Here is a 67,885-nt window from a genome sequence, read left to right on the forward strand (position 1 = left end):
ATAAGGAGCTTTGGGACTGCTCTCACTCCACGGGAAGCAAAAGTTTAGCTGAACCGTTTCAAAAAGAGCTGAAAGTCTTGCTATGTGAGTCATTTGTTTGAACTTTGGCAGGCAGCTGCGATTTCTCTGCCAGGACTGATAAGAGCCGTGAATCCACTGGCTGAAGGCCAGCTCGTGGGTCTGAAGTGAGGAAGGAGACAGAACAGCCAGCATGTTAACCACTACACTAACCTGGTAGACCAAGTCATGAAATGTTGGGAGACTGAAGAACAGTAGCGTCCTGCTTGAGTAGCCAAAATGAACCCTAACGTGAGAAGGGAGAAAAAAACCTGTAAATTTTAAATGGCCCCTGAATATTTTTCTCCAACAACTACAGTCCTCTTCTTGCCCTCCTATTGGCACTGCTGAAAGAGGTCTCCCCAAGTCTTCCCTCCCACATCTGAGGAAGGAATGAAGGAACCTAGAACTAAGGAGAAATTTCCTAATACTGAGAACAATTAACCAGTGGAAGGCTTGCCTTCAGAAGTTGTGGGTGCTCCACCACTGGAGGCTTTTAGGAACAGACTGGACTGCCAATTGTCTGCAATAGTATAGGATCTCCTGCTTGTGTAAGGGGTTGGACTAGAAGACCTCCAAGGTCCCTTCCAACTCTATTGTTGGGTTGTGTTCTGTTCTGAATGCAATTTGTCAGTCTCTTCACCACCACCACTCCATCCCCATTTTCTAGCCAGATGGGATGGAGGACAGGAACGCGCAGCCGCCTAACTGGGTAGCGGCTTGACGTCGACCAAGCTCTTCCTCCGGGGGCTCGCACAGAGGATCAGCCCACCGCAGACCTCCGCAGCTCGGCTGCTTCATTAGCGCTGCGACCTCCTGGCACCGGCCGGGCGAAACCGAGCCGGGCGCTGCGAGAGTTTCCGCAAAGAAATGCTTTGCAGGCTGGCTTCGGGCCTTGTTCCAGACGCGCCTGATTGAACTCAAGGGGAGCGATTGCAGCGGCTTGCGGCTTCTGCCACCTGGTGCCCCTCCCGCCCCAAATCACCCCGATTTTGGAAATCGGGGTAAATAGACGGACTGATCAAGCCCCCTTCGGCGGCAGCACGGAGAAGGTGACGTTTCTCCAGCGGGCGGAGCGCGCAGATCACAGCCATAGCTCTGTTCATCCGCCGGCGCTACATCCGCGGTACAGTCGATCCGGCACTAGGAGAGAGGAGCTCTCGGTCACCATGGAGAACCCGGTGGAAAGCCTGCACAAGGAAGCCACTTGCTCCGTGTGCCTGGAGTATTTCCGAGATCCGGTTTCCATTGCTTGCGGCCACAGCTTTTGCCGCGCCTGCATCACCCAGTGCTGGAAGGACCAGAGCACCAATTTCTCCTGTCCGCAATGCCGGGAAATTGCCCTGCAGAGGAATTTCAGACCCAACCGGGAGCTGGGAAACGTGGTGGAAATCACCAGGCGGCTGAGCTTGCACGCCTTGCAAGGGGCCGCAGGGCAAGAAGAAGGAGAAGGGAGGCCGCTGTGCGAAAAGCATCAGGAGGCGTTGAAGCTCTTTTGCAGCGAAGAGGAAAGCCTCATTTGTTGTATCTGCAGAGAGGCGCGGGCTCACCGGAGCCACACGGTCTTCCCCATCGAAGAAGCCGCCCAGGATTATAAGGTATCGGGAGGCGCGCACGCCCTCTGCCCTGCACAGGTTTACGCGCACCTGCTCTCCTTCCGGGCAACTCCAAGTCAGGTTTAAAATCCCCGGACGAGGGTGGCAGGGAGGGCAAAATCTTCATCTGAAGGCTGCCCCGCTTTCTCCTGTCTGCATCTTGACTCAATCCGAAGCCTATGTAGAATATTAATATTACAAGATATTGCAATATTAATTGTAATTAATATTACTAAAATATTGCTCTTGTAATATTTTCTCTTCTCTTAAATATTACTCTTGTAATATTTTCACAGATAGGCTTACTGCTTCCAGTGAAAAATACTAATGCATTTGATAATTATAGGTAAGAAATTACAGGTAGACCTCGATTTATAACCATTTGTTTCCATCCATTAACAGGCTGGCATTTTAGATTTCCCATACAAAGAAAGATGCGTCTGTAACCCCAGTTGATTCAGTGCAATAGTCAGGTATTGTCCAATGTTGCTTTTTCAGATAGCCCCACCTTTTTGCCCTTGCCATTTCTTTCAAGCAGCCTCTCGAAGTTGTAAACATCTTTCCCGTGCTCTGTTACCTAATTCCTGATGAGATGCATGATCTCAATCCCATCGCTGGTGGACTCTGAGCCATCTATTAACTAAGTTGTGTCTTGCATAATAACATTTTCAACCAGGTACTGCTAGGTAGAAATCTATGGACGGACGGGGACAATTAATTATAACTAAATATTTCAAACTTAGATGCTCTTTCTTTAGAAAGAAATTGAATGCCGTCTGCAAAAACTGAAGGAAGAACTAGAGAAACTTCTACGACTAAAACTGGCTGGAGAGGTTAGACATCAGGAATCTCTGGTTAGTATAGACTTTGTTGTCAGATTTCAGTGGCTTCCTGGGTGCTTAAATTCTCCCATTCCCCCTCCCCAAATGCCTTGTCTCTATTCTGTTTCTTTCTTTCCCACACCAGAAGCTTGTTGTTCTGCTCTTGTAACATTACATTTCTTTTCCCTTGAATTCTTTATATTTTTAAAGAGTTTTGATACACTTGGCCAATAAAATTCTATTCTATTCTATTCTATTCTATTCTATTCTATTCTATTCTATTCTATTCTATTCTATTCTATTGATGGAAAGACAGTAATTCCCACAATGGAAGAGTGGATGCAGTTAGCAGAGATGGAGAACTTGACTGTTTTAGTTAAAGAAAACAATGTACCTAGTTTTGTTTCTATTTGGTAGCCACTTTTGGACTTTTTGCTTGAAACTGATTCTTGATGATCTTTTCTTTTATGTACACTGAGAGCATATGCACCAAGACAAATTCCTTGTGTGTCCAATCACATGTGGCCAATAAAAAAAATCTATTCTTTAAAAACATGAAAGTTTGATTTTAGATTTTGATGATTAGAATGATTTTGTAATTACAGAAATGGTTTGAAATGCTGTGAAATATAAAGCAAAAGTTGCTATTTTTGTAATTTCCTGCATCAAAGAAAATCGGAAGTCATTGTCTTTTGCTTCTCTTTTTGCACTTTTCTCTTTCTTTTTCTACCTTTTGTTTCTTCTATATTTTTTATGGGAGTTTTGGGCTGTCTTCCATCCTGACTGTGACCTGGCCTGACCATCTACTTTGCGTATCTTGGAAAGCTGGTTTTAAAATCCAGAAATTCAGATCCTTGACTCTTATTTTAGGAAATTGCATCCAGATATTCAGTGGCTGCTTATCTTCCAAAAGCCTTGCCCCGCCCTTTTTTTCAAGTTCATCTCCCTATTATATTACAGAATCAAACAGACACTGAAAGGCAAAAAGTGGTGATGGAATTTGAACAAATGCATCACTTTTTGGATGAACAGGAGAAGCTTCTGCTGGCTCAGCTGAAGGAGATGGAAAGGGAGATTGTCAAGCATCAGAAAATATATGACACGAAGGTTTCTGATGAAATTGTTGCTCTTACTATCCTGATTGATGAGATAGAAGAGAAGCTCGAGCAGCCAGACAGTGAATTCCTTCAGGTGAGAGGAGTGGCTGCAGAGGGAAACCTTGAAAAGAAGGTGTGCCAAATACATTGTGATGAAGCCTTATATAGCTGCCCTGGGTAATGGGGAGGACCCTCTTCACTGGAGGTATTTAAACAGGAAGGAAGGCTATCTGTCAGAGATGCTGTAATTGCAGATGCCTGCACTGGGATTGGGGTTTGACTAGATGATCTCAAGCTCCCTTTCAATCCATATATTCTATGATCCTATCATATAAAGAAGTAAATAAGAGAATTCCACTTGAAGGAATGGTGTTGATATAAGTTATGATTCTATTTGAAGAGTTATTTCTCAGTTCCTACAGAAAAATCCACAAAGAGAAATACTTTTGGTATTTTTTTAAAAAAATCTATATTCTAAAAACAGACAGAAATAGTCATTTGTATGACTATCCCATCTCCTACCTAACCCACCCAAATCTCTAAGCAACAGAAATCAAACCTCCTTCTGTCTTGATTGCCAATTGGTATGCAGTGGTTTTTTACCCCAAATCCTCATAAAGCAATTTTTATAAAAAAAAAATAGGCTAATTACTCAAAAGCAAAAGCTTGTAATTCTTTGTGGTTTTTTTTTATTAATATATCTATGTTCTTGGAGAGAATAAATTACAGAAACCCTGCTGTGTAGTTCATTGCTAGTATTACAGATCAGAAATGTAAGTGGGAATTGTTTTGATTTCAAAATTTCCCCCATTTCTATTGACAATCAATGTTAATCCATTGGAGATACTCTCTGGCGAAACCTGGCTAGTATGCATGCTGCTTGGACGTTTAAATGTGTAAAATCAATAATGTTGAATGAAAAAAGTTAGAACATGACTGTTGTGGAGACTAATTTTTGATATTTCACCTCATCCTTCCTTTCTGACCAGCAAAGCATTACAATATTTTGTACTGATGTGTTGTTGGGAGATCAAAATCGTATGCATTTAACATTTCATACCACCTGAGAACATACTATAGAAATAGTGAACAATATTGTTAGATATAGTTTTTGCTAAAATTTGTTCTGCAGGTCTCTTCATGATCACCAAGCTTAGATCTGTGTATTGTCATCTGCTTTCATTCTGATTCATTCATTTTTCCACGGGGGGGTGGGTGGGTTCCTTTTCCTTATAATGATTAGAGCAGTTGCACCAGTTTCTCAAATATACTTTCTCTGTTCTTCAGATTTAGTGGCTCTAATGAGAATCGAACTGTTATATTCATTGTCATGCAGAGTTCCTGTCTTTCTCTCCCCACCCACACTTCTCTTTCTCTAGGATATCAGAAGCACATTGTGCAGGTATGTGGCTCCACACTCGCAACTAGAGGCACATTTTCCTCAAAGGTGGCCTTGCTTATTTTGGGGCAGATAGTTTGCCTTTGAAAGCGTTTGGCTTCTGCATTAGACATTGACCTATGCAAGGACTTTTCTTTACAGGCATGGATATAGACATTCTTGTGGTCTTTGACCAGCAGAAATCTATCTTGACCCACCCACCCCAAAAAAATCCGTCTCAGTGATGTGGTTGGTGGCTGTTGCTGCCATTAAAGAGTTTTCATGTGGGACAATATAAGGGGAAGTGATTGGTGAATTATCCTGGTTTTATTTCCCCTCCCATGGAGTGTCCTTAGCCAGCAGGAAAATTAGCCACCACATCCTTAACATGTGATGAGTGGGCTTGGACAGATTCCTGGGATAGAAGATTTCGTGCAGGGGTGTCAAACTCAATTTCATTGAGGGCCGCATAAGGGTTGTGTTTGACCTCAAGGGGCCAGGGTGGGCGTGGCTAGCTCAACGTCACTCGTGTTGGGGGCGCCTGTGATAGCTCAAGTGCTCTGCCAGAGAAAACAGGCTCCCAAGTTCTGTTTTCGGCTGCGACAGCCTCCTGCAACCCTCTGCCACCGATCGTGTGTGGCCCTCCCGAGCTCCATTTTTGCTGGCAGAGGCACCACAGGTCAGTCCTTCACTCTTTCCAGGGTGGCCCCACGATCCGCCAGATCAAAGCACCCAGCAGGCCGAATCCGGCCCCCGGACTTTGAGTTTGACACTCCTGATTTAGCGGCTTTTCAAGCTTCCTGAGTAATAGGCCTTTGCAGTAGATTTTCTCTTATGTACGTATCCTATCATTTTCAGCTATTTCTGGTAGAGCACTAAACTGGTGTCCCAAAAATTGTGTGATAGGTTGCACATGCACTGCAGGGGAGTGAATTTCCATTTTGTCCCAAACCCTTTCCCTTTCTACATGACCTGGTACCCGGGCTGTTGCTTGGATAATGGCTTAGCTATCTTCCAGAACAGCACTAGCCCCATATTCAGAAGTAACCCACTAACAGGTCATGAGCCAAAAAGAGGGGAGCATCAAGAAAACCGACTTTTGCTTTGATCCATGCCATGTGCTGTGCATGCAGCCTGTCTGTCAGGTGAAGCAGGAGGATGCAGTCAGTAAGGAAAGGGAGGTTGGTACCTGTCTATGGCCAGCAGCGTCTGTGACCTGTCACTCAAGCTGAAGGCAGAAATCTTTGACAATTTCGCCTCCACTCCTACCAATGTCCCAAGTTAATAAGTGCCACAAGATAGTGTAGTATTGGCATCAAGAGACTGTGTACTGTCAGCCCTCTAGGCCATGGAGCTACCCGTGCCACACATACATTAAAATTATAAACATACGGCTGCATGCAGAGGTGAAATGCTCCCAGTTCGGACTGGATCGCCTGATCCAGTAGCAATCTTGGATGGTGGTTCGGAGAACCGGTAGCAATCGCGGTGCAAGGCTCCGCCCACCCGCCCGGCTCTTATTACTTCCTGGTTAAAACTGTGTTTTGTACCCTCTGCGCATGCGCAGAAAGGTTTTGTGCATGTGCAGAGGGTGTGCGCGCGCATGTGACACACATGGGGGGCGCGTGCACTTCCGAATCGGTAAGGAAGGTAGATTTCACCCCTGGCTGCAAGCAATCCCTTGTCAACAATAGTACCAGAAAACCTGTAACACATTCATTTGGGACAAAACCAGCATCAAACAGTTGGCAGAAACCAACTCTTTTCCTTTAAATTAACCAATAGGCTAGTCCATTTTTTAAACACAACTCTAGCATTCTTGCAAAATATCAATAGTCTTTAAAACAGGGTCTAGAACTGTTCCAGGAAAACACAGTATTATAATGTAAGAAGTTTCTGTTAAAGCCCAGTCAGGGAGTAAGAGAGCAGATGCCTCTGTGGCTCCTGCCCTCTTCCGCACTGTGGGCCAAATGTCTATGAAGTTCAGCGGCCAGAAGGTATGTCTGCAGCAACTTAGAAAGGCCAAGAGGAACTAGGCAGATCCCAGCTCATGAATCTACCATCGCCAACATAATTAGTGAAGGGTTGGAGACTGTGCTGACTAGGTGGCTCAGTGGCTAAGACACTGAGCTTGTCGATCAGAAAGGTCGGCAGTTCAGCAGTTCAGATCCCTAGTACAGGTCTCCTGTGTGAGCAGGGGGTTGGACTAGATGACCTCCAAGGTACCTTCCAACTCTGTTACTGTTACTTATATTGGAAAAAAGAAAACTAAAATGGGAACAGTTAAATAGGATATGAGCTGCCTTCATGGTGGACTGAGAGATGAAATGAAGGCAGCGATGAGGATATGTTCTGAAAAAAGGCTTAGCAAAGCAAGTTGATGCAGGGACTTAAAGATGATTCTTCCTTCTCAATTCTGACTACTATAACTAGCAGAGATTGTCTTGATCATCTACTAATGTTTTAAGAGTCCAAAATAACCTGGGGGGTTTGAGCTTTCAAAGCAAAAGTTCTGTGTCTCCACGCCCACCCACCCCACTTTTGAAGTTGGTACGGCTTTCCTATTTTGCTTTTTTTTTCTGTATGTAATTCACTCAGGTCTGCTAACTCCATTGAAGAACATCTCTAAGCTCCTCATGCTGCACAAGAGGAAGATTTTATTACAATAATATGGGGGGGGGGGAGATAATTAGATACTGAGAGCTAGATACCCATGACCTCTACAGGATGGCATTTCACAAAATTCTTGTCAGACATTTCTAGTTGCTATGCAGTACTCAGACACAAATGGGCAAACTTTGGAGAAAAGGAGGTTTTGTGGGTCATTTTGAGAGCATATTCACACAGTTCTAATCAATGTCTTAATAATTGTAATTAAGATAACAATTCTATTTCACAGCTAATAGCAGTGAGTATGCTGCCATTTGGACAGCTAGTAAAAGTGTGTGACCAGTCACTTTCCCAAAGCATTGCAGGATGCACAGGAAACCAGTGAGGATCACGTGTTGTCCACATATTCATTAATAAATTTTCTTGGTACAAAACCATGCACTGAGGCAGGAAGAAACAATACAATGCCACTTAGATGAAAGAGACATGAAAAATTGCATTTTATGCAGATTACCTGAGAAAAAAAAATTCTATCCACAACAACTATAAATGCCACTATGACAGATAATCACATAGAAGAGGCTCTATTGTTGGGAATAATTTTTTTTTGTGTAGCAATAGAGAGAAAGTCTGCCTCTTTCAAAATACAGTAGTGTCAGTTTCTACTTTGCACCAAAATATAGAGGAACAGTATAGCATGAGATTGGAAGTTACCAGTTGAAAGGCATAGACATTATTTACTGTTCCTTTTTTTTGGTGCAGTGGTTAAAATGTCAGTCTAGAAACCAGGAGACTAGGAGTTCTAGTCCCATTTTAGACATAAAAGTCAGCTGGGTGATTTTGGGCCAGTCTTTCTCAGCTCAACTTTCTTCACAGGGATTTTGTTGTGGGGAAAATAAGAGAAGGAAAAAGTATCATGTATGTTCACTACCTTCAGTTACTTATAAAGTAATAAAGATGGGATAAAAATCTAGTAAATAAATAAAGTAAATAAATAAATAAGCTATAGCCCACATTGGACAAGGACATGGCACTTTCTTAGGCCTTGGGTGGCAGCCCATACTTGCTTTACTACTCTGTCTGAATTCACAGGCAAATAGAAATAGCAAGAAAATGGCACTAACATGGGAACTAGACCCAAAAACTACTTTGCACCCATATTTATATCAACAGCAGCATCACAAGTCTCAAATAACTTGAAACACAGGATTAGGGTTACCGTCACATATTCTTTCAATTTGATAAGTATCATCTTCCAGCAATGTTTCTTTTTGATTCTATGTAGAATAAACAGTCTAGACTTGGTGCAGAAGAGTGAATAAAAAATGCATGTTTGACTCTGGTGTATAAACCAGTTCAAAATAGTAATAGTTCATTTTAACCTCCCAGGAACTGTTCTGAAACAAACTCCACCAGCATAATTGAGTAGGAGACTCTGGGTCACATATATCAAAAGCTTTTAAGATTTCAGAAGGTCTTAACATACACAATAAATGTTTAACCCTTTACAATAATCAATAAGGTACTTGTAACCTGCATCTGCATAGCAACACCGGCTTCTCTCTTCCCTCTTCTTAATTTAGTTTAGCATGTTTCTCAACCTGGGCAATTTTAAGATGTATGGACTGCAACTCCCAGAAATGTTCACACATCTTAAAGTTGCTAAGGTTTAGAAACACTGGTTTAGCCACTCCATGCAACTGATGAAGTGAATTTCGTTCATGAAAGCTTATGCCTTGTAATAAATAGTACTGGTCTGAAAAGTCACTGCCGGATTTCTGATTTTGGATTTTTTAAAAAAGTAATGGACATACTGGTAATTTGTCCTGGTGAATAAAGAAATGAGAAAAAAGAGCTTGGCTAATTGATAAAAACTATAAATAACAGCCGACTCCAATAAGGCATTGAATCTAGATTTACAGATAGTCCTCTATTTACAACCAGTTGCTTAACAACTGTAAAAAGGTAAGACGGACACCCCCCTCCCCCAAAGCTATTTATCACTCGACTTCGAAGTTAAAATGGCTGCATACCTGCAGTCATGTGATTGCATTGGGTGTTTGGCTACTGGCTCATCTTTATTGCTCTTTGTAGCGTTCTATAGTCATGTGACTGTGGTTTTTTACTTTTTTTGCCAGTTTCTGGTGTTTAATTCCAGTTTCTGGGAAATAATGCCCGTTGGGTAAAATAGATTCGCTTAATGGCCATAGTATTTGCTTAATGACACACAAAAACATCAGACCCAATCACATGATGCCTTAACTTACAACCGCAACAACCTATGACCACAATTTCAGGCTTAATTGTGGTTGTAAGTTGCGGACTACCTGTAGTAGTGCCTTAACAAATTCAATAAATAAATAAATGCACCGCCATTACTGGGATTCACATTAACCATGACTAACCCACCACACCAAATCAGTGTGTCAAAAATTTGGGGGAGGGAGAAAATTGCTTGAAAAGGTAGCATATAAATCTTTAAATACTCTGGATCCAAACCAGTGATAGGGCAGTAAAAAAAGACAACCAACAGTACATTGTTATAGGCATCAATTTAATTTACAGTCAATCCAGTTCCTTGGATATAGACTGCTGGTCATCGTAACAAAAGTATCAATTATGTTAAGTGATGGACAGCATCTGTTAATAAGGTGGGGCAGTTCATCTATTATCACTCGGTTCACAGGTTTGCAGATCCTGCAGGCTTGCCAAAGAAAAGAGCATACGGTAATTAGAGTATTGGACTATTAATACTGCTAGTAAAGTAGCTCGACTCCCTTCAGAAAAAGTTCTCTTTTTCTAAACAAGAGTCATGCAACCTTTACTGACAATATTAACCATAATCTCCTCAGACATCAGCACCATGAGGGGAAATTGATCTGATCCTTCTCTTTTCTAGGTTTGATAAGGAGCCCTTCCAAGTCCCTGAGGGGATGCCAATCAAGATGGAAAAGAGACTAGAAGAGTTCTCGGAGAAAAATACGGTGCTTGCAGAAATGCTGAAGAATCTCAAAGGTAGAAAAAAAATCTGCTATATGAATTACGATTATACTCAGAAACAAAACAATGTTACATATGTAGGATTCCCCCAACCAGCTAGCTATACTTTTTTTGTAGGATTCTGTATGAAGTTCCCTCCAGTTTTCCTGCCTTTTCCTTTGCTACTTTCAGGTAGATACAGGTAATGCTCGATTTATAACCAGCTGTTTAGTGACCATATGAAGTTACAACAGCACTGAAAAAAGTGACTTACAACCTTTTTCACACTTAATAACCATTGCATTATCCCCATGGTCACGTGAACAAAATTTGGATAGCAATAGCAATAGCAATAGCAATAGCAATAGCAATAGCAATAGCAATAGCAATAGCAATAGCACTTAGATTTATATACCATTTCACAGTGCTTTACAGCCTTCTCTAAGCAGTTGCTCCCAACAATCTGGGTCCTCATTTTACCAACCTCGGAAGGATGGAAGTCTGCATCAACCTTGAGCCTGTCAGGATCGAACTGCCGGCAGTGAGCAGAGTCAGCCAGCAATACTGCATTCTAACCATTGCGCTACTTGGCAACTGGTTCATATTTATGACAGTTGCAGTGTCATACGATCACCTTTCGCGACCTTCTGACAAGCAAAGTCAGTGGAGAAGCCAGATTCAATTAACAACCGTGTTACTAACTTAACAACTGTGACAAGAAAGGACATAACATGAGGCAAATCTCACTTAACTGTCTCCCTTAGCAACAGAAATTTTGGGCTCAAATGTGGTCATAGGTCAAGGACTACATGTAGTAGGCATTCTGGGTACTCTGGTCATGCTCTGACCTCACTGGGTTGTTCTAATAATAAATAAATAAATAAATAAATAAATAAATAAATAAATAAATTAATTAATAATAATAAATAAAAATAAATAAAAAATAAATAAATAAATAAATAAATAATAAAAAGTTTTTCCCCGAAGGCCATCACTCTGCTAAATAAATAAATAAATAAATAAATAAATAAATAAATAAATAAATAAATAAATAAATAAATAAATAATAAAAAGTTTTTTCCCGAAGGCCATCACTCTGCTAAACAAATAATTCCCTCAACACTGTCAGACTATTTACTGAATCTGCACTACTATTAATCGTTTCATAGTTCCCATCACCAATCCCTTTCCACTTATGACTGTATGACTATAACTTGTTGCTGGCAATCCTTATGATTTATATTGATATATTGATCATCAATTGTGTTGTAAATGTTGTACCTTGATGAACGTATCTTTTCTTTTATGTACACTGAGAGCATATGCACCAAGACAAATTCCTTGTGTGTCCAATCACACTTGGCCAATAAAATTCTATTCTATTCTATTCTATTCTAATACTGTACTATATTCCTTGAAACTTTGGAGGTTCCTTGAAGCAGCTGACACCTATTTTTCTGCGGTCATAACCTGGATACAACCTAGTTAATGCTCAATAGCTGCATTTTGTAGTTTCTATTGGACAGAACAACAGGGGGGGGGGAAATCTAGCTTAAAACTTTTTTTAAAAGTATTACAAAGCGCTCAAACACAGCAGTATGTTTATTTTTCTATAGAGCTTCCTGGTGAATGATAATATGAATCTATGACATGTTTGGATTTTATTCATTTCTTTCCATGCATTTTCCTGGTATTACTGACAATTTCTTCCTGGTTAGAAATCACCTTGTATGTGTAATTTCTATTTATTTTATTTATTTATTTATTTATTAATCATACTTATATACCGCACCATCTCCCGTAGGACTCAGGGCGGTTCACAGGCATATTAAAACAATATAATAAATAAGCATTAAAACCCAGTTAAGACTAAATATTATCATGGCCTGATCACTAAAACAGTAAAAACCAGTAAAAACCCCATTAAAATTTGCTAAAACATTTTATTCTTAGGCTAGTCCAGCGCGCTGAAATAATAGAGTCTTCAGTTCCCGTCTGAAGGTCCGGAGGTCGGGGAGTTGTCGTAATCCCGGAGGAAGCTCGTTCCACAGGGCTGGTGCCGCCACAGAGAAGGCCCTCCCCCTGGGGGTCGCCAACCTACATTGTTTGGTCGACGGCACCCTGAGGAGGCCTACTCTGTGGGAGCGCACAGGTCGTTGGGAGGCAATCGGCGGCAGAAGGCGGTCTCGAAGGTATCCCGGTCCTAAGCCATGGAGCGCTTTAAAGGTGGTAACCAAGACCTTGAATTGCACCCGGAAGACTACCGGTAGCCAGTGTAGGCCGCGCAGGATGGGTGTTATATGGGAGCAACGCGGTGCTCCCTCTATCACCCGCGTGGCCGCATTCTGGACTAACTGGAGCCTCCGGGTGCTCTTCAAGGGGAGCCCCATGTAGAGAGCATTGCAATAGTCCAGGCGGGAAGTGACGAGGGCGTGAGTGACCGTGCGTAAGGTGTCCCGGTCAAGGAAGGGGCGCAACTGGCGAATCAGGTGGACCTGATAAAATGCTCCCCTGGCGACGGCTGTCAAATGATCCTCTAAGGACAGCCGATCGTCCAGGAGGACGCCTAAGTTGCGCACTCCCTCCCTGGGGGTCAGTAACCTTTTAGGTTTCTACAGTGATTTACATTTTTTTCTTTTGACTTATCATCTTGGAAATTAGTCCTCTAGAAGCACTTTAAATCTGTGATTTTAATTTCAATAAATAATATAAATATGTTTAATGTTAAATCAATATTGCCACTTGAAAAATAGATATAACAGTTGAATCAACGGAAAAAATAATATTATTTTTAAAAAATAAATACTACAATTATCACAAAGTATCCAAATCTCTGAACGGTATTCTTTTGAATACATATAGTCTCTCTGAAATCAAGCTCACCTCAGAATGATGTATTCGCATTGTTTTCTTGGCAGAAATATGGAACTGGTTTAGCACTGCCTTTTTCTAGGATATTTTATTCAATTTCCTGGCATAGTCCATAACAGTGATGGCTAACCTTTTCCGGACCTAGCGGCCAAAGCATGCATGCCCAAACCCCCAAATGCAATGCTAGTGCCCCCCCGCACACGTGCCTGCCCCCATGCGCATGCATGCGTGGCCCCCGCACACGCCCTGCCCCCGCGTATGTGTGGTAGAGACCCGAAGACCAGCTGGCTGGTGGGAGGCGCACACGCATGCGCAGCAGAACTGAACTGGGGCAATGCCTTGTGTGCCACGTGTGCCATAGGTTAGCCATTACAGTCTATAACCTGGGATTTCTGTAGTTTTCTGATGACATACTGCCCCTATTTAAAGATCAGCCAAAATCAACTAAGTTCTAATTCAATAAAACTGTATAAACAACAGGCTTTTTCCCTGCTCTTCAATACCACCAATGAAATACCTTCAGTCATTCATTGCAAGCATATGGGACTTAATGCTCAAATTCTAACATTTTAACGATTTTGAAAATTAACAGCTTCTTCAGACTGAAATGCCCTTTTTTATCTTTTCTTTAGACACTCTGCCCTCAGAACTAGGAACTGAATGGGGTAAGTATGTGACATTTGAAATGAAGTTTGTGCATGCTTCTTTGGCTCTGCAAGGAAATGATGTCTGTTGGTTACATGTGTTTAGCTGCTGTTATCTAACAGGATTATTTGCATTATTATTGTTTCGATAAAACAAAGTGCTTTCATTTCAATGGTCTCCTTCATCCTTTTCCCTCCTTCTCCCTGCAGTTAACATAACCCTTGACAAAGACACGGCAAACCCCCAAGTCATAATTTCTGAGGATCGAAAAAGTGCAAGATGGGACGTCACTCGGACTGATGTGCCACATAATCCTAAGCGATTCAAGTCCTCTTGCTGTGTGCTGGGTTGTGAAGGATTCACATCTGGGAGACACTATTGGGAAGTCAACGTGGAAGATGGAGGCATCTGGGCCATAGGAGTAGCCAGGGGCTCTGTGAGGAGGAAGATAGAACTTAAGCTCACGCCAGAGGAAGGGATTTGGGCCTTGCAAGGAGATTTTGGCCAATATCAGGCTCTCACCTCACCTGTAACTGCTCTGCCGCTCCTTTGTACTCCCAGGAGAATCAGAGTGTTTCTGGACTATGAAAGGGGACAAGTAGAATTCTTCAATGCCGACACAAAAGATTCCATCTTCCTTTTCCCCTCAGCATTGTTTGCTGGCGAGAGGATTTTCCCCTTTTTTAAGGTGTTGCTTGCTCAGCTGACGCTGGATGGCTGAAGAGCTCCCTTTGAGGGAGATGCATCCGCATTATATCAAGTCTGAATTCAAGAGGAGTTTAAAAGAAGAATTATGCATGTTGAATCGAGTTCTGGTCTGCATTAATAGCTGTAAGTGCTAAAGAGTGGAAGTGGTTCTCCATATGTAGTTAGTATAGAGCAGTGAGATGAGGTATTGTGTATGACACCGAATGTGGATGATGTCTGCATTGTAATCTAGGAAGTGGATTAGAATAATTATATGGTAGCCTGTAAAGTTGTGTAGTCTTGTCCCTTCATCAGTTCCTTATCTGTTGTAATAGGTCTTTATCATTTTGTCAAAGGAGATGGCATAAGCAGCATCTAATGCCTTTGGACCCTATGGACTGAAAAACAAGGTGAAAATAATAAAGGGAGTTAAATCAAGTGGAATAAGTGCTTTACATAAGGCTTCAACATACTTGACTTTGTCTGACTCTTAATGATAAAAACTCATATTGTTTATTCTGATTGATGACTCTTTTTATAACGGTTGCCTTTGCTAATTACTGATTTGATTTTATTAAGTTAGCATCAATATAAGATAATCTTTATATATGTTAGTACTAATCTAATTTGAAAATTCTTGTGCAGTTTCACACGGCTTGTAAATCTCTTTTTTATTTAATTTCTTTTCTTTTCTGATTGTCCTTTACGTATATGTTAAAATAAATATTAAAAAAGCAGGTGCTTCAATACTCGTACTCCTGTATTAGGAATAAACTACAAATGTCTTTTCTGTGGCAAAGCAAGACTTCCTTTGTGAATTTTTCACTGATCCTTGACTTTCACTACAAAATCATACACATCACTTGCATTTTCAACTACTAGAGTAGTGTCATTAGCAGAGAACATATTTACAAACATGCAAACACATGTGGCTACATAAATACCTGTATATACGCAATGAAAAAACCAAAACCTTTGTTTTAAAAGACTATTTGGAAAAGAAGGTTTTTACATAAAATGGCAGTTAACATGTATGGTGACCTATGTTATATTGTTTATGTGCCATCTGGCCATTTTCATATGCTAATGACCACACAGATTTCTCCATGAAAATATTTTCTATCTATGGTTTTCTTGGCAAAAATACAGGAATGGTTTACCCTGGCCATCTCTCTCACACTGCATGAATTGATGGCTTTGTCACTGTCACAGTGAGTGGTCACTATTAGAGCCACCTGCTTCCTCAGCTTGGTAGTTTGGATGAGCTTCACACCTTGAGTGACCCTACTGAGGATAAAGATTCTTAGCTACTCCTTAGTTCTTTACTCATCACTCCCAGGAACACATCCTACTCCAGCCACAATGAGGCAGCATATCATAACTTGTTTGTTTGGGGTGAGGGCACTGAGAGTCCCCATATACACATACACAGACCAATACCTGCTGCTTGTGTTCTGACCTAGGCTTCCTGAGTCAGTAAAACACACGAGTAGTCCCAAAAACCTCTTTTATTTCAACAGCTGTGAATTCTGTTCATTCACAGATGAGTCCCAAATAGTTGTAAAGAGTCCTTTAGGATAAGGCTGATAATCACCCACCTTTATCTCCCTTGACACGCTGCCAAAGACCTAATTGGCAAAGCCACATGGAGTCCAGAATCAAACAGAGCTTCAGACTTTAAACTGAATAGAATTAACAAAGTTGCTTCCTGCAAAGGCCCACATGCCTTTGCTCCTCTTTTAAGTCTTATGGGAGAGGCCAATCATCTCCGAGCCTTACTCCCGAGTTGTCCCTTTTGTTTTAATTGTTCTTGCCTTCTGGCAGCTCTGTGCATGCACGCACTGGGAACAGGCTCCCCTTGTTTCTCTGCCTCGCTGAGGTCCAACTCTGGAGGCTCCAGAGGTAGCACGTACCTCCCAGATGGCCCTTTCTCTGCCTCCAATGCAGAGCCCTCGTTCGAGCCTTCCCCAGATTCCAGGACTGGCCCATGTTCCTCCCCAACCTCCTCACTGTCCAACTCTGCTGCCTGCTCTGCAGGCCGGTGGTGAACCAACACCCACTTAAATACAAACTACAAGTCCTCAGGACATGACATTAATTACAGGGCAGAAACATCCCTGCTGCCAAGGATGCCCAAAAGAAAGAAAATAGGCACCTGAGGACAGCTCTTAAGGCCTGTGGGCATCCAAATTGGGCCTTTATTAAATCAGCATCTTCAGTGGAAGAATCTGGTCATTCCTTACATGGCTGGTAGCTAAAATGGATATTTGGAAAACACCATATACTGTATTCTTCAAACCCACCAACACACACTGAGACAGAGGCTTGTCCATCCTAAGATTAGACTCCAAAATTTAAGAAGCGTAATTTATTGTATCCAATCAGTGCAGTGGAGAGTGTTCAGAGCTCTAGAAAAGCAGCTTCTACACAAGAGGATGGCCCAACACAGAAGAAGCCAACATCATAGGACCAGAATCAACAGTATACCTTCATCAAAAAGAAAAAAGACAGTTTTGAGCACAATAATGTTGACATTTTAGACATAGAAGAAGAGAGAGGACTGAATTATGCCAAAGTGGAAAATGCTTTCCTCAGCAGAGGTATAAGACACATCCTGTCCCCCAAATTTTATTCTGCTCTTTCATTGGTCCCTAAAAAAATTAAAACCACTAGAGGTTCACTATGGAGGCATGTTTAATGACTCATCTAGGGTAAAGGATTTAGGAATATTTAAATCCCAATGACACTCTTGTCTACCCAGATTAGGTGAGGAATGAAACCTCACTGGATGACATATGGGATCCCCATAACCGATTTACTTAGATTGAAGAAGTTACTTGGATAAGCAGTGAAATATTTCGAATCAGCAAGGAAAGGTCCAGTTGTTATAACTCAACTTTCAAACAACTTTACCTGGATGACTGAGAATCTTCATCAACCTATTCAAGTAGCTCTTGCCTCAAGAATAATTTGATATGATTTTATGACTAGCTATGAGAAAGACATTGCAGTTTACATTTATTGACTAGAAGTGGACAAAATATAAGGTATAGTTTGCTGAATTAAGTTGCAGTTGTAACTTATCAAAGTTTACTTTATTGGCAAATACATGGGAATGACTTTTAATGAATACTTTTCGACTGATGGGTAAAATTATATTTGGCAGCATTGTAAATAATTTCTAGATTGCATTGGAGGTTTATCTGTGTCCTCGGGGTCGTCTGAGTAGTGCAAATGTTCCTGCAGTCTGCAATTTTTTCCCTCTGGAAATCCGTTCATGCTCCCATGCCATTCGAAGGGTGTTCACCCCAGAGTGCATGGCTAAAAGTATGAACGGATTTCCAGAGAAAAAAATTGCAGACTACAGGAACATTTGCACTAGTCAGACGACCCCGAGGACACAAATAAATCTCCAAGTGCCTCAACAACTCTCTAAAACAGGGGTCTCCAACCTTGGCAACTTTAAGACTTGTGGACTTCAATTCCCAGAATTGAAGTCCACAAAAGTCAGCTTTGCTTTGCTGGCTGAGGAATTCTGGGAGTTGAAGTCTAGAAGTCTTAAAGTTGTCAAGGTTGGAGACCCCCTGCTCTAACAGAATGCAAATAACCAGCTATCTGTGCAAGGAATATAAAAATCCTTCCATTTCCGCACCATCCAGTCCGAGCTGAAGAAGCTTCCTGGATGAGAAGCGAAACGTCTTCAAAGAAAAAACACAAGAAAGTCCAGTTGCCTCCGGAGGGGCGAGGAACACCTTCAGGATGACGTAGTTTGGATGACTGAGAACCTCCATGGAGAACAAAGAAGGGACTTCCTGTTCTGCTGGCCGTCCCTTCCGGCGCGCGCGAAGCGTTACCGCGCTAACGTCTCCCGTCGCCGCCTCACTACCCTCGACGTCGCCTCGGCCGCGCCCCTTCCGCGAGTCCGCTCGGCCAATCGGGGCTCCCGCCGGAAGGGCCTCGCGCCGTCTTGGCGAAAGAGAGCGGGCATCGTGCGCGGTCGGTGGGTCGGTCGGTCGGCCGGCAAGCAGGCAGCCACCATGAGCGCAGGCCTGGGCGGGATGACGGCGGAGCAGCTCTTACAGCAGAGGCTTCTCCGGAGCCGCCTGCGAGGCTCGCAGCACCCGGGCCTTGGCGTCGGAGGCCCCATCCCACCGTCGCTGCTGCAGCCCGGCCCGCCATGCCTGCTCTCTCCTCCTTCGCCGCCGGACTCCCCGCCTCCCGGCACGACGCCCGCCGAGATCCCCGCCGGCCCGCGTTACCCGAGCGAGACCTGGTGCTCCTTGTGCCGCGTCTACTGCCCGGATCCGGTGTGCCTTCCCTGCGGGCACAACTTCTGCACCGCCTGCATCGGGCAGCGCCTGGGGGAGCCCAAGATCAACATCTCCTGCCTGGAATGCGGCGCCAGCGCCCGCAAGAGGAACCTCCGACCCATCAAGCCGCCGCCGCTGCTGGCCAACCTGGTGGTGGAGAGGCCCAAGCGGCAGAGGCTCGATTCCTTCACCGGAGCGGCGGCGGCGGCGGCAGCAGCAGCGGCAGCGGCCACACTCGTCTCCCCGGCGAGCGCAGCGATAGCACCAGCAGCGCCACCGGCGATGGTGACCGCCCCGACAATCGTCCCTCCGGCGCCCGTCGTCTCAACGCCCGCCACCCCGCCGCCTCCGTCCCCAACGCCGCAGCCGGCCACCCCTCCGCTGCTCCCTCTCGCGCCGTCCCCGGCCGCCCCCTCCACGCCGCCCCCGGCCCCTCTGCCCGCCGCCTCCCCGACCGGGAGAAGGGCGCCCGTCGCCCTCGGAGGGGCTGGAGACGGGAGCGGAGGGCGGCTGTGCGAAATCCACCAGGACGTGCTGCAGTTCTTCTGCGAGGAGGACCAGACGCCCATCTGCGCCCACTGCGACCGGTCCCAGGAGCACCGCGCTCACACCATCTTCCACGTCCAGAGGGCAGCCCGGGATTACAGGGTAAGGAGGAGCCAGGGGGCCCTGCGTCTAAACGCTCCCCCCCCCACAACTCTTCCTTTTCTTTTCTTTTAAAAATAACTTGTTCTATTTTTGCTGAGGAAAAAATTAGGTATCGGGGATGCCAGACGGAAGTAGAGTCTTATTAAAATTCTGATTTCCAGTTTAGGAGATATCGTTTCCCTCAAACGATCATCATTTAATCGAGGGCCCCCGTTAGAGTGGACAAGGCTGCTTACAAACACATAAATGCTAAATTAAAGCAGTTAAAGGCAAAATGAAACAAGATAACCTGGACTAAAAAAGCAACTATGAAAATAACACACAGCCAGGTCCCGTCCCCCCCCATATATGTATATATCGACCCTAGGCCTAGGAACAAAACCAGATTTTAAGGGCTTTTTTTTTAGAGCACCAGGTTGTGCCATTTGTATCTTTGGCAATTGCTGTCTAAAATAGGTATGGGCCATGACAGAGAATGCATGCTTCCTAGGTGCCGTAATAGGACAACATTTAAAAGAAAGGTAATGCTCAGCCCAAAGGTCCTAGCCAAAAACAATTTAAGAAGAATGGTCCCTCAGGGAACCAGGTTCTTTGCCACAAAGGGTTTTAAAAGTAAGAACTTGTACCTTGAATTGTGTTCAAAAGCCAACTGGCAGGCAATGCAGCTCACTAACAGTACTGTTTTGTATAATTCAATTGCCTATCAAGCTACCAATGTTTCTTTAATGTTCCCTTTTTATAGCTCATATGCATAAGGCCCCATTACTGTTCACAGCACTGTGTTTTGAACCAGCTATAGTTTCTGGATGGTCTTCAAGGGCTTCCCCATGTAAAGCACATCACAGTAATCCAAATATGAAGCAACCAGAGTTTGAATGAATTGTAAATTGGTAATATGGTCATTTTAAGTGTTAATTCAACTGAGCTATCTGCTGTGTTGACAGCAGGGTTATGAATATAGGTATCTAGCAATGTCAGCAGTACTAAACATATGTTTGTGCAGTGATCTGGAAGGCAAGACACTTAAGTAGTCCTCCATTTATTGAGCCCAAAGTTTCTGTTGCTAAGAGTGGTTAAGTGAGTTTTGTCCCATTTTTTTTTAACCTTTCTTGGCACAGTTGTTAAGTGAATGTTAAATTAGTATGGTTGTTAAATAAATCTGGTTTCCCCTTTGACTTTGCTTGCAAAAAGTGATCATGTGACTCTGGGACACTGCAACCATCCTAAACATGAGCCAGTTGCCAAGCAGCCGAATATTGATTACATGACCATGAGGGGTGCTGCAACAGTAAGTCTGAAAAATGGTCCTGAGTCAATTTTTCAGTGCCACTGTTACCTTGAACAGTCACTAAATGAATATTTGTAAGTTGAAAACTACTTCTGTTGTTATTTATCTTTTTTTGACTTGCTAGTTTATGTTCATCAAAGCATCTACCTTTTGGGCCAAGTAAAGTAGCAGCAATTGCCCATCAAGCTACCAATGTTTCTTTAGTGTTCCCTTTTTATAGCACCTAAAGCTAAAATATATATAGCACATATACATAACAGTTAGTTTACTATATGGAACACACAACTTCTTAAATGATCACATTTCTGTTTGTAGCCAAATCTCACACATTTATTGATAGAGCTTAACATTTACTATATTTTCCTGTTTCTTTGACAAGACCCGGTTCAGAAGAGAAATTCTTGATTGATTGATTGATTGATTGATTGATTGATTTGTTTATTTATGCTTGCTACACTATGTTCTTACGAGTTAGCAGCATCTGATTGACTATCTGGTCAGGCTAAGTAGCATTAGAGCCTAGTACTTAGTTGAAAGTATTTAGTTGAAAGACTGTCAGAGGATCCCAGAACTCGGGGTTTAAAACTACTTTTGCTTCACAATTCAACGCAAGCATTTGAAAACTCAACTGTCACCAACCTTAGGCTCTAGAAGAACATAGGCACAAGGGCCTTCTCTATTTTTAGCTCTAATGAAATAAAATCTGCAGCCGAATGGAGCATTGTGATCCCTGGTGTCCAATATCAAGGTTTTGTGTATTGTATTACTTTGGTGATCTATGGTACTATAGGATTGGGTACAGATAGAATCAGTGCCCAAGTCTCTTGAATTTTGTTTTAAGAAGCAAGAGTTAGCTTTATGGCTGTCATCAGTTATGAAGCCTAAAAAAACAAAGAACATTCAAACTAGTGGGAATGAGAAGACGTCAGTATTCTGCTTTGTATATCGATCTCTTTTGGATAAGCATTATGGCAATGTAGTGGATCAGAAATATTGGCCCAACAACATTCTAACCTATATTGCAATTATCGTCTATAGTATTTCTCAATCTTTTTGTTCTGAAGGACACTTGAAATAATGTTTAGGTCTCAGGGTTTCCCTGTGTACAAATCATTATATGCCACCCAGAGTCACTCTGGGAGGAAGATGGCAGTTTCTAAATTTGACATATAAATAAAATAAATATCTACAGCTAGCATTGTGTGGCATGCAAAGTCAATCACAACCTCTTGCTTGAACCCATAGCAACTTCTCAGGGACCCCAGCTGAGAAAAGCTAATCTAGTTTGTATGCAGTCCCATCCAGTTTGGTTTATTTATGGGTTTTTTATTTATTTTATTTATTTATTTATTTGATTTTTATACCGCCCTTCTCCCGAAGGACTCAGGGCGGTGTACAGGCAAAATAAAACAAGCAATACAAAATATAATTAAAATGCAATTTAAAAAACTTATTAAATTAGCCTGAGAATTAAAAAAATTACCTTACACTAAAAACCCCATTTAAAATTAATAAAAATTTACCATTTAAAATTCAATTCAAGCCAGCCCCGCGCGAATAAAAAGGTGTGTCTTCAGTTCGCGGCGGAAAGTCCGAAGGTCAGGTATTTGGCATAAGCCTGGGGGAAGCTCGTTCCAGAGTGTGGGAGCCCCCACAGAGAAGGCCCTTCCCCTGGGGGCCGCCAGCCGACATTGTTTGGCGGACAGCACCCTGAGAAGTCCCTCTCTGTGAGAGCGTACGGGTCGGTGGGAGGCATGTGGTAACAGAAGGCGGTACCCGGGCCCTAAGCCAAGGGTTAGTATATTGTGTGAACTAATTGAGCCAATTGAGGTAAAGTAGTTAACAAAGATTAGCATATTATCTGAACACAGGCTGCCTGTGCTGTAATTTCCAAGATCTTACTGCCTCTAATCTTCTCCCCCCTATCTCAAGCCATTTTTATTTATTCAGGAGCGAGTTAAGGCACAATTAGAAACTCTGAAGCAGGAAAAGAATGATCTGTGGAGTCAGAAGCTGACAGGCGAGAAGAAAATCCAAGAATACACGGTAGGTACCATTACATACCTTGAGCAGAGAAGTAAGGCTTGAATTTCTGAATTCCTCCCCACCCCTTCTCAAAAATTCTCCTTGTTGTGTTTTGATTCTCCCTTTCTTCAAAGTGTTCTATGGCCATTTCTTCTGTGCCTGCACTGTCTCTTATGCAACATCTACAAGAAGTCCTCAATTGGGACCAGAATTTCCTTGCTAAGCAAGCAGTTGTTAAGTGAGTTGTGCCTGATTTTATGTCCTAGTTTGCCACAGTTGTTGAGCGAATCACCACAGTTGTTAAGTGAAACACATGATCATTAAGTGAATCCCTCTTTCCCTATTAACCTTGCTTGTTGGAAGGCTGGCTAGGAAAGTTGCAAATGATGATCCCATGACTCCAGGATGCTGTATAACACAATCAGTTTTGCATTGTGTGTCCTTCAACTCCGTAATGATCCTCTGGTTATACTCCTCATGGGGGATGATTCACTCCTTTCTCATCCCACCTCTGGTCCTTGCAGGAAAAGATTCAGACTGAAAGGAAGGACATCGTCACTGAATTTGAACAGCTACATCAGTTCCTGAAAGAACAGGAGGAATGCCTGCTGACCCAGCTGGAAGAGCTAGATAAAGACCTAGAGAAGCAGAAAGACGACATGATGACCAAAATCTCAGAAGAACTTTCCCGTCTTGGTGATGTCATCACTGAGATGGAGATGAAGTGCAAGCAACCGGCAAGTGAATTTTTGCAGGTGAGACTTGGCGATCACAAAGGTCTCTCTTTCTGGCTTGGAGGTGACCTTGCCAATGAGTCAGAGGCCCTGGCATTGGGCTCCCAAGGTTTTGGATGTCAGGTTGGTGAATTCCTGGCCCTTAGATACAGTTGGTTAAACATGAACTTGGATGTGATCCCTGGTGGAACCCACAACAAGGATTCAACTATTTATTCTTATGGGGGAAAAATATATCTGCATATTGGCGTCAGTGGGGTACAGGCCATAGACGGGTAACGGGGGCTTCTCTGCAAAGTGTTCCCCCTTCCCTTTCTACTCTGCACAGGTACTGGCATTGGCCTTTCTGGTTGATGTGGCTGTTTGTGATGAAGCCAGATTAATTCAATGCTGTGGGTGGGAGTATTTTCCATCCTTGCAGAGTGTTGGCCTTTCATGGGAAGATGAAGGGGGACCTTACTAGTTTGGTCTGTGCTCTCGTGGAACGGTGCCCTTGAACTTCTGCAAGGGAGAGCTGGAGCTCTGGAGCTCCTCCCATTGCAGAATGCTGTGACATCATAGCATTCTGCTGTTGGCAGATGTACTTCCAGGTCCCTCAGCCTGACCTGAAGGCTGTTGAGAAGCTGGCCTGGATGACCCCATTCCTTCAGGTTCATGTCGGGACCCATCGGGTATGGCTGCCATGCAGACCTCTAGTACGTACTGTCCTGTTAATATGGGTTCTGTCAAGGGTGATTGGGTTCTCGGGCTGCAGCCGCTGCAGTGACGGGATGGGAATCCGTTGTTGTTCCTAACATTTGGTCCATGGATGAGTTGCATGCCTCCAAAGACACACGGGTGGAGGGGGAGGGGGGGAAGTAACTTGGGCACATAGTGAGCAAGCGGGGTTTCTTTTGTGGAGAAGAAGAAGAGGGTGTTGTGCCGTATGTGTGCCTGCAAAAAAGCCTGCATTTTCTGGGATCTCCTTAGGGTCTTCCTGTGGTCCACTCCGTGGCGAACATCATATGTAGCTATTCCAAGGATGTGAGGCTGGTTTATTTTAAAAATCGAGCAGCACCTCCTGCGCACTTGATCTCTTGGCACAGAATCCTTTTTTTTTTGTTTTAATTATTTTGCAACCAGCTTTCTGATCACAAGCAACAAGGACAAGATTTTTAGGTAACCTGTGACGTGCAGAGAATCTCTCTGAGGCACAACGGGTGATGGTGAAGAGGCACCGTGATCCTGGGATGGGGCATTGCTGGGGGGAGGCCTTTGGGGTCCTTCCTTCTGGGCCTGGGCTTGTCAAAGCACAAGGCACAGTTGCCTTGGTTGGGCTGAAATAAGTCATGCCCTCCTCTTCATTAGGTGTGCCTACCAGACAGCCCACGTAGAGATCATGTGGGTGGTGAAGCAAGGTGTAGCTGGTGGGCAGGCCTTGGAGGGGGCGCAAAGCCAGCCTGCTCACTGGCAGAAAGGGTGGGCGGACAGTTCGGGGAGGAGAAGGCTGCTGAAAGAATTAGGGCAGCCCTTCTCCTCAGAGAACCAGTTACAGCACCAGGGAGAGCAACGTGGCCTGAAGGCTCCCGTGTGTAACCGGAGCATCCCCCACCTCTTGTCTTGAAGCAAACATCCGATGTTCCACCTCAGGGATCCCAGGTAAGAGCCTGAGGGTGACTGGGGGGGCAGGCTACTTCCCCCTGCCTTGTAAGCACCAGAGGCTAGAACAAAGCTCCCACCCGTCATGCCTTGGACAGAGCTCACAGAGTCCTCCTCCGCAGCCCGAGACAAGGGTGCTGAGGCATGCTCCCCATTAGCCAGCGATAGACTGCAGGGGTAGAGCATTGTGAGGCTCAATGCCCTTTTTTTCTTCTTTTTTCCTTCTTCTCTTCTAGGACATTAAAAAAAACATGGACAGGTATGTATGATTCTCCTCCTTCCCCTTCTCCTTCTCCTCAGGGTCTTCCATTCTAAAGCACCATCCCTGGGTTTGTAGGCAAAGGAAGGTCGTGCTCGATGCTTTTATACGCTCTCTGATAAAATCAGGGCAATCACGGTGCTTTCGGAGGGAGGTCACATCAGTGGGACTAGCTCTAATCTTACAGGAAAATGGGTACAAGCGCTTTAGCTGCCATAAAAAGAGAAAAATGCCAACTGTGGTGAAGCAAGATGAATTATTTTTAGAATAGTGGAGCTGCCACACTATATGCTGAGGAACAGAGAGCATAATGTATTATTAATTCTCCAGGGTACATATTGTCAAAATAGATGTTGGGAGTTTTGCATTAAAAAAAAAAAGTCCAGTAGTTTCTATTACTGGTGTCATTTGCCAGCACTCAGAAATCTGTCATCTGAAGCAATTACATCCCCTTGCATGCTTGAAGTAGGAGTTAGCATTTCTGGAGCAAGAAAGGCAAATATATAAAAAGTGAGATGCTGGAATTTGGTATGCATTCGTGCTTCATTCCTTGGATTAGGATGCTAGGCTAATATGTTCTTCTCAGTGTAGTCCTTAAGAAATACATAAGAAAAATGCAGAATATGACAAAAATTTTCATAAGTGGTGTAAATGGGCTCTTTAAAAATTCAGATGCACCGTAGAACAGTTCCCGTCAGCTGAGGAAGCAACATCCAAGCTGGGAGAACGACTGGAGTTGTTGTCACGGAAAGGGGTGGCTCTGAAGGAAACTATGAATAGATTTCAAGGTACGTGAAAGTGATTAATTAATCAGTAATTTCCAATCGCTCACCTAGGATACTGCGGGCCTTTTTAAAGACCGTACTCCTCCTAAGACATTTTGTAGGCTATTTATTTATTGATAGGCTAGTCTTTAAATCTTGACATAATGCGTTAAGTGCCAGCTTAGATAGGAGGAGCTGTTTTACTTCTGAAAATCTGATGAGCAGTGAGGGCAACGGAAGGTAGGATATACACAGGCACACAATATATTTCAATGACATGGCCAATGGAAGCGTTGAATTGAAAAGTCAGAATATGAGCCAGGCAGAAGCTGCTGTAGGAAAAGAATAACATCAAAATGGCTCCCTACGTGGAATGTGCTGAGAAAATATGGAGGGAAAATAGAATTCAGCTATTAGAAGTGGACAGCTAGAGTGAGGGAATCAAGTTATCAGACCTACTCTGCTAAAAGCAAGTTGTGTCAAGTATACTTTCTTTGGAAGATAAAATAATCCCTTACTAACAGATTGACCATACATTGATGCGGGTCAAACAATTATTATTTATTTAGCGTATGGCCTACAGCGTCAGGGGAATCTACACATGCTAGGTACACAATACAGTCTTGACAGCCTAGATTTCTAGTTCATTCTGTTCAGCACTTGCACATCTATTTTTGGTGCATTATTTGGGTGGGGGGACACTAGCTTTATGCTAAATTAACTAGCAGTACTCAGGTTGCTGGCTCTTATGGGCTCCACCAGGAAGTGAGGTCTAGATCTGCCATCACACCACAATCGCTTTGATGGCATCCTGCCATAAAAAGGAGGGAGGGGGATTGGGGGAATATAGGGAGGGGAGATGACAGGAACCAGAAGTGCCAGACAGAGACAACAGGTGAAAGAGCCAAGGACTCAGGCATGAGAACTGAATGCAAATGCCCACCAAAAAGGAACCAAACTTTAGAACTGTTAACAAAACACCTACTGTATTTTTCAATGTATAAGACGCACTCCCCCTGCCAAAAAAAAAAAAAAATATGGGTGGAAATGCCTGTGAGTCTTATACAGTGAATATTGCCAAAGTCCTGCCCACCCGCCGGCCCCCAGCCACCGGCCTCTGCCTCCCAGCAACTTGCCGCCTTGCAGCAAACAGCCTGGTCAGTTTCAGCTCAGCCTGATTTAGCACGAGCAGCTGATTGGTGGTCGGAGCTGCCTCCCGGAATACCACCTATCAGGTGTTCCAGGTTACGGGGATCGCCACAGCCCATCGCCGCTCATCACTGCCACTGCCTCTGCGTGCCCCATTTTCGACCCGTTCGCGGTGGCGGGGATAGGCGGTGGCGTTAAAGGGCAGTGGTGATCCCTGCAGCCTGGAACAGCTGATAAGGCTGTATTCTGGGAGGCAGATCCAACCGCCAATCAGCTGCTCGTGTTAAATCAGGCTGTGCTGGAGCTGACCAGGCTGTTTGAAGTGTAAGCCTTTCAACTATCTGGCTGAAACAGGATTAATGTTCTCTAAAAGGTCTACCATTCCTGTTACATTTGTTCCTTTGTATAAGGCGGGGAAAAGGAACCAGCTGCAGGCATTTGATGCTTTTCCATGAGAGTCAGACATTTTACTAAATCAAGTGATAAATCAATTGAAATTAAATCTTGACTTTCCAATTCGATTCAGATTTTGTCACTTTTGAATCTCCATGGTATGTCCTTAATTCAGTCAGCTCCTCATGCTAAATCAGGCTGTGCTGAAGCTGACCAGGCTGTTGGCTGTTTGCTGCAAGGAGGCAAATTGCTGGGGGGCAGAGGCAGATTTTTTTGTCTTGTTTTCCTCTCCAAAAGCTAGGTGTGTCTTATAGTCTGAAAAATATGGTAGTTTGAATATCATTGCCCATCAACAAGGTGACCACGGGAGCCTGGGAGAAGGAAAAATCACTGGATTTACAGAGGAATATTCAGATCTGGCTTTGCTGACGCTGTACCCACTTGGCTTTAGTAAAAGTATACCTTTCACTATGAATGGAGTTGAGGGTCTTTCCTAAATGCCCAAGCTGGGACAAGGCTGACAACCAGCTTCCTCTCTCAGCCTACACAAACCTAGCTAGGTTTTTCCCAGTGAGGTGGCTAAGGTTTTTTTCCCCATTTAAGTTCTATTTAGTCACAATATTGCATGCTTTCAAACTGCTGGGTAGGCAGGAGCTAGGATCGAGTGAGGGGAGCTCACTTCATCTCATGGAGTCGGGCTTGAACCGCCAGAGTGCAGACCATTTCTGCCTGGCAGTTCTAGCATCATTAAGCCACTGCACCACCACTGGTTTCCCTCTGGTTTCACTGGTTAGTCAGTAAACGTAATTTTCTCTAAATTGGAGGAGCTAAATTTTGACAAATACCTGCTTTTTCTAGATAATGTGACATATGCCATCGAAAGAACAGACACTTTGAAACCACTGAATGATAAAGGTGAGTTTTGTTGAATTTGTAATTGTTTCTGTGTTTTTATTTTGTTTCCAATGAAAGCTACTTCAGCTACTGAGGATATATTGCTAATGCAGAGTGAGAACATGGCTTGCTTTTATTCCAGTACTGTGTATAATCTAATGCAAATTCTTACCAAGTTATTCATTTCGTATTCACCATTATTTTGTAGAGTATTTTGCTAAAGGGATAAATGATTGCAAGTTTATTAAAGAAAATCAAAACTAAAGCCAAGGATTAGAAAGAGCCCGAAGCTGGAGATGATAAAAACTCTGATTTTTTAAAAAAGTATTGTGTGGAACTTCCTTTTATTTTTTAGTCATCCGCAGATTGGCACGTTGATTTCCATACTCCCTTTCTTTTAATTGTGTAAATGAGACAATAATAAAAAAAACCTGTGCAACTCTGCATATCTGAGATATATGGCAGGTACGTGAATGAAAAGTACTCTCTGGAGTGTGAGGTTTTATTTCCCTAATCTGTGAGGCAGCCGTTCTTTAATTTTAATACTCGGAGTCTCGATTGTATGGCTCTTGGGTGTAACAAGTTCTTTGAATTGGACTTGGAGGTCCTTGTCCTTTGCTTTGATCTAATTCCATCTGATGGCTCTCTTTAAGATCTTAGCAGAGCGCTCTCACAGCCCTGAAACCACCTTAACTGGGGTTGCAAGGATTATAGGGCTCAATAGATAATAGTTTTATTTGTTTTTCACTTTTTTTTTTTGAACCAGCCCGAGGGATTTATGCAGGTGCCTGCTGATTCTGTGATGTTGTGGTTTCTGGGGATCCCAGTGTACCTGGGTAGAGTTGCAGGGTACCTGAATTTTGGGCAAGTTGCCAGGATGCAAAGAGATATAGTGACACTGAGCTGAGCAAAGAGAGCCAGAAGCAAGCAAGCAGCAGTGGAAGGGAAATCAAGGTGCTGACAAATGTTGCTTCTTTCTGCTCACAGGAATTCCAGCTCTTGATCTGGATTTCTCAAGTGCTCTTCTGCCCGTGGACCAAAGAAATGCAGGAGATGGAGAATCTCGGCACAGGCTGCCTGCCTTACATTATGTCCCTGACACTCCCCAAAGATTGGATTCCAGAGCTCTGGTTCTGGGCTGCGATGGGTTCACCTCTGGGAGATACTTTTGGGAATTGGAAGTGGGCGATGGGGAATTCTGGGCAGTGGGGGTCACCCGAGATCCTTCCAAGAAGAAGGGGATGATGGACTTCAGCCCAGAGGAGGGGATCTGGGCTGTGGGGCTGTGGAAGGGCCAACACTGGGCCCTCACTTCTCCTGTTACGGCCTTGTCCCTGAGCAAACACCCCAAAAGAATCCGAGTGTCCTTGGACTACGTAGGGGAATGTGTGACCTTTATTGATGCAGACACAGAGGACCCCATCTTCACGTTCCCACCAGCTTCTTTTAACGGGACACGTGCCCATCCTTTGCTGTGGGTAGTAGGTTTTCCAGCCCAGACTGTGTTTCTGAGGCGCATGGGTGTAAAATACCCAGTCGGGGTACATGAAATGGATATAATGAGTCCATAATTTTAACTAGCTACGTACCCAGAGGGGAAAAAAATTACAGATCTATAAACCTGCCAGATCAGAGCAGGGTGTTGAGCCATTTTGATTTAATGAAATTGGAAAGATTTGTTGTTTTATCTCCGCCTTGTATACTGTAGAATGTGACACGGAAGCAGAACGGCTCTCCTTGCACACCAAGGCCTTAAGACTGTTGCCCTGGGGAACAAAGGAAGAGTTATAAAGAGTAGGGAGACTGCCTTGGCCTTCCTGACATAATATCCCCTTTTAGGACATCCTCTTTTCACCAAGGGATCAAAATGACCCCTTTCTAGCGCTAGGCTCGACCTTTTTTTTCATTTTGAAAAAAAGAAAAGAGAGAAAATTAGCTATTAAATTTTGCATTTTTAGTTCCTCTTCAATCAGTTCATATTTTGCATTTTAATGATTTTACTTTTAAAAATGACTTGCATGTGTTTCGGCTGCAATACCTAGCAGCATGTTTTCCTTTGAAAGGAAAGGCTTCAACTCTGTCCTTTGTGCTGAAAAATGTTTTTGAGTACCATACGTAAATTTGGCCATCCCAGGGTCAGAGGTCCTAAAGTGAAGCACTGAGTCTTGGCATCTATGGCAGCTTTGACTGGACCGTCCTTCCTCTACACCTGTAGGTCCTTTTGCTGCCGTTCTCCGAAACTTGATTATAATCTTCCCTGTCTTCAGTCTGATCCTGGAGATGAAATGGACAGATGTTTGTGCCATAATAATAATCTGGATGCTCTGATTTAAAAGATGAAATGCAATGTTTGAAAGCTTTGTAAAAGGAACCCTGGGGTTATGGTTGATGCCTACAGGATATACAAATCATAATAAAGACTGTTAGTATGTTCTTTGGTATATTTCATATTCTGTTTGTGTAGCATCTCTTTTCTGTATGCGTATTTTTTTGTAAACTTTTGCCATGTCTGCTCGTTGAGCACCGCATGTTTCTGTAAGAAGGAGCAAGTACCCAAAATAAAGCTCTGGGTTTTTTTTTTAAATCATAATTTTGAGAAAAACTAAGGCCCGATTTTAATAACATTACCTTTTAATCACAGGCTTAGTTAGTTCTGCCCAACACCCGACAAGAGTATTATTCAATGATTTTGGTTGACTGCAGTGGCCTCTGCTTCAGTAAAATGGAACTTTAGAAGTTGAAAATACTCTGGTGTTTATCAAATTCTATTTCCCCATTTTGAGAGTGGATTTCAACTCCCAGCTGACCTAGTTGATCACAGAAAAAGCCAAGCATGATTTGAATGGAACATCACCAGGAAGTCCCTGGCTAAACTGTAAAGTGAAAAGAAAATTGAAATGGGCAATGGCAAACTATCTTGATATATTTGCAGAGGAAATTAGACTATATACTGTAGATAAAAAGCTGAGTTGAATTTGAGACAAGGGAGTCTCCCTTTTAATTGTGAAGAAAATAGGGGAATCTAAACAAGATATGAAACTTGGCTGTAGGTCAATTGAAGCAGCCTTCTCCAGCCTTGCACATCTGGATATGTTAGAATAGACTCCATCTTCCATGGGAGAGGGGGATGGGAATTGGAGTCCAGGTTACCTGTAAAGCATTAGTTGACAAACAATATTAAGCCATAGGCCTTTTGGCTGGCTTTTCTGACTTAAGGCATGCAAGTCATTTAAAAGTCTGTAGAGATTTTCAGTCATCCAGGTCATAGTTGTCCCAAAGATGCTCTAAAACAGGGGTGTCAAACTCATGTCACGGCAGCGTCATGTGAATTTTCGGGACTTTTCCCCCTTTCGCTAAATAATGTGGGTGTGGCCAGCGCGTGACGCATCTGGCCTATGGGCCTGGAGTTTGACAGCCCTGCTCTAAAAGGATGCAAATGACCAGCTGTCTGCAAGGAATATAAATCCTTCCATTCCCCACTATCCTGTCAGAGCTGAAGAAGCTTCTTGGATGAGAAGCGACATGTCTTCAAATAAAAAAAAAGCCCATTTGCCTTCTGAAAAAAGCACCTTTGGGATACGCAAGTCATTTGTTTTACTTCTTGCTCACGCAATCATGAAACTGAAATACGCTGATGTCATCTCATACATATGGGATGGACCAGGAGCCAGATTTTTGCTTGGGAGTGGAATTAAAATGACTTGCCTTCTGGTTGCTGAGCTCAGTCTGGCTAATGCTTTTTCTACCAGGGGAGCCAAAGTTAAAAACAATACTGATGACAATATTAATGGATTCCTGGTGGGGTTGTCTCAGAGATATTGCCATTTAACTGTGGTTATCATCAAGTCCCTTTCAACTCTGTTATGTCCCTTTCAACTCTATTATTCTGTTAGCTATATCAAAAGTTCCTCTGTTTTAGGAGATTCTAATAGTCTCAACATATTTCATTAGGGAGGGCGATAATAAACCAACACAAATCCACCCATGCTGAGGGTCATGAAAACATTTTGAATGTTTATGAGGTTAGAGACACGATTACTGGAATCTTTGAGTTTGTGATCTTAAAAATCTAATCAGTTTACTATCGGATGCACTGCTGAATTTCTCATTTCCACAAATAATTTTATCGGATTTATGCCATCAAATTGTTTTTGACTCCTAACTTAGACTTTCTCTGTGAATTTTAGTTAAAGAGACTTTTTCTCTCTCTCTCCAACTAAGATAGAAAGGTAGATAGATACCAGATGGAGAGGAGATAATTATTTTTTGTTGGCAGGATGAACACATACTGATCACCTATTAAACTCGCATACAATGTAGGACTGTAAATCCAAGATCCTGGAGTTCCAGTGCCCCCTGCTGGCTGTATTGGGAATATTATTGGCCTATAGATTCATAAAAAAAATAGATAAGTTAATTACTAAATGCACTCTGACTGCAAATAAAAAATAATTATCTTAAAGAAAAGGGAAATGTACATAACAAGATATAGAAACAAAATGTCAAAATAAAACTGAAAAAAATTAAATAAAAAAGATTGAGATAATAGTGTGCAGGGAAAAGCATCGAAGATGATTGGGGGATAAAGGCTAAAATATAAAGAGCAGTTGCGGGAACTGGGTATGTCTAGTTTAATGAAAAGAAGGACTAGGGGAGACATGATAGCCGTGTTCCAATATCTCAGAGGCTGCCACAAAGAGGAGGGGGTCAAGCTATTCTCCAAAGCACCTGAAGGCAGGACAAGAAGGAATGGATGGAAACTTATCAAGAAAAAATCCAACCTAGAACTTTGGAGAAATTTCCTGTCAGTGAGAACAGTGGAATTGCTTGCCTCCAGAAGTTGTGGGTGCTCCGACACTGGAGGTTTTCAAGAAGAGAATGGACAGCCATTTGTCTGAGATGGTATTATAGGGCTTCCTGCTTGAGCAGGGAGCTGGACTAGAAGAGCTCCAAGATTCCTTCCAACTCGGTTGTTCTGTATTCTAAACTATCAATAATGAACAGTAATATTTTGTGCTTTTGCGGCAGCCTTGGATCCTGGTGACAGCCTGAGTAAGTTTCTACAATTTTCTTGGCAAGATTTTAAAAGTGGTTTGCCCTTGCCTTCTTCCTATGGCTGAGGGAGGGTGACCGGCCCAAGACTATGCATCTGGCTGTGTGACTACATCTCTCAGTTTCTCCCTGGTGCCTTAACCACTACATTAAACTATTTCCTCTGTCGTTCCATGTAAATGGGGGGAAATGCCAGAAGGAAAAGGGCACCACTCAGCGAGAAAAGAAAGAAAATACTTGTAGGTTCAAAAGAAATGTTGTCCCAGGAGACAGTATTTTCATTTATGCCTGACATGTCAAACCAATCAAGCACATAAGATGGAAAATCTCTTTAATTGCTTTATTCAAAAATAAAGAACCAAGGGCACTTGGTTCTAAAGTTTCCACAGGAAGCACAGGGATTTGGTCACGGTGACTTTTGAATGTTTACAATCAGAAAAATGGTGACATCATTAGTGAACACAATTTCATTGGCAAACACAGTTAAAACATATGCAAAAGATGGATATGGATGTTGGGCACTGCTGTTACGAAGGAAATCTGAGCCAGTGCTAGCTGGGGAATTCTGGGAATTGAAATCCCCATATTTTAAAACGGCGGAGGTTGAGAAACACTGGTTTAAGCTGTCGAGTCAATGTGTCAGACTCTCTTTAATTATCTACTAATTGTCATACTTCCAGGTTACACAATTGTTAGACCCAGTTCTTGAATTTAAAGAATTAGAAACTGGTGCATCTGAGGATGTGCAGAATGTTTTTCAACCCTTTGGAATACTATCATAGCAATGCATCTGCGTTGCATTGGTGGTATTCAGCAGGTTCTGACCAGTTCTGGAGAACTGGTAGCGGAAATTTTGAGCAGTTCAGAGAACCAGTAAATACCACCTCTGACTGGCCCTGACGTCACCTATTCTCTGCCTCCTGAGTCCCAGCTGATCAGGAAGAAATGAGGATTTTGCAGTAACCTTCCCCTGGAGTGGGGTGGGAATGGAGATTTTACAGTATCCTTCCCTGCCACGGCCACCAACCCACGGCCACCAAGCCATGGCATGCCATGCCACACCCACCAAGCCACGCTCACAAAACCGGTAGTAAAAATTTTTGAATCCCACCACTGATCTGCCGCCGAGGATGCCATCAACCGGCGTGGCATCCTTGGTGGCTCGGGAGTTCATGGCTTCCATGACGGCCATGGACCTGATTCAATTAATTGATGGCCCTACCCACATCGGGGGAGGCACCCTAGACTTGATTTTTATCTCTGGCCAGTGGTTGAATGATCTGGTTTTAAATGATTTAGTTGTCGAACCTTTGTCATGGTCAGATCATTTTCTCCTTCGTCTAGACTTTCTGACCACTACCCACCACCGCAGGGAGACGGAACCAATGCATTGGTTCCGTCCCAGGCGCCTGATGGACCCAGAGAGGTTCCTGACGGAGCTTGGGCCGTTTCCCGAGAATCTGGCCCACGACACGACTGAAGAACTAGTCGCGGCCTGGGAACAGGCCGCGGCTGGAGCTTTGGACCGTGTTGTGCCTTTGCGGCCTCTGACCCGGCGTCGGTCTCAACCAGCTCCTTGGTTCTCCAAGGAGCTGAGGGAGATGAAACGCTGGAGAAGACGCCTAGAGAGTGTCTGGAGATCCAGCCGTTCTAAGGCTGACCGTACATTAGTTAGGTCCTATAGCAGGATCTACCTAGTGGCATTGAGGGATGCGAAACGTTCCTACGTTTCCTCCCTCATTGCGTCGGCAGATAACCGCCCGGCCGCCCTGTTTCGGGTGACCCGCTCTCTCCTCCAACAGGAGGGGCGGGAGGACCCCCTACAAGGGCGTGCCGAGGAGTTTAACGGTTATCTATACGATAAAATCGTTCAGCTTCGGGACCGATTGGATCAAAATTGGGTAGATCCAGGTGAGAGTTCCGAGACCAGTCTTGTTGAGGTGGTTTGGGATAATTTTGACCCTGTGACTCCCGAGGACATGGACAGGTTGCTGGGTAGGCTGAATGCCACCACATGTTTATTGGATCCGTGCCCCTCCTGGTTGGTCCTGGCCACACAGGAGGTGACACGAGGCTGGCTCCGGGGGATTACAAATGCTTCTTTGCGGGAGGGGGTCTTTCCCGCTGCCTTGAAAGAGGCGGTGGTGAGACCTCTCCTCAAGAAGCCTTCCCTGGCCCCAACTATTTTAGGGAATTATCGTCCAGTCTCCAATCTTCGCTTCACGGTGAAGGTTGTAGAGAGTGCGGTGGCATGTCAGCTACCCCAGTACCTGGATGAAGCTGTCTATCTAGACCCGTTCCAGTCCGGCTTTCGGCCCGGATACAGTACGGAGACAGCTTTGGTCGCGCTGGTGGATGATCTCTGGAGGGCCAGGGATAAGGGTTATTCCTCTGCCCTGGTCCTATTAGACCTCTCAGCGGCTTTTGATACCATCGACCATGGTATCTTGCTGCGCCGGTTGGAGGGGTTGGGAGTGGGAGGCACCATTTACCGGTGGTTCTCCTCCTACCTCTCTGACCGGACGCAGACGGTGTTGACAGGGGGGCAGAGATCAATTCCGAGGTGCCTCATGTGTGGGGTGCCGCAGGGATCGATTCTCTCACCCCTCCTGTTCAACATCTATATGAAGCCGCTGGGTGAGATCATCAGTGGTTTTGGGGTGAGATACCAGCTGTACGCTGATGACACTCAGCTGTACTTTTCCACCCCGGGCCACCCCAGCGAAGCTGTCGAAGTGCTGTCCCGGTGTTTGGAAGCCGTATGGGTCTGGATGGGGAGGAACAGGCTCAAACTTAATCCCTCCAAGACGGAGTGGCTGTGGATGCCAGCACCCCGGTACAGTCAGCTGCAGATGCGGCTGTCTGTCGGGGGTGAGTCGTTGGCCCCGATGGAGAGGGTACGCAACTTGGGCGTGCTCCTGGATGGGCAGTTGTCCTTTGAAGATCATTTGACGACCGTCTCCAGGAGAGCTTTTTATCAGGTTCGCCTGATCCGCCACTTGCGTCCCTTCCTGGACTGGGATGCCCTATGCACGGTCACTCATGCTCTCGTTACCTCTCGCCTGGACTACTGCAATGCTCTCTACATGGGGCTCCCCTTGAAGAGCACCCGGAGACTTCAGCGAGTCCAGAATGCGGCTGCGCGGGTTATTGAGGGGGTGGTTCGGAGCTCCCACATAACACCTATCCTGCGCAGACTGCACTGGCTACCTGTTGTTTTCCGGGTGCGCTTCAAGGTATTGGTTACCACCTTTAAAGCGCTCCCTGGCTTAGGACCGGGCTACTTACGGGACCGTCTACTGCCGGCTTCTATCTCCCAGCGTCCGGTGCGTTCCCACAGAGAGGGACTCCTCAGGGTGCCGTCAGCCAAACAGTGTTGACTGGCGGCCCCCAGGGGGAGGGCCTTCTCTGTGGGGGCTCCTACCCTGTGGAACGAGCTTCCCCTTGGGCTTCGACAACTATCTGACCTTAGGACCTTTCGCCGCGAACTTAAAACCTATTTATTTCGTATGGCTGGACTGGCCTGGTTTTAAAATTTAAATTTTAATTGAATTTTGATGGGTTTTAAATTTCTGTAATTTTATGGGGTATAATGTTATTTTAAATTTCCTGGATAATTGAATAAGTTTCTTAAGGGTTGTTTTAATATTGTGTATGTTTTTGTTTGTATTTTATTTGCCTGTTCACCGCCCTGAGTCCTTCGGGAGAAGGGCGGTATACAAATTAAAATATTATTATTATTATTATTGTTATTATTATTGTTATTATTATTATTATTATTATTATTATTATTATTCCCTATTAACAGGGGAAGGTGAACATTGTTGCATGAACGAGAACATCCGTCTTCAGAATTTTTCCTTCTGCTTTGCTCATGCTTGCATTGCAATTATCGTAAAATGTCATCTAAAAATCAGCGCAAAATCAGATTACGTTTGGTGGCTTTGGTGAATTTTCTAGATTTCCCTAATTGCTGGTTTTTTAAGACAACGTTTATTCAAGTGGGTTAGCAGGGTCAATTTCCAGACCAGAGGGATTGGCTTTGCTGGCGAGCTGAAACTTCTCAGCACTGTTAAAAATTAACCTCTGTTCTCATCCTAGAGAGAACTGAAAAACAATATGAGTCACGAGGAATCTGGAAACGTGCCTTCTGTCTCTCCAAACCGAACGAAACCTCCTGCTCTGGTTTTCCTTCTCTTCTAAACTCTGAAGATCCCGTAGCATATCCCAACTTGTCCAGGAGCTGACTCATTGCCAAGTAAGAAACCAGAAGCTTCAGATATGACCTTGCAACATCAGCTGGCTTCTGACACAGAAAACCCTGCCCTGGGTTTTGTGCCCAGCATTCGTGCTCTATATGCTGCAGCGAAAGCAGGAAGAGAAAAAGAAGAAGAAGAAGGTGGAGCCATGGCTGCCGTCCTCCTCCCAGGAAACCTTCAAGATGAAGCCACTTGCTCGGTTTGCTTGGAATATTTCAAAGACCCCGTGTCCATCCAGTGTGGGCACAATTTCTGCCGGGCTTGTATCAGCAAGAGCTGGAAGAGCCTGGAGGTGGACTTCCCTTGCCCTCAGTGCAGGGAAGTGTTCAAGGAGAAAAGCTTCAGGCCCAACCGACAGCTGGCCAACATGTCTGAGATCATCAGCCAGTTCATCCTGCATGGTGGGAGAGGCCTTGAGGACGACAGGATCTGTGAGAAGCACAAGGAGGCCCTGAAGCTTTACTGCAAAGACGACCAGAAGACCATTTGTGTGGTGTGTGACCGGTCTCGGGACCACCGACCTCATGCGGTGGTGCCTGTAGAAGAAGCAGCCCAGGAATACAAGGTAGGCACCTACCTGTCCATTGCACAAATATTCTTCTCAGGCTTACAAACATCTCAGGTCTCGAACGCCTTTCTACATCGTACCTGTTCTTTGCTAAAAATTATCAAGGGGCTAGAAATGAGCTTCCATTGAGAAAGTCCACATTCAGTTCCAGGGATCTCCAAGAAGGGCTTGGGGAAAGCCCATCTCTATAACCTTGAGGAGCTGTTGAATGTCTGAGTCAACAATAGTATGCTGAGAGCTGATTCAGCAGCTAGGTTCAGACTGCATGCTAAACCTCAAACTTGCTCTATTCCCAGTACATGCTCTGGTTTAATGGGGTGGATGGCCTGATTCATCCAACATGCAGCCAAACCAATGGCTAGTTTCTGACATCTGCTAAACCAGAAAGTCCTATTTTAGTCCATGCTGTGCAAATGTCACCTGTCTTTCTATGTTCCTTAACTTTTCCAGGAAAAAAAAATCCAGTAGAAGGGAAGCAATCTTGAGAAAAAAATAATGTATGCACAAAACATCCAATATATTCACCTATAAAAAAAAATTGCTAACCTTTCTGTATTTCCTTTTGATTTCTTCCATTAATATCCTGCCTTTCCTCTAAAAGCTGAAGGGAGGATATATGGGGGTTTCACCCAAAAGCAGAAACCTAGAATGATGGCCTGAAATTTGATAATGGCTGGAAAAATCGCTGTGGTTGCAGTTGGGATTTAGATCATTGTCTTGCTGGTTCCTTTCAAAAGTCCAACCACTGTACTCCTGTGATGGGAAAACTGAAGAAGATTTCAAATGAAGGGCAGGATCACTTGGATCCCATGTAAAAAGCTATATATGAGGCCTCTCTGGGTGGGTGGGTTTATACAATATGATTTCCACCTGGAATTAAATTCCATAGTTGCCCCCAGGTTTTGTTCCAAATTAAGCCAGACTCAATCATGTCTACTGAAAAATAATGAAATTGTTTTAGTCTTCAGCACTGGACAAAACGGTAGTCCCTGGACCATTCACTGCCAATGACTGAACCAGGTCAGTGGCTGGTTCCTACTCATATATTTCCCTTTATAGGGTTAAAGGTTGCAGGGGGATGGAGGGAAGAGGTCAGCAAAACCCACCAAAACCCCTGAGGCAGGGGTGAAATCCAGCAGGTTCTGACAGGTTCTGGAGAACCGGTAGTGGAAATTTTGAGTAGTTCGGAGAACTGGCAAATACCACCTCTGGCTGGCCCCAGAGTGGGGTGGGAATGGAGATTTTGCAATATCCTTCCCCCAGGAGTGGGGAGGGAATGGGGATTTTGCAGTATCCTTCCCCTGCCACGCCCACCAAGCCACAACACACCCACCAAGCCACGCCCACAGAACCGGTAGTTAAAAAAATTGGATTTCACCGCTGCCCTGAGGGAACAGAAGAGCTGAGCTGCTAGTCTGCCAGAAGTTCTGCAGGCAGGTGTGGACAGGGGCTCCTCATAGACACCATATCTTGAATTTTGTGAGTTGGGATTTTCAGGAGGAGGAGCAGATTTAGCTCCCTGGGTATCCCCATACCAAATGGGCAGGGCTTTTCCTCAATCCTTTTTAGGTACGGGAGAGAGGAGCTGATTGCATCTTTAAGCACAAAGGTTAGATAAGTGTCCATTCAAAATTAAGTTACGTCCCAAGACCAAACCCAGTTTTCCATTTCCTTTTTTTTGTCTTCTCCAATGGTAAACGAAACAATAATAATAATAAAATAACACTTTGTAAACATTTGCTCCCAGAGAGATAACTCTTTTATTCCCTTGCATTAAAACCAGGGTAAACTCTTGTACAGTCCTAAAATTTCACACATGCGTTATTCCACGTGGATTGTGGTCCATTAAATCTTGCATAGTAGTACATTTGTTTATCATGAAAATATCATGAAAATATCACACGGTTCCTCATTACAGTAGCAATGATTACTTTTTATAGTCTCCCATTCCTTACTCCATTTAGTAGGATTTCTCAATCATCTCAAAACACTCAGATTAGCTTGCAAGAGTTAAAGTCAGAAAAACACCTTGTTTTGATCCAATGGCTATAATCACAATTTAGCAGGAAGGCAGAAAGAAGGTGAAGATTTTTTGTCATCAGGATAAACAAAGCTGTGCCATGTTTCTGGCTCCCTCCTCCCCCGCAATTCTTTAATAATTATTGAAAGCAATACATTTTTACATAGTGTAGAGAAAGTAAGTTAGTAACAAAAGATGAAGCCTGCAATTTTAATATATAAACTTCTAACGCTGCCTACAGATGAATCCTAAAGTCCATTTGGAGTAAATAGAATAGAATAGAATCACAGAGTTGGAAGGGACCTTGGAGGTCTTCTAGTCCAACCCCCTGCTTAGGCAGGAAACCCTACAAAAGCCGCTCACACCAATGGCGGCACGAAATCAACTCCGGTCCACAACGAAGAAATCCAGACCGAATCAGGCGGCGAGGATGAGGAAGGAGTTTTCACACGGGAGACCGAGAAAGAAGACCGGGATGAATGCGGAAGTTGCGGAGGGCAACACCAGCGTCAACAATGCAAGTTCAAGGGCGCTACATGTCGGCGGTGCGAGAAGAGGGGGCACCTGGCTCAAGTCTGTCGAGCACCCCAATCTTCCCGCCGAAAATTCAAACCAACCAATCAGAGCGCGGGGTCGGCAAGGCGACCCGTGATTGGTCAAAACAAAAAGGGCGCGAAGTCAAACGAGCGACCGTAATAGTGGGCAGCGGCAACCCGCTAGAGAAGAAAATCTTCACAAAACCAAAAATTGAAGGAGTGCCGTGCCGACTGGAGGTGGACACAGGGTCAGCGATCACAATCATGTCCTGGGACACTTTTGCAGCTTTGCGAACATCATAGCGCAAACTGCAAACACAGCGGCTAAAGTTCAAGACTACCAAGGGAATCGCATCCCTGTTCGAGGGACAACATCCGTCCGCCGAGTACGGACCACACAAGAAAACCCTGCCCATCACGATAGTCGAAGGGACCCTGCCAAGCTTGTTGGGACTAGACTGGTTCGAGCATTGGGCATGGGAGTGACTGGCATCTACAGAAATGACTTTAACCTAAAGGACACACTCATGGAATTCGAAGATGTTTTCAAGGACTGCCTGGGCAAGTACAAGGGACCCCTATTTCTTTCAATTTAGACCCCAGGTAGCCCCATACGGTTAAAAGCAAGGAGGGTCCCTTTTGCCCTTAAACCCAAGATTGACAGGGAGATAGACAAACTAGTCAGTCAGGGGATACTAGTGCCAGTCGATCATGCAAAGTGGGAGACGCCAATCGTCACCCAGTGAAACCAGGTGGGTCAGTTAGAATCTGCGCTGACTACAAGGCAACTTTAAACAAAGCCTTGCAAAAAGCGCTTACCGGTCCCAGTGGTGCAACACTTGCTGCACTCGCTGGGGCAAGAACGCGTTTTGCCAAATTAGATTTGGCCCAACCCTACCAACAACTGCCCGTAGACGCCAACACAGCCGAAGCCCAGACAATTGTGACTCACAGAGGTGCTTTCAAGTGTACCCAGTTACAGTTTGGGGTGAGTGTGGCACCTGGTCTATTTCAAAATTTAATGGGCGACTTCTGCAAGGGCTCCGGGGTGGTCCCTATTTTGATGATGTATTGGTATCAGCGAAAATTTAGAAGAATTGGGGAGCGTTTGAGAAAAGTTTTGGGCATTTTCCGGTCAGCGGTATAAACTTCTAAGGCTGCCTACAGATGAATCCTAAAGTCCATTTGGAGTAAATAGAATAGAATAGAATCACAGAGTTGGAAGGGACCTTGGAGGTCTTCTAGTCCAACCCCCTGCTTAGGCAGGAAACCCTACACCACTTCAGACAAATGGTTATCTAATCTCTTCTTGAAAGCTTCCAGTGTTGGAGCATTTACAACTTCTGGAGGCAAGTTGTTCCACTGATTAATTGTTCTAACTGTCAGGAAATTTTTCCTAGTTCTAGGTTGCTTCTCTCCTTGATTAGTTTCCACCCATTGCTTCTTGTCCTGCCCTCAGGTGCTTTGGAGAATAGTTTACTCCCTCTTCTTTGTGGCAATCCCTGAGATATTAAAAGACTGCTATCATGTCTCCCCTAGTCCTTCTTTTTATTAAACTAGACATACCCAATTCCTGCAACCGTTCTTCATATGTTTTAGCCTCCAGTCCCCTAATCATCTTTGTTGTTCTTCTCTACTTTGGAATAACAAAATAGGGATTGCCGGGTTGCCAGATGGGTTGATTGCAAACCTGTAGTCATTGAGACAATCATTGCCAGGCAAGAAATGGTTAAGCCAAGAACAGAATTCCTGTTCTATTTCTGGAAGGAAACCTTCCCAAAGTGGGCACAAGATCTCAGACTGACACTGATTCCCTGGAGGGCAGGAGCCAAGCTTCTTCTTTGTGGCCCTAATGCAAATATCCAGATAAAAATAGAAACTGCAGTTGATGAGGTGACAAGAACAGATGAGCTGAGGCACTCTGGGAAGATTTGAGAAACTAATTTCCAATGTAAGTTTGAGGGCCTTCCTATTATCTTCTGCAATCTTTCTTTTTCTACAAATGAAGAAAAGTACAGATAGTCCTGGACTTGGGACCACAACTGAGCCCAAAATTTCTCTTGCTAAGTGAGACAGTAGTTAAGTGAATTTTGCTCCATTTTACGACCTTTCTTGCCACAGCTGTTAAGTGAATGACTGCAGTTAAGTTAGTAACACAGTTCTTAAATGAATCTGGTTCCCCCATTGACTTGGCTTGTCAGTAGGTCGCAAAAGATGATCATGTGACCCCTGGGGACATTGCAACCATCATAAGTACATGCCAGTTGCCAAGCGTCTTAATTTTGATCACATGATCATGGGGATGCTGCAACGGTCATAAATGTGAAAAAAACTGTCATAAGTCACTTTTTTCAGTGCCGTTGTACCTTTGGATGGTCACTAAATGAACTGTTGTAAGTCGAGGACTACCTGTAGTTTGCAGAGATCCTCTTTAGTAAGATTTATTGAGAGGAAAGAGATGGTTTCCATAATTTGGGCAGCTCAACTGTTTCTCATTTAGAGTCTATCTATCCCTACATGTGTGGGGAGTCCTTAGTTTTGTTTCTAAGAGCCTTTCTGGTATCTGCCAAGGGGGAGGATCTTTTCAGTCATAACAGAGTCTCTTGCACCTGGCTATTTACATCAACTTTTCAGGAATAGTTATTCCTCTGGGAGCAAACTTGTCTATCTCGTCTCTTCTTCCATTTCAAAGCACGGACAATCCCTTCCCCACTCCTCCTCCTAGGGAGAAAGCACCAGTTGTATCACAACAGTAAGAGAGATCTGCCCCTGTTTTTATTTTTACTTTAAGGCAGCCATCTTAGAAGGTGAGCTTCAAATGTCTACATTTGTCTCCGTGTACACATATCCAAAGGGCTTAGTGGGTAAGACGCTGAGTTTGTCGATCGAAAGGTCGGCAGTTCAGTGGTTCGAATCCCTAGTGCTGCCGTGTAACGGGATGAGCTCCCGTTACTTGTCCCAGCTTCTGCCAATCTAGCAGTTCAAAAGCATGTAAAAAATGCAAGTAGAAAAATAGGGACCACATTGGTGGAAAGATAACAGCGTTCTGTGCGCCTTTGGCATTGAGTCATGCTGGCTACATGACCACGGAGACGTCTTCTTACAGCGCTGGCTCTTCGGCTTTGAAATGGAGATGAGCACCGCCCCCTAGAGTCGGGAACGACTAGCACGTATGTGCGAGGGGAACCTTTACCTTTATCTTTACCTTTTCACATATCCAACCTTGGTCTCTATAGCATGAAGAAGATTAGTAAAATAAGGCAGGATTATACTTTAAATACTTTCCCCTCTTCAGTGCCTTCCAGATCATGAAGCTTTAAAAATCTTATTTTCTGTTGACTGGGGCTGGGTGTGATGGGGATTGTGGTCAGACTAGGTTTTGAAGTTGGTGTGATCCAGAAATTTCCCTAGGAATTTATTTAAGCACACACAAGCTACACAGTGGTGGGTTGCCCCCGGTTCAGACCGGTTCTTGTGAACCGATAGTAAAACCGTGGGGGTAGGCTCCGCCCACCAACCCTGACGTCATCAGGAAGCTTCTGCACATGTATAGAAGCAAGCGCGTGTACATGAGCTTGCTGCGAACTGGTCGCAAGTAGAATCCACCCCTGAATCTACATTATTTTTGATGTCTGGGTCCAATCCCAGTTCAACTCCTTTTCATTGTAAAGTGTCTAGTAGCAAGTCAACTCTATAGATGTTTGTGTGCAACGGCTTTATGCCCAGTCAGACTAGAGGTCTGTCTTGGACAAACTTGTTTGTTTGTTTGTTTGTTTGTTTGTTTGTTTGTTTGTTTGTTTGTTTATTTATTTATTTATTTATTTATTTATTTATTTATTTATTTATTTATTTATTTATTTATTTATTTATTTAGATTTTTATACTGTCCTTCTCCCGAAGGACTCAGGGCGGTTTACAGCCAGATAAAACAGAACAGTAATAAATAAATACAAGATAAAATAATATTTAAAAAACTTATTAAATTTGGCCCAGATTAAAATATATTTAAAACAGTAAAACCCACTAAAAAATTAAAAACCGAATAAAAATGTCTAAAATTCTATGCCAGTCCTGCGCGAATAAATAAATATGTCTTCAGCTCGCGGCGAAAGGTTTCACTGCTGGTGTGGCTTTTGTGAGTTTCCTGCACAAATATTTTCTTTGGAAAGGACTAAGATTGCACCTGAGCCCTTCTGTAGGAAAAATAATAGCTCTATTTATATATTGCAACAGTGGTCCCCAAATTTTATGACTTGGTGGCCCGGTGGGCAGAGTGGGGGAGGGGAACTGGCCCATGCAAATGCTGGGCTGGCGAGCACGTGAGCCCACCGGCCCATCGCTTGTGCAAGTTGAGCTGCATGCGCACATACATCAGTGGTGGATTTCAAATTTTTTTTACTACTGGTTCTGTGGTGGCTGTGGCTTAATGGAGATGGCAGGGGAAGGATACTGTAAAATCTCCATTCCCACCCCACTCCAGGGGAAGGTTACTGCAAAAATCCCCATTTTCTCCCGATCAGCTGCGAATTGGGAAGCAGAGAATAGATGGGGGCTGGGCCAGTCAGAATTTTTACTACCGGTTCCCCGAACTACTCAAAATTTCCACTACCAGTTCTCCAGAACTGGTCAGAACCTGCTGAAACCTACCTCTGACATACATGCACGCTGGCCTGCCACTTGTGGAAGTCAAACTGCGTGCGGCCCTGTGCTCTGGTCAGCCACTCATGTGGCCCAGTTCAGAAAGGCCCATGGCCCAGGGGTTGAGGACCTCTATATTACAACCTCCAAGAAGATTTGACTTCACAGCCCCTGTGAACTGTTTCACTACAAGTCATTTAGAATATGATTTATATAGAAATTATAATTAGATTTCAATGCAGTAAAGACTCTGGCAATGTCTTCCTTCCTTCCTTCCTTCCTTCCTCTCATAGCGGCTTACCACACTACACTGAAATAGTAGTAAAATGTTACACAATAAATAAGAGTATGTCAGAATATGCCTTTTAATAGTTGGCGTAAGGGCATAAAATCATTACAGCTGTGGGCTTCCTAACATTAATTGTTCACAGACTTATAATTTTTCCTAAGGATGCATGGAATCTTCTCAAATCTTGATTGCCTCAAAATTGTGAAAGCATTAAAAAAAAACTGTCTACTTTGGACCTTAGGAACAAATACAGACTCGCTTGGATTTCTTGAAGAAAGAGAGACAGGAACTCCTGGAATTCAAAACTCAGGATGACAAGAAGAGCCAAGAATTGCTGGTAGGTACCTTACTGTTACTCGGAAGTTGACACGCTCGTGCAGCATTATTCAGTCAGGTGCAGATATGTGACTCAATAAAATTTTTGAAGAAATCTTCAAAAAGGATTATGTTTCTTAATGTCTTTGGAGCTTCTCAGTCATCATAGAAACCGAGAGACCAAAGGTCCTCTCTGAATTTGGAGGGCTAAATCCTTTTGAGTTGATTAATGTCACAACCACAAACCGTGTTCAGAAGCACTGTGTCCCTATTTCCATATTCTGAGGTGGAATAATAAAACATGTCACTTTATCTTCTCTTCTCCTAGTAGTTCTTTGAAAAGCAGGATGTAAGTAGAATAATATATCAACATCCTGTAGGAGCGGTTCCTGTCAGGCCCACACTGGAGACATCTTTGAGAAACGTTTATTTATAGAATTCAAAGTATATCTTGCATGTTCATCTATAGGGCATCCATACACTGTATTATAGATAGTCCTCTAACTTATAAGAGCCAAGGTGGCACAGTGGTTAGAGTGCAGTACTACAGGCTACTTCCGCTGACTGCTAGCTACAGTTCAGCAGTTCGAATCTCACCAGGCTCAAGGTTGAATCAGCTTTCCATCCTTCCGAGGTCGCTAAAATGAGGACCCAGATTGTTGGGGTGGGGGAGCAATATGCTGACTCTGTAAATTGATTAGAGAGGGCTGTAAAAGCACTATGAAGTGGTACATAAGTCTAAGTGCTATTGCTATTGCTATTATGACTGACAGTCTAGTATCAGTGAGAAAATACAAGTAGTCCTTGATTTACAACAGTTCATCCATGACAGTTCAAAGTTATAACAGCACTGGAAAAAGTGAGTTATGACCAGGGGTGAAATTCAGCAGGTTCTGACAGGTTCTGGAGAACCGGTAGTGAAAATTTTGAGTAGTTTGGAGAACTAGCAAATACGACCTCTGGCTGGCCCCAAAGTGGGGTGGGAATGGAGATTTTGCAATATCCTTCCCCCAGGAGTGGGGAGGGAATGGAGATTTTGCAGTATCCTTCCCCTGCCACGTCCACCAATCCACACCCACCAATCCACACCATGCCCACCAAGCCACGCCCACCGAACTGGTAGTAAAAAAATGTGGATTTCATCACTGGTTATGACAATTTTTCACACTGATAACCATTGCAGCATCCTCATGGTCAAGTGATCAAAATTCAAATATGGGTAATTGACTGTTCTTTATGACATTTCCAATGTCTCATGGTCATATGATCGCCTTTTGGACTTCTGACCAGCAAAGTCAATGGGGAAGCTAGAGTCACTTATCAACTACGTGATTAACTTAACAACTGCAGGGATTCACAACTGTGGAAAGAAATGGGGCAAAACTCACTTAACAAATGTTTCACTTACCAACAGAAATTTTGGACTCAGTTGTGGTTGTAAATCAAGGATTACCTGTATTCTAGTTTTAGTGATCTTCAGCTGTATTGGAGTTGGCAAAGCATGGTGGGTGATTAAACTGGTGAAGTTTATTCCAGTGATAATTTGTTGGGGATAATTGTCTTCTGCTTCCTCACTTTCTTTCTTTGACTTCTTAAAAAGAAAACCATAGAAACCGAGAGACAGAAAGTCCTCTCTGAGTTTGAAGGGCTACGCCAGTTTCTTCATGATCAAGAACAGGTTCTCCTTGGACAGCTGGACAAAATGGAGAAGGGCATCGTGAAAAGACAGAATGAGAACATCACAGAGCTGTCCAAGGAAATGTCCCTCCTCAACAAATTCATTGCTGATCTGGAGGACAAAAGCCAAGAATCATTGCTCGATTTCCTCAAGGTAAGACTTAGCAACAGACTAAATATTGTAGACATTTTGTGTAACGTCAGGTCTTTTCGCATTAGCACACATCATTGGGTGTTGAGAAAACTTAGCTATAGTTTACTCAATATACCAAAAGAACAATGCACCAATTTAGTGACTAGCTAGACACTCTGTGGCTAAACCTGGTAGGGCTTAGTTTTAGTAATTTATAGCTTTCAAACACTCATGTTGGAGAGAAGGAGATCACTAGTTGGATTTACTATTATGTTATCTGAAATCTTTTCAACTGGCCATGTTTGGGGCAAATTATATGCATTATTACTTTCTACCTGAATTTGTTAAATATTATAGAAATTATACCAGCAGTGGAGTACAGCTGAATAAGCTAAAAATTACATAATTTGGTCATTCCATGTCAAGTAGTCTGGGGCTCTCAGGTTGACCATCATGGATTTTGATGGAATTTGGTGTGAACATACACACACATCCCCAATGAACGTTGGTAAAGTGTTACGTTTGCTGATGCAATATCTGCGGAGATAGTCATTTGTATGACCCCATACAAATGTTTTTATTATTTTGTTTAATAGAGCACAACAAGTTTTACAAGATAGGCAAGTTTTGTTTCTCTCAACAAAATATTGCCCGAAATATTATGTCTCAGAGTTGCTGAAATCTCAGAGTCATACTGTCAAAGGCTGCAGTATGGGGTCATACAAATGACTATACATCTCCGCAAGTATTGCATTGACACACGTAACACTTTACCAATGTTCATTGGGGACGTGTGTGCATGTTCACACCAAATTTCATCAAAATCCGCGATGGTCGACCGGGGCACTTTTCTGAAATCAGACCACTTGACATGGAATGACCCAATTCTAGGAGTGTATTATAGGATCCTACTGATCAAGAAAATGGCATTTATGTACTTCCGTGCCTCAGTAACCAGGGATCAAATATTATATAAAAGAGAAACTGTCTGGAATTATTGCTTACTTGTGTAATGTTTTAGGAAGAAACAAACTTGCTTGTTTCCTAATTTATTTAAATAAGTGTTTTTCAACCTTGGCAATTTTAAGGTGAGTGCACTTCAACACCCACATGAAAAAGTGGACTTCATCCCCTAGCCAGCATGTTCACCCACATGAAAAATTGCCAAGTTTGAAAAACACTGATCTAAATAAATGGAGGTTTTTATTTGTTCATGAACTAGAGCCAAACGTTGTAATATTTCTTAGAATTGATAGAAAAAAATTGGCGGTTGGAGATTTTAATTCAACAACCTTTTCAAATATAGGCCAGTTGCTGTTTGTATACTGAATAAACCCTTCTATCTTTGCCACTTGAAATTTGCAAAAAAAAAAAAGTTCTCCCCTGCCTTAGGTTTTGGCCATGACCATTACTCTCATGTTACACCTGATGTTTCCATACTATAGAGTTTCTTACGACTATTTAAAGATTGCCACATTCTTTTCTGAAGACGGTAGCACTTGAGAAATTAAGGCAAAGGTCTCCTTAAGTGTGCATAGGATCTATTAATAGTTTACTGTACTTAAGGATGGTGGTGGAAAATGCAGTGGGAGGTATACTGAGTATTCTGCAGCTTTTTCCCTGGAAAGATTCAATGTCCATCTGATTTCAAGACAACTCAGAAACCTGAATTGGTTCTACTTTTTCAGGAGTGTTATAGGAAGCTTTTCATGATCAGTTGACTGGGCCACATGTCTTCCTTAAAGCAAATACTGTAATTCCTGAAATGTAAACAAACTGAGAAGCAACAAGACGAGTAGAAGGCTAGGGAGAAATAAGGCAAATTAATCATTTATTTACTTTTCAAATTGCCTGATGCGGTTTAGAGTACGAAGTAAAATAAAACTTTTAGTGAAAATGAATTAGACCTAGAAGTAAATAATGATAAAGACAAGCTATCAGAATATTAAAAACTGTTATTGCTACATTATGTAAAAAGAACGTCAAGAAAAAAAATGCCAGCTTATAAAAATATTTGTAGTCACTAAACAAGGACTATCTATATTTCAATGAGGATGACATTCCACAGCTTGTGTGGCCAATACAAAGAAGGATGATACCCTAGTTAATTGCAGTCTCCTTTCTTGATGGCACCATCAAAAGACTCTTAGTTGATGAGTGGAGCCCCCAGTTTGCAATACAATAGACCAGGACATCTCTTTCCCTAATTCTCTGTTCTTTCTCTCTCTCTTTTTTGTAGGATGTGACAGCTATTATTGCCAGGTATGAAGCTCCATTTTCACCCTCTCTTTTCCTTTGTGTATGAACAAATCAAAAGGTCAGTGACAGCTGTTTGGAGAAATACAGTCTCAAAGACATGCTGTGGCCCAGCCCTCTTGGATCAGGGTTAATAATCCTAGACTGTTGATGTCTTATTTTTATGGAAACAAGATACTCTTCGGCTCTAAATGTCTTAAGTTTCGTTCATCTATATATCCAGTAGAGCTAGCAGGAGCCAGATTGAAAGAGTGGTTTCTATCTATCCAGAGAACTTGAGTTTGCTCAAGCTTGAGTTTAAAACTCTTGCTTTGACTAAGGTTGCCCAACTTGTCTTATCTACATAAATAGCAATAGCCTTTAGTGTTATATACTGCTTCACAGTTCTTTACAACTCTCTCTAAGCGGTTTACAGAGACCGACAATGTAGTTGCACATTTTACTGACCTCAGAAGGATGGAAGACGGAGCCAACCTTGAGCCGGTCAGGATCGAACTTTTGGCAGTGGGCAGAATTAGCCTGAAATACTGCATTCTAACCACTGCGCCACCATGGCTCATAAAAAAATAAAAATGCAAATCCTAGCATGTGGCTTCCAGAACCCCAATGAAAGTTAACACCAAACTGCAATTTGGCGAAATTCTTTAAATGTGTGGTTGTAAGTAAATTCACAGAAAGTTAAATTCTTCACAGTTTTGCCTTGACCCCGTCCAGTTTTTGGAATATGACTGTCAATGTGTAAGTCAAATGAATCTATCAACACATGAAGGGATTTGCACTGTACCTTCCCAAACAAGTGTCCTATGGATGTGTTTTGGAACTTCCAAAAGTGCTTTTGAAAGAAATTCTGGAAATTGTCTTAATGTGTCTTAATGTACCTGGAGGGCCCCAGGTTAGGTCATCCTGGAGAGAATCTGCCCATGTAATTCCTAGGAATCTACTCTCAAGTTGATGCTACTTAATCAGTCAATCAAACAAATACCAAGCTGAGAGAAGAGTAGCTTAAAGATTCAGATGATTTCAATCTTTCCTTCTCAGAAGTGTGAAATAGACTAGTAACTTGCCCTTGAAGAATCTATCTTAGTGTTGGCGAACCTTTTCGGCACCGAGTGCTGAAATGGGGGTGTGGGGATGGGGGAGCGCCAGAAACCGGAAGAGCACCTCCTTGGCTCGCACACGCAGGAGTGCAAGGAACCGAAAGAACAGTTCCTCGGCATGCATGTCTGCACTGGGAAGCTGAGCTTCCAGTTTACAGCATGCGGATGTGCGCTGGCCACCTGGTCTTCCAGTTTCTGGTGCACATGCGTGTGCAAAGATCAGCTGGCTGGCACGCGTGTGCACACTAAAAACCAGAAGTTCAGCTTCCCAGCGCACACAGGCACACTAAGGAGCTGCTCTTCCGGGTTCCGGCGCTTCCGCACGCATGAAGACCAGTTGGCCGGCGCACCTATGTGCGTCGGAACCCGGAAGAGCAACGGATGACAGCTGGCGTGCCCGGAGAGATGGCTCTGCATGCCATTTCTGGCAACGTTTGCCATCACGGGTCTATCTGGAAGCTCTCCTTTATAATGCAAAATCTGAAATTGACTTAGAGCCAAAGAACCCGGGTGCATTACCAATATTTCCTCTATACTTTTGCCATTAAATTTCCACTCAGATCAAAAGCACAGGTGAGAAATAACTGTTGAAGCCTCACACTTGCCAACCGTTTTAAACTATAATGGAAAGTTTGGGATGATACATCTACCAGTCTTGATATCTTTCTTTTTCTTGTTTGTTAGAAGTGACAATGTTAAATGTCCGAAGCCTATTCCAGTTTCCTCTGACATGAAGGGCCATGTCTCCACCTTCTCTCTGAAGACAGAGGCGCTCAAGGGAGCAGTTAAGAAGTTCAAAGGTAGAGAAAACGAACACTTGCCATGAAAATCTGTTTATTTTAGCATCTAAAGAAACTTGGGGAATTGGAAGCTCTGATGCTGGCAAAGAATAACAAAGAGTTACTTGATTGTTCATATATAGCTGTGGTTTGGGGGAAAAAGGAAATCAACAACTAGTTTGTATGACTTCGATTAAAATTAACACTTCAAGCTAGAGTGAAAATTATACAAGTAAGATAAAATCATGCCATCTTTATGTTATATTGTAAAATATAAAAGTAGATAAGTCTATCCTTTTATAAATCTTAGCAGTAAAGTAATTTAAAATCAATCATATTAGTAAAGTAATTAGTATTAAAATTCTACACTTCTAACTTGACACCCAACCGTCTGCCTTTGCTAATAGGTTTTGCAACAGAATAGCCCACTTACCTATTTTTACCCACACACCATTCTCTCCAGCATGCAGAGGTCTGCTTTTGAGAATGATATTTAAGAAGAGGCTTTTGTAGTTAAATAGGATTGTAGGATGAAATGGCCGCAGGTCTTTATTCCTAATATTATGGTGACCAGCCTAAAAATGCATTTTCTTTCTTTCTTTCTTTCTTTCTTTCTTTCTTTCTTTCTTTCTTTCTTTCTTTCTTTCTTTCTTTCTTTCTTTCTTTCTTTCTTTCTTTCTTTCTCTCTCTCTCTCTCTCTCTCTTTCTTTCTTTCTTCTTTCATGTGTATTAGATAACAGATATAAGTATAAACATAATTATAAATACATGATATGGGTACAAATAAATGGGGACAGTAGGACAAGGACGGTAGGCACACTGGTGCGCTTATGCAAGCCCTTTATAGACCTCTTAGGAATGGGTGAGGTCGACTGTAGACAGTCTTAGGTTAAAATTTTGGGGATTTGGGGAAGAAACCACAGAGTCAGGTAATGCATTCCAGGTGTTGACCACTCTGTTACTGAAGTCATATTTTCCGCAGTCTAGTCTGGATCGGTTTACCATGAGTTTGTATCTATTGTGTGCTCTTGTATTGTTTTGGTTGAAGCTGAAGTATTCATTGGGCTAGTAGGACATTGTAGCAGATGATTATATGTACTATGCTTAGGTCTTTATTCCTAATATTATGATGACCAGCCTAAAAATGATGTTCTGTTAGCTAGGTTGTTGGGAGATCTCATCGGTCTGTGGAATTCATTCTCACAAGACATGGTGAGGGCTACTTTTAGAACAGAGTTGGGTAATTTATAGAGAACAGAGTTAGCTAATTTATAGAGGACAGGTCCATCAAGGGCTTTTAGTCTTGAAGACTCAACTTTTCTCTGAGTTGATTCTGATTCTGAAATAGCCAGGAAGTACAGATATCTTTGCTTACAACCATTTATTCAGTGACTGTTTGAAATTACAATGGCACTGAAAAAAATGACTTACGGCCATTTTTCACACGACCATTGCGACATCCCCATGGTCAAATGATCAGAATTCGGACTTTTGGTAACTGGCGTGTACTTATGATGGTTGTGGTGTCTTGGGGTCATGTGATCACCTTTTGTGACTTTCTGACAAGCAAAGTCAATTTATTTAACAACTGTGTTACTAACTTAATAATTGCGGTAATCTTAGTTAACAACCTTGACAAGAATGGTCGTAAAATGAGGCAAAGTTCACTTAACAACTGCCTTGTTCAGCAATGGAAATTTTGGGCTCAGTTGTGGTCGCAAGCCGAAGGCTATTACAGAGAAAGGGTCAGATCGGAAGGCTGAGTCAACCAGGCCCAAGGTTGACTCAGCCTTCCATCCTTTATAAGGTAGGTAAAATGAGGACCCAGATTGTTGGGGGCAATAAGTTGACTTTGTATATAATATACAAATGGATGAAGACTATTACTTGAAATAGTGTAAGCCGCCCTGAGTCTTTGGAGAAGGGCGGGATATAAACACAAATTAAAAAAAAAAGATCTCTGCCCTGATTAGCCATTGTGAGAAACCAAATGCTATAGCAGAGCAGAACTGTTCCTGTGTTCTTATGAGTAATATATACGGAGCCTATGACAGTGATGGCTAACCTTTTTGGTGCCGAGTGCCCAAAGCGTGGGTGTGCACTCCCAAAATGCAATGCGGGCGCCCCCTGTGCATGTGCCTCGCCCACCACGCATGCGCCACGTCCAAATGCCAATTTTTCCCTGCATACACATGTGTGCGTCCCCCCATGTGCGCCCCACCCCTGGCACATGTGCGGCAGAGACCCAAAGATCAGCTGGCCGGCAGGAAGCAGGATGGCGTGACGGCTGGCGTGCCTGCAGAGAAGGCTCTGCGCGCCATCTGTGGCACGCGTGCCATAGGTTCGCCATCACGGGCCTATGAGATTGAGGAACTCTGAGTTCAAGGTATTTGGATAAAACTGCTTTCTGTTGCCTTTTAGATCCGACTCCTTGACAGGTGTGTTCTCTTCTTTCAGATCATCTCCGGGATGAACTGGGGAAAGGTGAGAAAGGTAAATGTTATAAGCCAATCAAAATTGTCAAAGACAAAATCATGCATGCCGTGTGCAGGTGTAGACTTCCTGTTTATGCTTCCTGTAACCATGGTAGGGCACCTTTTCAAGGTTGGATTAAATGTGACCCTTCTCTCTGACATGGTTTTTTCCCATTAATTTAACAACATAGTCATAATAGTTCATGGTTGCTATTCTGGACTTAATGGAAAGGCAAATACGGTAGATTTAAAAAGTGCTGTTTCAGTAATGGATTACTTGCTACAAGTAGTCCTCAACTTATAACTGATTACTTAGTAACTGAAGTTATGACAGACCTCCCCAGGGGTCAGTGGTGAAATTCTCCCTGGTTTGCCACCGGTTTGATGCCCGTGCATGCTCAGTGCGTGCGAAACGTGTGCTGTGTGTTGTGTATGATCCCATTGGTGGGAAATTCCAGCGGGGAATTCCAGCGGGAAAACATTTGAATTCTATTGGTGGCCAACTGATCCAGGTGTGTATATAAGGAGAGCATCCTGCCTGCATCATTTTGCTGAAATCTCACTCTAAATAAAAGAGCTGTTGTCATGACTTCGGTCTCGAACTCCTTACTCAACCAACTCAACACTGGCGATGAGGGTGAACTACTGATCAGGACAACAGAGACAAAGAAACCAGCCCTCCCAAGATGCCCAAATCTGCTAGCAAACTGAAGCCATTTGATCCGGCGGAAGAGTCATGGGAGATGTTCATGACAAGATTCAATTGTTTCCTAGAGGCGATTTTTTTAAATTTGCATTTATATCCCGCCCTTCTCCGAAGACTCAGGGCGGCTTACACTATGTTAGCAATAGTCTTCATTCTATTTGTATATTTATATACAAAGTCAACTTATTGCCCCCAACAATCTGGGTCCTCATTTTACCTACCTTATAAAGACGATAACCTACTACCTGATGATAAAAAATGGCCGTTTTTCCTCACCAACTGTGGCCCGAAGATATTCCGAATGGCAGTGACCCTACTGTCTCCGAGGCCAGTCCAGCAAGTCGAGTGGACCGTCCTGAAAGACACACTTAAAGCTTACTACGCACCGACCCCCTCGAAATACTCCCAGCACTACGATTTCTGCCAGCATTTCAGCTAGAGGGGGAATCTATCTCCGACTTTATTGCCTCGCTTCAGCAAGCCGCCTCCATGTGCGATTACGGGACATCCCTAGATGAAGCCTTGCTGGAACAATTCATTTGTGGCATACAGGACGTCGAGCTGAGACGGATACTACTGGCTAGACGCAACTTCTCGTTAACCACCGCAATTGATGAAGCTACGGGGTATGAGCTATCCAACTGAGCAGCCGTAAATATGCAGCAGCCAGGGGCAAGTAAGGCTTCACCAGCTTATCGAGCGGCCCTGGTTCATTACGAGTCCGCCCAAGCAGACTCTTCAAGTACCAGCTCATTCAAAGAGGGGGAGGAAGATGAGGCAACAACAGTTTGCCGAACAGAGCGTTTCCCCCGAACAGAGCGTTCTCGCCGGAAAAACTGTTCCAGCTGTGGGGGAGACCATCAAAGAAACAACTGCCGTTTCCGTGATGCAACGTGTCACCGCTGCGAGAAGAAAAGCCATTTGGCTCACGTCTGCAGGCTACGCTGCCGATTCAAGCTTCCCGCCAAAGAAATCGCGGGGAATGGCAGCCAGCTAGCCAGCAGATATCACTGCACAAGCGCGAGCAAAATGGCCGCCAAAAAAAGGGCGCGAATGCAAACTTAGTCACCATCGGCAGCGCCATCACGAAACCAGAAGAAAAAATGTACACCATGGTCACAGTGGGCGGCCAAAGGATCAAGATGGAAATCGACACCGGATCGCCCGTCACTATTGTATCCTGGTCCACAGTTCAAGAATTGTTGCCGCACATTAAGAAAAATCACCTACAAGCCCAATACCTGCGCATCTGTGATTTCCAAGGCAACAAAGTTCCCGTGGAAGGCATGGCCACCGTAAACGTAGTCTACGGCCAATACAAAGAGAAGCTGCCTATCACCATTGTGCGAGGAAACCTCCCAAGCCTCATGTGTTGGGATTGGATCCGCCCATTAGGGATCGGGCTATTCGGAGTGCTAGAAATTCAAGCAGACTGCCAATACAGGAAGGACGACCTTCTTCATGAATTCCAAGACGTTTTCACTGGAACCTTGGGCAAGTATGTGGGAACCCCTATTTCCTTCAACCTAGACCCAGGGGTAGCACCCATTAGACTCAAAGCAAGGAGGGTTCCCTTCGCACTTAAGCCAAAAATAGATAAGGAACTGGATAAGTTAGTCCAGCAGGGAATCCTCGTCCACATCGACCATGCTAGATGGGAAACCCCCATAGTAACTCCCATTAAGTCCGATGGGTCTGTCCGCATCTGTGCGGACTACAAGGCAACCCTAAATAGAGCCCTACAAAAGAGTGCCTATCCAGTGCCGGTAGTGCAACATTTGTTGCACTTGTTGGGCTCAGGGCAAGTTTTCGCAAAACTTGACCTAGCCCAGGCTTACCAGCAGTTGCCCGTTGACAATAGTCAACAGCAGAAGCCCAAACAATAGTGACCCATAGAGGAGCATTCAAATGCACCCGCCTACAATTTGGAGTCAGTGTGGCACCAGGGCTTTTCCAAAATCTGATGGAGAGACTGTTACAAGGGATCCCTGGGGTAGTGCCTTATTTTGATGATGTCCTAATTTCTGCTGACGACCAGCACCAGCTAATGGTGAGACTAAGAGAAGTCCTGACTGCATTTAGAAACGCAGGACTTCAATTGAAACGAGAAAAATGCCAAATAGGGGTGCCCTCAGTTGAATTTCTGGGATTCAGAATCGACCAGGCGGGCATCCACCCCACTGAGTCGAAAATTAAAGCAATAAAGGAGGCACCCACCCCCAAGGATAAGACAGAACTGCAGGCTTTCCTTGGCCTCTTGAATTTTTACGCTGTATTCTTAAAACAAAAAGCCACAGTGGCAGAGCCCCTTCACAGACTATTGGCTAACAAAAGACCATGGTTCTGCGGAAAAGAGGAAGCAAAGGCATTTTCTAAAGTCAAGGAACTCCTGACGGAAGACAGTCTCCTAATCCAATACAATCACACTCTGCCGTTAGTTTTAGTCTGCGACGCATCCCCTTTAGGAGTGGGGGCTGTCCTTAGCCATTGGCTGCCTAATGATTCTGAGGCACCAATTGCTTATTTCTCCCGAACTCTGTCCAGCCCAGAAAGAAATTATAGCCAACTGGACAAGGAAGCCCTGGCTGCAGTCTCTGGGGTAAAGAAGTTTCATGAATACCTTTTTGGGAGACAATTCGAACTCGTTACCGACCACCGCCCCCTTCTAGGACTACTGACCGGGGACCAACCCACTCCCATTGCATTATCCCCTAGGCTGATGAGATGGGTGTTGTTTTTGGCAGCTTACAACTACAAACTGATCCACCGCCCCAGCAAGGACTTAACACATGCTGATGCCCTAAGCAGATGCCCACTGCCAAGGCTAGTAGAGGATCCAACCCCAGGGACACCGGCTCTGCTCATTGACTTTATGACAACGGGCCCATTGACCTCAACGGCCCTTGCAAAAGCTTCACGGCGCGACATTCAAATAAGAACAGTCATGGGTGGGTACAGAGAGGGTGGCCCACTAGTAGATTGGCAGATGAATTCAAGGATTTTGGAAATAAGCAAAATGAACTAGCCACACAAGGGGGTTGTTTGTTGTGGGGAGACAGGGTTGTGGTGCCAGTAGCACTAAGATCCAGGGTTCTAGAGATGTTGCACGAGAGTCATCCTGGCATAGTGCGAATGAAAGGCCTCACCAGGAGTTACGTTTGGTGGCCACAAATTGACAAGGACATAGAAAAATGGATTGCACAGTGCTCCCCGTGCCAAGAGTCCAGACCTGCGCCCCCGTCCCCCCCAGTCAGAGAATGGGAATGACCACGAAATCCCTGGTCCTGCATCCACATTGATTTTGCCGGCCCTTTTCATAGCCAAACATTTTGATAATTGTCGATGCATATTCAAAGTGGTTAGAGGTATTCCTAATGAAATCTACAACAACGGAAGCCGTCATCCAAATTCTTCGGAGATTATTCTCAACACATGGGCTTCCCAACACCCTAGTATCTGACAATGGGCCCCAATTTACTGCTCTACAATTCGAAAGCTATTTGGCTGGTTTGGGAATCCGACACGCGCTGTCGGCTCCTCACAAACCATCAACCAATGGTTTGGCTGAAAGATTCGTAAGATCCACAAAGGAAGCACTAGCACGTTTGGGGCCAGGGGACTGGCAAGAGCGCATTGACATTTTCTTGACTTCACAGCATGTCACACCTTGCCCGGCCACAGGCCTAAGCCCGGCTGAACTCCTCATGGGGCGCAAACTTCGTTGTACTCTCAACTGTTTAAACCCAAACTACTCCCCAGATAATTACCAAGGGGGAGGAGAGGGGACTAGAGAATTCGAAATAGGAAATTTAGTATTCGCAAGGAATTACTCGGAGGGCCCGGCATGGCTAGCTGGCTACATAATAGAAAGAACCGGTCCCAAATCATATAAAGTAGACTTGGGGAATGGAAAACTGGAACGGAGGCATATCGATCAACTCCGTAAACGAACAGGAAACAACTCCGGCCCTAACTATCATCCAATTCTTCCAACAGCTAATTCAAACCTAGGAGGACTGGATGACTCACCTGACCCCATCACCAACCCAACAGCAATTATTCCACCAGGGTTTGAAGAAACAACCACCAATAATCCACAAAATAGGGACCCAATGGAAGAGCTGGGAGGCGCGGAAAACACCTCCGACCCAATGGAAGAGCTGGGAAGCAGGAAGGGCATCTCCAACAAGCATGTGTTCCCCGCCACAACTGAGCATGTTTCCCCCGCCAAAACTGAACTGCGCATGTCAAGTAGAAACAGGGAACGCCCGAATTATCTACGCGATTATTATGAATATTATTACAATTGCTAAATATGCAAAACCTGGGTGAAGTGCAATTCAGGGGGGGAGAAGTGTTTTGTACGATCCCATTGGTGGGAAATTCCAGCGGGAAATTCCAGCGGGAAAATATTTGAATTCTATTGGTGGCCAACTGATCCAGGTGTGTATATAAGGAGAGCATCCTGCCTGCACCTTTTTGCTGAAGTCTCACTCTAAATAAAAGAGCTGTTGTCACGACTCCGGTCTCGAACTCCTTACTCGACCAACTCAACACTGTGTGTGGAAAAAGGAAACTTGGGAAGGTAAGTAGAACAGTGAGAGGGGGAACAGCTGTGCCACGTGATTTAGATTCACTAGAAAGCACTGCTTTCTAGTGATTTTAAATCGCGCCGCACAGCTAATCATCGGAAATACCGGTTCGGACCAACCGGTAGCTTTTTTTTAGCTTTTATCATTACCAGTTCACCTGAACCAGTGCGAACCAGTAGGATTTCACCACTACCAGGGGTACTTATATCTCTGTTCTGAAAATCCAACATCTGCCTTCCATCCCCGCTGCCCCACCTTCACATAACCACGTTACGTGTGGTTGCATTTGCAGCCTTTTGCAGAGATTTGCAGTGGTCATACAACTATGTTTTATGATGATTTTGCAGAAAATGAGCATTTACCTCCAGTTTTCAGCAAAACCAGCCCACAACTGCAGTGTTTCTTTAATAGACCACCACAAAAAAGGTCGTAAAATTGGGTCGATCATGTGGATGATCACTTTATGATCTTCACAATTTACAACCGTAATGGACAGGCTCCATTATGGGCATAAGGTGAGGACTATCTGTAAAAGAATTCAATGTTTGGTGCTGATATACTAAGCAAGACAAATCGTATCCAATTAATAGATGGGAATGTTCAGGTAGGTTCAGATGGAAATATTTGGGGTTTCCCAGTAAGAAAAGAGATTTCAGTGAAAAATAAACATGTTGCTTAGTCCTGTTACAACGGCCTGCCTTGCTCTAAGCAAGGGTGGAGAACTATGGTCCTTTTACGATCTGTGAACTTCAGCTCCCTGAATTCCTGAGCCATGCTCATGTTCGCAGATCGTAAAAGAGCCATAATTCCCAACCCTTAGTAAGGAGATAAATTCTTTTTACTTGCTGACTCTATCTAGGCCAGGGGTCTCCAACCTTGGTCCCTTTAAGACTTGTGGACTTCAACTCCCAGAGTCCCTCAGCCAGCAAAGCTGAAGTCCACAAGTCTTAAAGGGACCAAGGTTGGAGACCCCTGATCTAGGCCAGAAATGGCGAAACTCTTCAGCACCGAGTGCCCAAACCAGAACGCACGGGCATGTGCCGGAATGCCAGAAACCAAAAACAGTCCTGAAAACAGCCTGAAAACGGCCCAAAAAAACAACCTGGAAAACAGTCTGAAAAACGCCCTGTTTTTTGAGCCATTTCAGGCCGTTTTCTGGCGCTCCAGTGTCCGCAAAGACCAGCTGGCCGGCGTGCACCAGAAGAGCAGCTGGCGATGGCACCTGCCATCACAGAGAGGGCTTTGCATGCCACCTCTGGCACACATGTCATAGGTTCGCCATCACAAATCTAGGCATAGCTTCTTATTTTTTTTAAAAAAATGAAGCAAAGCATTAAAGCAAAATACTCAACCAAAGAAAGACGAACCCTCTAATTTTCACACGCAGACCTTTGCCCCCCGCTCTTTGCTGCTGCTTTTCCTTGCTGTTACTGTGGTTGTGATTGTTGACATAGCGCTATGTGCTTCAACTTAGAGGACTTGCTTCTGGATCCGGAGACGGCCAACCACCTCCTCCTCATCTCGCCGGATCTCAAGACGGTGCGGATGGGCTGCCGCAAGCAAGACCTCTCCAACAGTCCCAAACGCTTTGACACCAACTCTCGAGTCCTGGCGACGGAAGGGTTCAAGTCTGGGCGGCATTACTGGGAGGTGGAGGTGGGGTCTGCCGACGGCTGGGCCTTTGGAGTGGCCAAGGAATCGGTGCGAAGGAAAGGGCTGACTCAATTTTGCCCTGAAGAGGGCATCTGGGCCCTACAGCAAAATGGAGGGCAATATTGGGCAGTCACCACTCCTCAACGCACCCCGCTTTTCCTGAACGAGAAGCTGATTAAAGTTAGAGTCTACTTAGACTACGAAGGAGAAGAAGTGTCCTTCTACAACGCTGAAACCATGCAACACATCTTTACCTTTAACATCGCCTTCACAGAGAAGATGTTCCCGCTCTTCTCAGTGTGCTCCACTATAACCTACATTAAACTTTGCTCCTGAGTTGAAAAGAATGCCTCGATAGAAACAGGAAGGAGCCATGGCGATGCAAGTGCTGCTTGTTTTGATATGGGGCTGACCTCCAAGGGAGACACAAGGGTTTGTGGGAAAAATACGTGAGAAACCTGGCCACCTTCAGATGACAGTGGGGCTGAAAACTAAATCTTGGGCAAAGTTGCAGAAGATGCCACCAATTTATCTACGCCATGCAGGAGTCCTGTTAATAGGCATGATGTTTGAGCTTCTGTTTCTAACCCCCCAAAAATCCTATCACACAATTAGGTAGGATTTCATCTCGCCTGCCTTGAATGTTGAGAAGACGTGTAATTTTCTTCTTCTTCTTTTGGAATAGCTATAGGGAATGGGTATGACAGAGAGAAGGTAGAGTGTGTCAAAATTGCATTCAGGACTGTCTCCCCCCCACACACCCTAGCTGCTACATCATTCCTCCAAAAGAGTTACAAAGGCAATGATTTGCAACAGGGAAGTAGTGGATGGAAGGTTTTCCCTTGCTCAGTTCTTTCTCTCCAGCAGGGTCTCAGTAACACTGATACTAACAGAAGATAGTATTTGTAGCTCCGGGTTGAACCGTGGGGTCCTTAGTGCTCTCTTCTGAAGGGGGATGTTTTCTTGCAGACACTTCATTATCCAACTAGGTAACATCATTAGTGCTACAAGGGAGTGGGCTTTACTCTCTGTTTATATACTGGTGTTAGGCTATTATTTTCTGCTTGATAGTTTGTCTCATTCGGTAGTGCCTTGATTGGGGTATTGTTTACTGCTTGTAAATTGCTTGTAAACAATAAAGGGTAGAGAAATGTCTGCAAGAAAACAACCAAGTTCAGGGAGCATTAAGAACCCCACATAAACATGGCTTTTGAACATTGGTATAGGAAAAACAGCTGGTCAAGAGTTGCAGGAAAGAGTAAAATAATCTCTCTCTCTCTCTCTCTCTCTCCTTCCCCCTCTCCCTCCTTCCCTCTCCCCTTCTTCTCCCTCCCTCCTTCCCCTTTCACTCCCTCTCCCCCCCACTCTCCACTCCCCCCTCCCTCTCCCCTTCTTGTCCCTCCCTTCCCCTTCCCTCCCTCCCTCCCTCTCTCTCTGGCTTCTTCTCAAGGTATCTTAGTGGAGGAAACAGAATGCTTGGGGCATCAAAATGTAACATGCCCACACACTGTGCAGTTCCCAGGGACAGTTGAAGAAAGATTTCATTTTACAGAATCAGACACAATTAGAGCTAATGATTCTATTTACTATTAAAAAATAATTGCTTTTGTTAAGTTTATTTTTTTCAGCTTTAGTTCTTGGGACATTGGGATATCTCAATGCAAATGATCTCTTTGATATGGCCTTGTGGGTTTTTTGCACTTGCTATACTCTGCAGCACAGAATTGATTGCTCGTGGTGAAGAGGCTTTTGCAAATAAGTCCTGAAGTTGCATATGGATGCCTGAAGACACCGCCTCCCACCCCGCCGCCCCTGGGCCTTGTGTATGTGCACCCAGAGAATAGCAAGCCATTCCCTTTATCTAGCTAGGCCTATGCTGGGGGTTCAGTGGGCTTTGCTTGCCCATCCCAAACAGCTTGGAATGTACCATCCATCGGACGGGATGCTGTGGACTTGCTTTACAAGAATCTATCCTGAAATGGGACCTGGGATTGACAGGTTTGGTGTGGCTCGGAAAAAGCACTTTTGGGAAATACAATATTGATAATCTAAGACTGGATTTCACATGTTCTCCTGTAAACTCCTGCAATCCTGAAATCAACCTGTCCACATGTAAATAAACTGGTTCTTATCAAGATGATTGGACCATACTGTCTTTTCACACACACACACACACACACACACACACACACACACACACACACACACACACACACCCCTTTGTAGTAAAATGGCCTTAGGAAACCTATCTTGATGTTCCCATGGTTAGCAAAGATGGTGGGGGGGTGGTGATGGAATTGAGGAAAGAGTGTTATTTTAAACAATTGGTACACAGGTTGGGCATAAAGTCAATCGTGTAACATTTCTAAATTATCTGCCATCATGGGCAATGATGAAAAGCTCCTACTTTTCTTCCTGTTGGACCAGGCCTCGCATTAGTCAGAGGAGGCCTTGGCTTCAGGTAACGGACAGAGTCAGTCGTAGGGGTGAAAGCAACAATGGGGCATGCTTGGGGCAGCAGAACTAGATTTGCACCCCAGGACCTGCCCTACACCCCATTAAGGAGTATGGCAGGGATGTATGTTTGTTCAGGAGTAAGATTTAATTACTGGGCGTAAGGTTCTGGGTAAGGAAAAGATGAGTTGGTATCTAGGTTCTCAGCTGGAAGGAAGGAGGGAGGGAAGGAAGGAAGGTTGGTTATTGGTTGTGCATATATTCTATCGTTAGCATATGATTCTATCAATACTACCATCATCCACATAGAATTTGAACTTATATTCCTCGCCACAAATTTTGAGGTCTGTGATTTATTAACCTTGCCTTTTTTCTGCCAGTATTTCTAATAGAGAGAATGGACATCCTGGCCTTATTCCATTGCTGTTTTGAAAATCTGCAGAGTGCTCAATTAGCCATAAACATTGCTTTTTTGCCATTGATACATACTTTAAACCCAAGCTTGCATATAGTATTAAGTCTTCATAGCTCCTTCTCTTATCTGACATTTCTGTCAACGAAGTTCCCCCAAGGCCCAGCTGGAAATGCCAGAGTAAGTTTCTGTATTTAAATCAGGGATCTCCAACCTTGGACATTTTAGAATAGAATAGAATAGAATAGAATTTTTATTGGCCAAGTGTGATTGGACACACAAGGAATTTGTCTTGGTGCATATGCTCTCAGTGTACATAAAAGAAAAGATACGTTCATCAAGGTACAACATTTACAACACAATTGATGATCAATATATCAATATAAATCATAAGGATTGCCAGCAACAAGTTATAGTCATACAGTCATAAGTGGAAAGAGATTGGTGATGGGAACTATGAAACGATTAATAGTAGTGCAGATTCAGTAAATAGTCTGACAGTGTTGAGGGAATTATTTGTTTAGCAGAGTGATGGCCTTCGGGAAAAAACTGTTCTTGTGTCTAGTTGTTCTGGTGTGCAGTGCTCTATAGCGTCGTTGAGGGTAGGAGTTGAAACAGTTTATGTCCAGGATGCGAGGGATCTGCAAATATTTTCACGGCCCTCTTCTTGATTCGTGCAGTATACAGGTCCTCAATGGAAGGCAAGTTGGTAGCAATTATTTTTCTGCAGTTCTAATTATCCTCTGAAGTCTGTGTTTTTCTTGTTGGGTTGCAGAACCGAACCAGACAGTTATAGAGGTGCAAATGACAGACTCAATAATTCCTCTGTAGAATTGGATCAGCAGCTCCTTGGGCAGTTTGAGCTTACTGAGTTGGCGCAGAAAGAACATTCTTTGTTGTCCTTTTTAATGATGTTTTGATGTTAGCTGTCCATTTGAGATCTTGCGATATGATAGAACCCAGAAATTTGAAGGTTTCTACTGTTGATACTGTGTTGTCAAGTATTGTGAGAGGTGGAAGTATGGAAGGGTTTTTCCTAAAGTCTACCACCATTTCTACGGTTTTGAGTGTGTTCAGTTCCAGATTGTTTTGGTTGCACCACAAGGCTAGTCGTTCGACCTCTCGTCTATATGCGGATTCGTCATTGTCTCGAATGAGACCAATCACTGTTGTGTCATCTGCAAACTTCAGTAGCTTAACAGATGGATCATTGGAGATGCAGTCATTGGTATACAGAGAGAAGAGAAGTGGGGAGAGCACACAGCCTTGGGGGCCCCTGTGCTAATTGTACAGGTATTTGATGTGATCTTGCTTAGCTTCACCTGCTGCTTCCTGTTTGTTAGGAAGCTTGTGATCCACTTACAAGTCTGTTCCGGTAGCTGGTTTAGCTTAGTTAGAAGAATGTCTGGAATGATGGTATTGAATGCTGAACTAAAGTCTACAAAAAGGACCCTTGCATAGGTCTTTGGAGACTCAAGATGTTGTAGGATGTAGTGCAGAGCCATATTAACAGCATCATCTGTTGATCTATTTGCTCGGTATGCAAATTGCAAGGGATCTAACAGCGGATCCGTGATGGTTTTCAGGTAGGAAAGCACTAGCCTTTCAAAGGTTTTCATGACTACAGATGTTAAAGCAACTGGTCTGTAGTCATTCAGTTCCTTGATGGTGGGCTTCTTGGCACTGGGATGATGGTAGGCGTTTGAAGCAAGAAGGAACATAACACATCTCTACTGATTTATTGAAAATATGGGTGAAGATGGGGCCAATTGGTCAGCACAGACTTTTAAGCAAGAAGGAGTTATCTTGTCTGGGCCTGGTGCTTTTCCTGGCTTTTGTCTGTGAAATAGGTCTGCACTTCCTTTTCTGTGATCACTAAGGGGTGTGAACCCAATGAAATGGGATCAGTTGTAGGAGGCTTGGCTGTTGTTGGTGTGTCTGAGATGGGGTTGTGGAGATAGGTGGCTGTAGTTTCCTTTCAAACCTGCAGTAAAACTCATTCAGGTCATCTGCCAGTTGTTGATTACCTTCAGCCTGGGAAGGAGGTTTGCCATAGCCGGTGATATTTTTAAGAGTTTTCCACATGTTTGCTGGTTCATTTGCTGAAAATTGATTCTTTAGCTTTTCAGAGTAGCATCTTTTTGCTGCTCTTATCTCCCTTGTTAGTGCATTTCTGGCCTGATTGTACAGCATTTTATCACCTTTTCTGTAGGCTTCCTCTTTGGAATGTCGTAGCTGCTTAAGTTTAGGTGTAAACCAAGGTTTGTTATTACTGTGTATTCGCAAGTTCCTTGTAGGTACACATAGGTCTTCACAGAAGCTGACATATGATGTTACAGTATCTGTGAGTTCATCCAGGTCTGCAGAGGTATCTTTAAAAATATTCCAATCAGTGCAGTCAAAACATGCCTGTAGCTTTAATTCTGATTCCTCCGTCCAGGTTTTCACTGATTTAATTATTGGTTTTATGGCTTTAAGTCTTTGCCTGTAAGCAGGTACAAGGTGAATCATGCAATGATCAGAGTGTCCTACAGCTGCACGTGGTAAAGACCGATAGGCATCTTTTAGTGTTGTGTAGCAGTGGTCTAGAGTATTCTTGCCTCTGGTGGGACAATTGAATTCCTCAGCCGGCTCAGCCGGCTTTGCCGGGAGTTGAAGTCCACAAGTCTTAAAGTGACCAAAGTTGGAGACCCCTGATTTAAATGAAACCCATTTTTCCTTCAGAGGCTTATTGGGGAGGGGTACAGCGTTCTCTCTTCTGGGGTCTCCCCATAAGATCCCTATGGGATAGGCTGGGCTAAGATGCTCAGTTAGGAACAAAATCAGAGTAGTTCAAAGCCAGTGGTATCAGGTGGTTTTAGAAAGGTGAGGAATCTGTTCTTTTTTAGGAAAATTTGGGTCTTAAAAAAAAATTAGGCCTGTTTTATGATTTAATAGTAGCTGTGGTGGGTCTACAATCTTCTCAGGGTTTGGATGTTTTTGGGACAGTCATCATATTTTCTTGGGAAAAAAACCAAAGAACAAACCTGAAAAAAGGGGCCAATCTAAAAGAGCTCCACAAAGATTTTTTTTTAAATGCAATTGTTTATGATTTTGCTTTACGAAGAGAGCAAACCCAAGGCAAGCTTTACAA

The 67,885-nt window shown here is 43.8% G+C and overlaps 3 protein-coding genes across 11 annotated transcripts; all 3 read left to right on the forward strand.

Moving 5' to 3' along the window:
* Positions 1–1,218: 1,218 nt before the first annotated feature.
* Positions 1,219–15,901, forward strand: LOC131191209 (zinc finger protein RFP-like). The gene is made up of 7 exons (XM_058169107.1): positions 1,219–1,655; positions 2,411–2,506; positions 3,434–3,664; positions 4,950–4,972; positions 10,458–10,573; positions 14,041–14,073; positions 14,263–15,901. Exons 1-7 carry the CDS (start codon positions 1,227–1,229, stop codon positions 14,772–14,774), a joined length of 1,440 nt encoding a protein of 479 aa, XP_058025090.1. The 5' UTR covers positions 1,219–1,226; the 3' UTR covers positions 14,775–15,901.
* A 2,597-nt stretch (positions 15,902–18,498) lies between these two features.
* On the forward strand, positions 18,499–31,275 carry LOC131191195 (E3 ubiquitin-protein ligase TRIM15-like). 4 transcript variants are annotated; one of them, XM_058169070.1, is made up of 9 exons: positions 18,499–19,698; positions 22,919–23,032; positions 23,536–23,766; positions 24,324–24,440; positions 25,351–25,383; positions 25,620–25,642; positions 26,315–26,430; positions 28,807–28,863; positions 29,830–31,275. In XM_058169070.1, the coding sequence occupies exons 1-9, from the start codon at positions 18,514–18,516 to the stop codon at positions 30,411–30,413; spliced, it is 2,460 nt and encodes an 819-aa protein (XP_058025053.1). In that variant the 5' UTR covers positions 18,499–18,513; the 3' UTR covers positions 30,414–31,275. The 4 variants fall into 4 exon arrangements, with proteins under 4 accessions (XP_058025053.1, XP_058025054.1, XP_058025055.1 ...); XM_058169071.1 differs by having other exon boundaries at positions 22,937–23,032; XM_058169072.1 differs by lacking the exon at positions 24,324–24,440.
* A 6,549-nt stretch (positions 31,276–37,824) lies between these two features.
* On the forward strand, positions 37,825–63,314 carry LOC131191201 (E3 ubiquitin-protein ligase TRIM7-like). 6 transcript variants are annotated; one of them, XM_058169088.1, is made up of 7 exons: positions 37,825–38,718; positions 46,446–46,541; positions 48,120–48,350; positions 50,569–50,591; positions 52,367–52,482; positions 54,919–54,945; positions 59,638–61,694. In XM_058169088.1, the coding sequence occupies exons 1-7, from the start codon at positions 38,176–38,178 to the stop codon at positions 59,952–59,954; spliced, it is 1,353 nt and encodes a 450-aa protein (XP_058025071.1). In that variant the 5' UTR covers positions 37,825–38,175; the 3' UTR covers positions 59,955–61,694. The 6 variants fall into 6 exon arrangements, with proteins under 6 accessions (XP_058025071.1, XP_058025068.1, XP_058025069.1 ...); XM_058169087.1 differs by having other exon boundaries at positions 37,826–38,718; positions 54,919–54,954; positions 59,638–61,693; XM_058169084.1 differs by lacking the exon at positions 59,638–61,694 and adding an exon at positions 61,708–63,313 and having other exon boundaries at positions 37,831–38,718.
* Positions 63,315–67,885: the final 4,571 nt, after the last annotated feature.

Source organism: Ahaetulla prasina, chromosome 2 (genome assembly GCF_028640845.1).
Source record: "Ahaetulla prasina isolate Xishuangbanna chromosome 2, ASM2864084v1, whole genome shotgun sequence".
Classification (NCBI taxonomy): Eukaryota; Metazoa; Chordata; class Lepidosauria; order Squamata; family Colubridae; genus Ahaetulla; species Ahaetulla prasina.

What these genes read in the sequence shown, in the direction of transcription:
- LOC131191209 (XM_058169107.1), top strand. Translation starts at nt 1,227, where the DNA reads ATGGAGAACCCGGTGGAAAGCCTGCACAAGGAAGCCACTTGCTCCGTG. An exon ending in CAGACAGTGAATTCCTTCAG is followed by an intron (nt 3,665 to 4,949) that starts GTGAGAGGAGTG and finishes CTCTTTCTCTAG; the next exon opens with GATATCAGAAGCACATTGTG. An exon ending in ATCAGAAGCACATTGTGCAG is followed by an intron (nt 4,973 to 10,457) that starts GTATGTGGCTCC and finishes TCTCTTTTCTAG; the next exon opens with GTTTGATAAGGAGCCCTTCC.
- LOC131191195 (XM_058169070.1), top strand. Translation starts at nt 18,514, where the DNA reads ATGACTGAGAACCTCCATGGAGAACAAAGAAGGGACTTCCTGTTCTGC. An exon ending in GGCTGCCATGCAGACCTCTA is followed by an intron (nt 24,441 to 25,350) that starts GTACGTACTGTC and finishes CTTGTCTTGAAG; the next exon opens with CAAACATCCGATGTTCCACC. An exon ending in GAAACCACTGAATGATAAAG is followed by an intron (nt 28,864 to 29,829) that starts GTGAGTTTTGTT and finishes TTCTGCTCACAG; the next exon opens with GAATTCCAGCTCTTGATCTG.
- LOC131191201 (XM_058169083.1), top strand. Translation starts at nt 38,176, where the DNA reads ATGACCTTGCAACATCAGCTGGCTTCTGACACAGAAAACCCTGCCCTG. An exon ending in CATTGCTCGATTTCCTCAAG is followed by an intron (nt 48,351 to 50,568) that starts GTAAGACTTAGC and finishes TCTTTTTTGTAG; the next exon opens with GATGTGACAGCTATTATTGC. An exon ending in GTGACAGCTATTATTGCCAG is followed by an intron (nt 50,592 to 52,366) that starts GTATGAAGCTCC and finishes CTTGTTTGTTAG; the next exon opens with AAGTGACAATGTTAAATGTC.